The sequence below is a fragment of the Epinephelus fuscoguttatus genome, linkage group LG5 (assembly GCF_011397635.1).
Source record: "Epinephelus fuscoguttatus linkage group LG5, E.fuscoguttatus.final_Chr_v1".
Classification (NCBI taxonomy): domain Eukaryota; kingdom Metazoa; phylum Chordata; class Actinopteri; order Perciformes; family Serranidae; genus Epinephelus; species Epinephelus fuscoguttatus.
In genome coordinates this window covers 23319394-23391482 of record NC_064756.1, presented here as the reverse complement: position 1 = coordinate 23391482, position 72089 = coordinate 23319394, and the positions used below count along the sequence as shown (strand labels likewise).

Sequence of the window (72089 nt, the reverse complement as noted above, 5' to 3'; positions counted from 1 at the left end):
CTCCTCCCTTGTATGGCTCTCGATTTCCTTTCATTTATAGTATACCTACACAGTTTATACATCCACCCATCTGTACATCTTCATATGTATATGAATCAACATACTACTTGCAACAAATACATCAGCCCATATCAATGTTTGGTCATGGATTTTCCATGTTCAGATACGACATCAAGGTACCCTGGGTGTGTTGGTTGGTGACGTTCTGGGATGCCGTTGCAAGTTCTGCCTGCTACATTCTTTCAAAATGCACTTTTGTTTTCACAGGAAACTTACAGTTTACATACAGTCTCTTTCAAAATAAATGAACTACGCTGGTAAAACACCGCAAACTGATTCTTTTTTTCTTCAACAACTAATGCACGTAGTTAGGTTTAGACAACAAAAGCACGTGGTTGGGTTTTATAATCTTACAGGACGTGAACACCGCACTTCTGGGTGAAAATTGGTGTTTGTTGGACCCATCCACCACCCCTCCTAGCCACCATCACCCTACCTTTCGCCGCCTTCACTTTCGCTCTTGTCCTGTCGCGTTTCCTTTTGATGCTGCTGGCCGCCGCGTATCATGCCAACATTAAAGGACAGCTTTTTTCGTTTGTGTCTGATGCCAGAAGTCACTGCCCAAGTGCCGGATTTCGACAACTTCAGAGTGAGACCTAGCTGACCAAAATGAATCTGTGTGTGCAGGTTTTTCTAATATGGTAACACCTGTTAGAATGGGCAACATACTCCTTTTCCACTGCCAGTAGACCAGAGCTGTGTATGCGTTCTGCATCAGCAGACGAGTATGCCTCTGTTTCTTTTGTTTGCTTGTTTGTTTTGATTTGTTTTGCTTTTCCCTGGTATGTCATGTTCGACGTACGGAAAGGCAAGAAAACTGGTAAGTAAACAGTAGAACGCAGCCTGACAGTCAGTAAAAAAAAATTTCTGCCTCTTACTTATTCAGTCTCTCTCTCAAACTCAGTGCTGACTAAATTTTGAACAATGTTTGAGAGCTGTTTAGGTGGAGATGGGTGGTATTTTGTGGTGGTCTGTCATTGCATCGTGCTGGGGGTTAAAATGTGTGTCCACCCAGTTGTCACATTTCAATCACCGTCGATCAGAGCTGGAGCTGATAAATACCCGTGACTACTGCAGAGTCATCTATCCCAGGAAGGGATGCCCGTTGTAACCTTTCCCATTAAGCACAAAAGCCAGGGGTTAGTAGGTGTTAGTGGGTTTTTTGTCCAGTGGGAAAGTGGTCTTATAGCCTTGCTACATATACAGTGAGGACACTACTTCCTGCAATGTTTCTGAACATTAGCACTGGACATAAATTGTAAGGCGCACAATTGTTCTTTGCATGAATGATTTCTAGGGATCCTGGGCTGCCACAAGATGTTAGTGAGGAATTTAAAATATGCCGTTGCATGTTTTAAACATACAGCAATACAAAAAGAAAAAATGCTGACGCAGTGGTGGGGTATAAGCTCTCTACTTCCTGTCCTCCCTATTCATGTAGTGAATGAGTGCTAATGGGGTGACTATATTATAACATTACAATGGCTGTTTGATGAAGCAAGAAAAAGGTGGTGAGCTTTGATATGTTTGCATTATACTGTATCGCTCACAAGTCCCCACTCCCCTTTACCACTACGTCCCTCATTCATATTCCACCTCTCCCTCTATTTCTTTATTCCTCTCTTTGTGCGACAGAGTGATGTGACAGTAGAGAGCAGACAATGTCGGGTTACCCTGGTAATTCGGGAAGGAGGACGGAAGTATCCTGGGCGGGCGACGTCCCTCCTCCTTGTGCGGCGCGAGTCCCACTGATGATTCACCAGCCTGCACGATGAGGGTTGGTGACCCCAATTTGAGAAAGGCAGGAGGAGGAGGAGCAGGAGAAGAAGGCGGATGAGGAAGGGGGATAATAAGGAGGAGGGGATGGCGATGCCTACGTCAGTGGCACTTGCTAATAGGCAGATGTCCTTGTCCCTGACTCAAGTAAATCATGTCTCTTGGGGGGGAAAGAATAAAAGACAGAGAGGAGAAGAGGAAGGGAGGAAACAAGTAAGGCAGAGATTGAGATTGCCGTCTGGAGGAGCAAGGCACTGGGGTTGGACGTGAGTGCGTGTCTAAGTGAAATTATAAGCAATTAGTTCAGCCTCTGAGTCCACTGTTGAAATGCTGTTTTGATGAAGGCAGAAAACAAGGAGGGAAGCTGGAGAAGGTGAAATGACTCAGTTGGAGTGTTTTAAGCTGTTTAGGGTGAGTGGGCTGCATTGTATTTAAACCAGAGTGGGAAAACAGGTGATCTGAAGAGATGGAGGAGTGGAGGAAGATAGAAGAGGAGAGAGAAAATCAGACGTAGAGGTAGACAGAGGAGCACGGAGGGTGGAGAGAATATTCAGACCCTTTACTCAAGTAAGAATAGCAATACAACACTATAGAAATGCTCAGTTAGTGGGTAAAAGTCAAAAGTAAAAAGTCCCACACAGGCAAAAGATAGAAATACAAAATTGTATTTAAAGGGATACTTCACCAACTTTCAACCAGCTCTGTATCATAATAATGTGGGCAGTATGTGTAAATGAACTGTGGTAAACTTCCCTCCATCTCACCAGCACCAGCTCAAATAAGATAAGATTTTCGCTGGCTCTTGGGCTGTTGCTCATACTACACATTGTACTTCTGCATTTTCTATGCCTGCCACAACAGACACTAAAGCCCCATTTCCACCAAGCAGTACGGTACGGTTCAGTTCAGTTTGGTACACTTTTTATCCGTTTCCAGTGTGAAAAATTGTGGATGGTACCAATGGAACCGTTCCTTACCGTCCCCATTTTTGGTTCCCCTCTGTTGGGGTACCTAGCACACAGATCTGGTACTAAAAGCTGGAACCTCAAACACTGCAGTCAGTTATTTGGTCAATAGCGGATGGTCACTCTGCTCAGGGCCAAGTTGTGGCTGATTTTGAGGCTTATGTACCCACTGTTCATCCTGTGGAGAGTTTTACATATATAATTAAACTGTAACTATAAAATGAAAAGATGTTTTGCTGGCTCTTGCTTGCATTCTGTCAGCCACTATTGTGACTGTTTATTGGTCCAGTGCATTCTTGAAGTTGCAGGTTTTCTTCCTCTTGAGCACAGGCAAATGTCACAGCTCTTTTCCTCTTTTTTCTTTGGTCATGTAGCACCAATTTCAAAAGTGTTTGCGTCTTTCTGCTGTATAGACAGCATAGTTTTGCTAAAAGACCATCTTTCCACTTCTTTAAGTACAGCACTTGCGTAAATGTTCTTATTCCACCACCTGTGTTCAGCAACATCACTTCAGCTAATGCCCATAGGAAGGTATGTGATCTTCCCCCCTGATTAAATAGCTCTGCAGCAGACAGCCACCTCCTCAGCCAAGGCAGCTTCCCCTCCACAAACACCATCATTCAACCCCACTCACAAACACAACATCTCTTTAAAAGCAATGTAGTCATTCAAGGTCATGGAAACATTTCTAAAGGAATTTCTCCTCACTGGAGTGCTACCATATGTTTTCCCACATAAGATGCTGATAATAATAATATGATCCGTTTTGAGAGTGGGCACACACAGCAGAAGTCAGGATTGGGTCTGTGCCTGCAGCCGGTCCTAACGGGAAACCACTTCTCAAATACCGCATGACTACTTCCTATTTTTGTCTAATTAAAGGATTGTTGCACTGAAATGGAAACTGCTTCAGCAGCAGGCGCTGGCTGAGCAGTGGTTCTTCAGTTTCTGTGCAACCTGTGATTCAAATCATGTTTTAGAGGTGAGGCAGGAAGTAGAACTGCTGCTTGGCCAATGAAAATGTGAAGTGGGTTTTATTGAGCCTGACTCACTGCTGAACATGAGACAAAATAAGACGATGGACAAGATGTTGACTTTCAGTGATTGAACTGTGGAAAAGTGAATGTTGTACTAGTGAGCATCAATAGAGTACAGAAAAAATAATAACAAAACAATATGGACAAATATGAATAAAAAATTAAATAAACTTAACGTCTAAATTGTAAAGACCTGAAGATGGCACTAAATAAAAAGTTAAGGGATCACAAAGTGACCAAAATTCATCCTGAGGGGAACATGAATGTCATCATCACCAAATCAAAAGCAGAAAACCACATGGAAATCCATCCATTACAATGTTGTGCACATTGCTAGCTTAAAGTTCAGCTCACACATATTAAAATGAACTAAGTTCACAGTCCCAAAAGATATTGAGCATAGCGTTAGTTCAGGCAGGACACAATGTCAAGCTCAGCTCAGATTCCAGCTACATCAGCTGATCTCAAACAGCCCAATCAACTGATGGAGCAGCTGACTGATGGAAGGAAGTCAGCTGATAGATCACTGGATTTATTTCTATGCAACTATTGGCGAATCTTATTCAGGGCACCCTATTTAAACTGCTCTGGCCTGCCTACTGTTGCTGCTTCCTCTGCAAGCCGCTTTGCAACCCGCTTCCACCCCAGCTCCTCCTTTTCATGCTGTGTCTGACTTATCAATGTCATTACTGTTTGTCAGTGATGCTGCTGTTCCTGGGGGGTCTTTGCTGCTGCTCTCCTTGCCTTAGACTTTCCATGTAGGCGCATGGAAGGGCAGGGAGGTGTGCTCTCTCCGCCATAGGCTTTTCATGTTTGCATGTGGAAGGGCAGACAGGTGCGTCTCTCTCTGCCTTAAGGCTTTTCAGACAGGCACGTAAAAGGGCGGAGAGGTGTTCTCTCACCGCCTTATGCTTTCCACGTATGTGCGTGAAAAAGGCTTTCTGAGTTGGCCCAAGGAAAAGCAGAGGGGCTCCAGGAGCCATACCACCAAATATAATACTGCAGATGGAAATAAAGTTTTCTTTGACTAAAGTGTTCCTGACTGAATTACCAGGTTATGTTCATTTCTTTCATTTCAGTCTTGTGATCGTCATTCAGGACTGGCCAGATTGATGTGTTGTTTTAAATTTGTTGCTGATGTGTCTGATGTTCTCTTTATTTTTCAGACCCAGCGGGCAATATTTGCATAAAAATATCAGATTTTTCTGTGGGAATCTGTACCGATTTGTTCATAAAACTTCCTCAAATATTCATATTAACTGGTCTCAGCAAAAACGTTAATGGTAGCTATGTTGTCTGAATTGCCAGTTGCTCTAAACAGATGTTGTGTTGAAATATGTTCCCCATAGGGTTTCCCTCCTGTAAAAACTCATAGTGGTTAGGTGTGGTTCAGATTTAGGTAGGGGGAAACAAATATTGACAAGTAAACAGTCTTCAATACAACACCAGGGTGCCGTGTGCCGCAGTGCTGTAAAATACAGTGCATGAGCATTGTTGACTGTCACGAGAGTGAACAACGCTCACATACATTAGTTGCAGCATTCAGTTCACAAAAAACATAAGCACTCTTTTAGTGCATTCATGCAAAACACTGATCTGTAGATTATACACTAATATAATTATATATAGTTATATATTGCTCAAACCCACAAATATTAATCTTATAATCACACTATGGGCAAGGCAGGGGATCACCAAAGTCATTGCAATGTATCCTCTGGGGACCATGAATGTCTGTATAATATTTTAAGGCTGCACTTGCATCCAGTAAGATTCCCATACCAGTCAGCAAAGTTTCAGCCCTGCTACATCAGAATTAATGGTCACAGATGGTGAATCTGTCGTATCATTGCCGATATCAGTGGGTCTTAAGCATCACAGACAGTAATTAGCAGCATCTTCCTGTGTTTACTCCAGTGGGAAAGGGAGTGGACCACGATGGAGTCTACAGACTTATAGATAAACGCAGATAACTTTAATCTCACTCCTAATGAGCACTTCCCCTCTCCCCCCACCTACTCATATGTCTTCCTGTCTAGACTTGAGTTGTGCATATGTGTCCCCTTTCCTTATGATGCTGTGGCAACATCTTGATCACATTCACAACTCCCATATCTCTTCATATTGGACATTTACAACATTCACTGACCACACAGGGTTGCAGGTCATAATGTTGTTGCTGATGTACAACGTTTTTGACAAAGAAAACCAATGCTTTAAAATCTCTGTTTCTTAAAAGGACATCAATTTGAAACCAGTTTTGGCAGCTTCGTGAAAAAGCAAACCAGCTGAATATGCTGTTGCATTCAAATTAATATTCATCCTAAACACAATTAAAATGTAAGGTTTGTTTATATTTGGGTCCAGACCGCTGCTCAGTGGGGTCCAGCTGGCATGCTCCCCTGCCAGCCTCTTTATCTCTCTGGCCACTTGAGTCGAGGAAGTGAGGCTGCCACACAGCGCCTGGTCCTCACAATTGCTGGAGCTCCTCCAACATTCCCCCCCAGTGGCAACTCAAACAAACCTGAGGACTGACTGTGACTCAGCCATTCCTTTCGTGTCTGCCTGTCTGGCTACTTGGACAACACCTCCAGTGACCACATAACAGTAAATATCACCATGCAATCGTTAGCAGAAAAATGTATTCATCAACGACTGCAGTGTATGCATTGATGTAGATGGGGTTTGTTCTCATTGTGGTAATTGATAGCTAGGATTACTGATTTCACACCATATTTCTGATTATGATAATAACAATGACAAAATGTCCACACACTGAAGAGATAAAAATTATGATAGAAAACAGACAAAAGCTCCAAAAACCTCATCGACTTGTCACTCTTCCCTATGTACTGCATAAATGACAGTTTACAGTACACTGTGGGAGTGTTCTGGCTGTTCTCATGCACTGTTTGTATGTATACCCAGGCAAAGTAATGTATCAGCATTCATACATAACGTGACCATTGCACTGCAAGTAAAGACAGATATAGTATAAAGACCAGAAGTCCGAGAAAGTAAGCAGGCTGGTGTGGTGGATGGGTCAAACAAAGGACTTTCCTCCAGGAGACCAGTGTTTGTGTCCCATGGGAAAGCAAGTGAACTTTGAGTTATTTTATGAGATATTTCATTTTAATGTAAGCATCTCACTTTAGGATAAGTACATTATGTGATGACGCCCAACCATGATTCTTCTCCTAAACCCAACCTGTGTAGCTTTATGTTAGGTATGTAACTTTATGTTACGCATGTAAGGTGACGACACCCAACCGTGATTCTTTTCCTGATCTCAACCTAACCAGAAGGGGCGCTAATTTGTTAGATATTATACAAACCCGGTCTCACTTCGAAGTTGTTGAACTCAGACACTTGGGCAGTGACTTGCAGCGTCAGAAACCAACAAAAAAGGCATCCTTTAACGTCCGCATGATATGCAGCCAGGTGCCATTATAGTTTAACAGCATCCGGCAGCATCAGGGGTAAACGCGGCGGGACAAGGACGAAAGTTAAGGTGGTGAAAGTCCAAGTGGGGTGTGCAGGAAAGGTGGTGAGTGGGTCCAACATACCATGACTTTACCTGAGAGCGGTGTTCGCATCCTGTAAGATTCTAAAGCCAAACCCTGTTCTTTTTTCCTAAACATAACCACGTGTTTTTGTTGCTTGAACCCAACCACATGTGTTTGTTGTTGAAGGGGAAAAAAAAACTTCAATATGCAGCGTTGTACCGATGTAGTGTGTTTATTTTGAAAGAGACTGTATGTGAAAATGGAAGTGTAAATTCACACTCAGAGGCAGCGAGTAAATGTAATGCAGTTTATAGTAAATAGGGTGTGATTTCAGACACACACTATGCATTTAGAATCACGCTACCTTACAGTGACATTGTTAACATGCTGTTACAGGGCTATGTTAGAGTTTTGTAGAGTTTTTGGTCAGAGACCAAAGTCTTGGACAAACTTGCTTACTGCTGTGACAGTCTGGCGACCTGTCCAGGGTGTACCCCACCTCTCGCCCAATGTCAGCTGGGATAGGCTCCAGCCCCCAGCTGCCCCTAACAGTATAAGTGGTTACGGAAAATGAATGAATGAATGAATTAATAGTTACTGTTTGTAAACAACAGTACTCCAGTTTGTTGTTTTGCCTCACTATATTTGCATTAGTTTGGCACAGTGTCTCTTGGATGCCTGCTGCTTTTGGTCAGACTACCTTTTTATAAAGCCCCGACCTCACCTGAGTGCTGTGGGGGTACATGCTTATAAATGTTCTGAACACAGAAAATAAGAAGAAAATCGTAAAATACAGGCAGAGGGCAGGGTGCAGAAAAATACACTTGCCACCCACTTCTAATGGGTCATAAATGATGACTGAGAGGAATTAATGCTGTATGAGTCTACCCATTGGTTTTCAGAAAAATCCTGCATAGTATATCTTTAACCAGTTTTGACCTGGTGATGGTGCAAGGCGAAAAGACAGGGTATCACCAAAGTCATGCCCATAAATTTCTGTACCACATTTTGTGCCAATACATCGAGTACATGCTGAGATATTTTAACGAATAACTGAAAACCTTTAGGTGGCACTACAGGAAGATTAAGAGATCACCAAAGTCAATAGGATTCACAGTCTAGGAACCACAAATGTCTGTACAAAATTTCATGGCAATCCACCAATATTTGTGAGGGAATTTTAGTCTGGGCAAAGGACCAACCGACCGACATTGCAATCCCCAGAGCCATGCTGCGCGTTAGGCTAAAAATAAGATGCACGGAAGCCACACAAAAGAGAAGAGAAGTGATAATGAATTAAAGCTGGAACAAGGGCAACATTACGAAAATGTTATTTAAAGGTCAAGTTAAAAATAGTCAAATTTTCAGTGGACAACCATACAGAGCCATGCTTGTACTGTTTTTTCTTTTGTTTTGTAATGAGCCAGCACAGAAGAATGAGAGGCAGTTTCATTGACTCATCAGCTGGCTGTGTAAATCCCCCATCTCACCTCTCGACTCATATTCATGAAGTCATGCAGCCTCCCTGTGATCTCTTCAAGTTATTTACATTAACGTCACAATCTGTGTCAACAGGTGTTATACCAGTCTGATACAATAATACCTGAGCTGATACTTTTTCCATAGAAATGAATGTCATCGTGCAAGTCATCATCATATCCTCCATCATATCCATAATGAAACACACTAAAAATACATGATGATGACGTGGCTGGCCAATTACTTTAATCTGCTGACAGGAATTTCAGGCAAAAGGGTGATAAAGTGGTTTTGTAAGTTATCAGACACTTACCAGGAAGTGAGAGAGGGCCACAAACAGGAAGGAGAGGAATGTGCTTCCTGTTGGCCAGTGGTGTTATACAGGGCAGATTCCTTGTACCATCATAACTGATACACACACACACACACACACACACACACACACACACACACACACACACACACACACACACACACGTGCATACTAAGAGGCAGGAATGTTTTTCCACTGAAATCAGGGGAGAAGCAGACTGTCAGGAAAGACAAACAGTAAGAGTAGATAACATTGAGACAGTGTGTCCCTGTGCACCGCTACAAATTACACAACATGAATCCAGTTCGAGCGCTTCAGAAGAGATCATTCTTATGGCCAATTCAGTTTTTAAAACATATATATTCTCACTACACTGTTCATATTCCTATCATATCATTTCTCTGCAGCAGCGTAACACAAGACACAGAACACACTCTTGTTAACTGCATGAAACTGTGTGTCTCTGTGGTCATGCACCATTAAAACAATGTCAGGAGCATTACATTCCTTGCAGTTTTGGCTACTTCATTCTTAAAGAAAATACAAAATGTATTCTTAACAAAGTCATGCAGATGTAGCAGACTGATCCGGCCCATGTTGAACCTTCACAAGCTGATTTTTTGGGCCACTTGGGGGCAACAGAAACAAGACATAAACAAAACAGTCAGTTGTGGGCTGGAAAACCGAAACAATTAGCTGAACACTCCATAAAGCTGCATTCATCACCGGGAGAGACCCCTTTCACATGATGCAAACCACCTGTCCATTGTTAAAAGAAAAAATAGTGATTAGTAGCTTTCAAGAAAACACAATGGTCAACATCACCAAACTAGACGTTTGGACCACATTATTATGGCCAGATTTGAGCCATATTTCATTGTGAAATTAACTGGCCCTAAATTTATATGAACTTAAAAAAACAGTAAATAAATATGTAAATCGTGCATCTTGTCCCTCTCTGCTTTTTGCTCTCTTTCTTTGCAACTGTATTTATGTATCTTAAAAGTTGCTTAAGCTACGTCTAACACTGCATTCATGTGGTGTCCGAATAATGGGAAAAATTAGCTCCACAATGTGAAAATTCATGTGAATGCCCCTTTAAGTCGGGACAACAACTCAGAAACTGACAAAAAATTTGATACATGATTTGCCAAGATCATATATGACATCATGTATGCAGAAACATGGAAATGTGATGTCACTGGCAGTGGTTAGCTTTGTCGCCTCACAGCAAGAGGGACATGCAGGTTTGGGTAATTGGTGACTCTAAATTGGCTGTAGGTGTGAATATGAGTGTGAATGGTTGTCTGTCTCTATGTGGTGACCACAGTGTACCCCGCCTCTCACCCAGTGTCAACTGGGATAGGCTTCAGCCCCCCCGCAACCCCCAACAGGATAAGTGGTTACGGAAATTGAATGAATTAATTGAATGAATTAATATTGCATGTCAATTTTTTCCTCACACGTAATTTGTGATATGGTATTAAGTTGTAACTGTAAGTTGCTGTCTCCCTAGAGTGACCCAGATTAGTCAGAAAAGTTATCAGGTAAAACAATATTGTAGTAGTTTTAGGGGATATGTTATCGTGTTGTTTTAATGCTCTGAGCAACACAATGCAGCACAGTAGCATCCATGTTGTTTCCACATCACGACTTAAAGCTCATGCACACATCAAAGCTGGAAGAACGACATCACAACTCAGGAAATGGGACCATCCGAGGAGCATGTGAATGCAGCATCACTATATGGTAAATGGTAAATGGACTGCCTTTCTAGTGTTCTTGACCACTCAAAGTGCTTTTACACTACTGGGTCACATTCACCCATTCACACACTGGTGGCCGAGGCTACCATACATGGTGCCACCAGTAACCATTCACACATTCTCACACACCGATGGAGCAGCCATCAGGGGCAGTTTGGTCTTCAGTATCTTGCCCAAGGATGATTTGGCATGCGGACTGGAGGAATCGGAGATCGAGCCCCTGATCTTCTGATTGGTGGACGACCTGCCACAGCCGCCCCGTCCTCAGTGTGTTGTTTTTAAAGCTTTATGGTGGCACCAAAGACAATTTCCCAATTAAAACACACGTGGTACTAATGACTTACAAGTTTGTGTATGTTCAGCCGGTCAAGAAGTATTCAGATCCAGATGCTTTACTTCAGTAAAAGTAGTAATATGACAGTATTTAAGTCCTTAATTAATCTGCATGGAATAAATTGTGTTGCTGGTTTGAAGTGGAATTAATTCTAACTATTTAACTTTTCTTCTTAACTATTCAGTCATGTGTTTTAATTGTAGTCTGCAAAGTACTGACAGTACAATAAAAAGTACAAATTCACCTCACAAATGGAGTGCAGCAAAGCATAGACTTATGGAAATGTACATGTTTATGTACAGTATGTGTTCCTGCTGATGTTATGGACACTCATCACAGAGGTGAGAGTGAGAACTGAGGGAGCACGCCTGTGTATATGAAATTAACATTGGTTGTCCTTGAGGGCTTCCTGATTGAATCACACAGGCTGGATGACGTCATGCGAGGTTTAAGTCATATTTCGGATTAGGGAGGGCAAGAGAGGGAGAGGGAGAGAGGCAGGATGAGTCACTGCCTCATTGATGACTGTCTCCACTGAGTGGTCAGATAATTCAGGTACAAAAAGAGACACAGGCACAGCACGACCGCCTAATGGCACTCAAATAAAATGACTTATTGGGAACTCGCAAAATACACCTTTTAGTAAGATTAAATAGTATTGATGCCCCCTCCTCCCCCTCCCCGTGAGGCTGGTACTAAACAATGATGAATCCCACTCTTCTGTATTATATTTATGACAAAGGATTTAAATAAGTGACTAATGAATATCTGTGCTGCCGTCGGCCGTGGGCTCAGTGTCGCCTGTGTTAGGTTCCTGAAACAGTCAGGAGGAATAAGCTGATGTGCACCTGGTCCGTCTAAGACCTCGGTATATTTGAGAGGCTATTACTTTTATTCAGGTTAATATCCCACTCTATAAATGTTTTGGATCTGCCACTAAAAACAACAAAATTAATTTATAGTTCCTTATGGTGTTTTCTGGTGTTTGCAGGGTTAGATTTGACTGAAGTTCTGTCATAATGGATGGATTACTGAATGCATCTATCTGGGCATAGGTCCAGGGGCCCTATGGGTCTCTTAATATTAAAACAAACTGCTGTTACTGTGAATAGGGCTGCATTTAATTAGCATTTTCATTAGCGATGAATATTTTCTCAATTACCCAAGGTAGTGTTGTCATTTTTTTGTAAAACCAGTCAAAAACATAAAGGTGCAATATGCTACAATGTTAGACAAAGAAGGGCAGCAAATTCTTACAAATGCAAACCTGCAAATTTTGCCTGGGTCTGCCTGCTGCAGTTTTAACTGTGAAACTGACTGGGTTTGATGAAATACAGATACTACATCCCTCATACTGTCATAAAAGACACAAACTTCACTACTCTATTAGCGTTATACACAACTATCTGGAAGCAGTGCAACGGAGGAAAACCAGAAAACTCAATTTGCTTCGGATATTAAATCCTTTAGTTTTTAAAATGGTTATGAAACTCAATATCAGTGTTGGCCCTTGGCTTTCACACATCAGTGACAACTTTTTCTTAAGCAATATCAATCTTTATCAGGCATGAATCTTTACAGGTGTCTTGATCATTTTTCCAAACAGAATACAAAATGGGCATTCAAATACAAAAGTGGTTGACGCAAAAGAAATGTTCAAAGTGCAAAGTTTCATTTACCTAAAGAATTACATGACAAAAGACAAAGCCTGTCTACTCGAGCAGCAGTACAGTAATAACCTTCTGCATCTCACAAAAGAGAACAGCAGTGCTGACGATCTACACAAGTCTCAAGGTGTAGAGCAGAAACAACAGATACACTAATAAATTGTGACAAAATATTGGTTTGACTGTTTGATCTCCTGGTCTTTAAGGCTGCATTTCCATTAAGTTGTGCAACTTTCGGAACTTAGACTGTAACAGCTTAAAATTAAACAGTGAATGCCTCTACCTGTCAGCCTTCATATTGATAACAAACAGTTGCTTCACAGATGTTATTGTGGGTAAATATATTCTGAGAAGTAGTCATCAGCAAGCATCATCATGTTATCAAAGCTTTGGTCTGCTTTGCCAAATATCTGATAATAACCAATAGTAGTGCAGACTGTCACATCTGTCTTGAAACACAAGTAAACAACGCCCTCTTGTGCTGGAAAGGTGGGACTGCCTGTCAGTGTTGGATTTTTGAAAGCAGTCACACAGAGCAGTATGTCTGGCTGAACAATACAGACTGAAAACAAACAAAGTACAAAATATAACCAATTTTATAAACTATCTCACAATGTGACAATAGAGCTCACTTGCAACAACAAATGAGACTCCCAAGTGCCTCTTATCCCAAACAGCATATTCTGTTTAAACAGGAAACAAAAGCGTCAAGTGTTCATGTATCAAAAGTGAGTGAAATCACATCCTGACACCTGATCAGTGCCTCCTTTTGCACCCCGAGGGGAGTGTGCAGGTCTGACACCTGAAAGTTCAGCACATCAATGTCGGACGCTCCAAAAGTGGCCTCCACCTTCACCCTCTCATACATGTTAAACTGAACCTTCTTGTTGGTCATGGAGAGGAGACATCGGAGGAAAGTCTCTCGGAGCACAGATCGTGCATGCTGCTCCTTCTGCAGCTGCTCATTGTCTGCCTCAGATGCAGCAGAAGTGGGAATGGAGGTACGACACAGGGCGATGAAACGGGAGGATTTGGGGTCAAATCCACGGCTGTTGGGGTCGGGTCCTTTTGGCAGGCGGAGCACAGGCACCGGCGTTGCCATGTTGAGTCTTCCTGCCGATATCAATTGAAGGAAAACAAAAATTAACACAAGCTAGGCAATATGCCTACAGTATAAACAACATACCTTTTTATAGGCATTAATTTGGCACATATTCCCACAGATAACTGAAAAGTTTAATTCATTCAAAGTTCATTCATTCCTTCTTTAATTTTCTGTAATTGCTTATCCAGTTAGGGGTCGCGGGAGGGGCTGGAGCCTCTCCCAGCTGACGCTGGGTGAAAGGCAGGGTACACCCTGGACAGGTCACCACACTGTCAGGGTTGACACATAGAGACAGACACCCATTCACACTTATGGGCAATTTAGAGTCACCCACTAACCTGCACGTATTTGGACTGTGGGAGGAAGCTGAGCTACCATGAGGAAAAAACATGTTGACACAGGGAGGTTGTGCAAAGTTCACACAGAACCCCACCCTGGGGTTTGAAACAGAAAGTTTAAAGTCCCTATTTAAACACCCTAGTTTGAACTCCCGGGTGGGGGAGCTGGAAGATAAACTGTTTTCTGTGAGTCTATTTATCACGACTAATGATGACTATGATTCCTCAGAATTTATCACAATCTCAAGAGAAAAAGCTGCCTGCACACTGAACAGCTGATTGAGCTGGTCTGAATGGTTCACTTACAGCATATAATAACATATGTTTAGCTGATCTTCATAGTAATCTCATTAGGCGTTTCATATTGCTTGCTTTAGAGCTGCATAGTATTATTTTGTATTTTTCTTCTGTGTTGTCTCTCTGTAACTTTACATTGCAGCCTGTCATGGCCAGGACACTCTTGTAAAAGAGATTTATTTATTTATTTTACTTCACTGTTGTCAGGGCTCAAGCAAAAATGCATATTAGTTTCTCCAATTTCTCTGTTTTATATCATTACACAGATAATATTATAGCTGTTTTTTAGACAACACAAACACCGTGAAGATGTCACCTTGTGTTTTGGGAGCTTGTGATGGACACTCTTCACTAATTTTGGACATTTTCTTGGTCACTTAATGATTAGTTCAAACAACAGTTGACAGTTTAATCTATAATTAAATCGATCAGTCGATAAATCCCTATAAAACAGGCCTGTTTGCGAACACTGCTGATACAAACGCGTTGAACAGCATCAGTAAACGCTCATATACAATGTTTTAGCTTTCATGGACTTTTTAATTTAGTAACTTGCTCGCTTTAATTTACAGAGTCTAGATTGTGGTTGCGTTTTGTACCTTTAATGCGAGCTCAACGAAGGCTTTAAGTTACAACAAACTTTCCGTGGCTACATGTTGTAATGAAATGCAGTTTGTTCAGGCTAGCTTAGCTTTAGCTGCTGTGAGGTGGGAACAGCTAACCTGCGATAAGTTTGAATCTTAAGTTGACTGATATAAAACGTGTCCACCAACAAAGCAGCGGGTGAGGTCGTCCTACAAAGCAAAGACATGTTTATTTATAGAGGTCGTATCACTTTATTTAAAGTGAGCACTAAAAGTTAGCAACTTGGTGGGACCGTGTGGCTAACGATGAGATGACGGACAAAAGCGGCTCTAATCTGAACACACGTTCCTCCTCGCAGCCGTGGCTTAAACAGTGAAAGTTGAATTAATGTTTGAATAAGCACAGCAGTGTTTATTTCCACACTTACTCACTGTTTCCTCCTGTTAGCAGCTACAGTGACTGCCAGGTGCAATGTTGTCGTTTAGTCTTCTTCTTCTTCTTCTTCTTCTAGTTTTATGGCAGTTGGCAAACAACGTATGGACGCATTACCGCCACCTACCGAAATGGAGTGTGGGTCTGGATAAATTAAGATTCACACACACACACACACACACACACACACACACACACACACACACACACACACACACACACACAAAACTGAATTCTTCTGATCATACGGAAGCGTATTGCATTCATTTGACAAATAAAAAAAGCCCCGTTTTTTCTGAGTAATTTTTTCTGTTTTTCGGAGTAATTTATTTATTTTTCTGTTTTTTTTTTGTGTAATTTTTTCCGTTTTCCTGAGTAATATTTTCTGTTTTTCTGAGTAATTTTCCCCTGTTTTTCGTGGTAATTTTTTTTCTTTTTTTCATGGTATTTTTTTTTCCTGAATGAGGAGACAAGATACATCAAAATCTCGCAAGAAGCTCCCACCTGGCACCTGCAAGTGACTCCTGCATCCATGGTGACTCCTGCTCATGGATGTATTTTGCATCCGTGCTCCTGCTTCTAGACAATTTCAACTGTGGGATCAATAAGGGTAGGGCACATAATTAGTTACACACAGGGTATGATAATCTAGCTATATTTTCGACTGCATCCTTCTAGTGTAGGCCTATCGCTCAATGTAACAGATTAGGTTAGTAACAGGTTGTAACAACGTTAGCTGACAAACGTGTATGGGCATGACTTCACTTGTCAGGTAACGTTGTTACAACCTGTTACTACCTGTTACTAACCTAACCTGGTACCTGTTACAAAATTTCAAAAGTACAGTACAGGCCAAAAGTTTGGACACACCTTCTCATTCAATGCGTTTTCTTTATTTTCATGACTATTTACATTGTAGATTCTCACTGAAGGCATCAAAACTATGAATGAACACATGTGGAGTTATTTACTTAACAAAAAAAGGTGAAATAACTGAAAACATGTTTTATATTCTAGTTTCTTCAAAATCGCCACCCTTTGCTCTGATTACTGCTTTGCACACTCTTGGCATTCTCTCCATGAGCTTCAAGAGGTAGTCACCTGAAATGGTTTTCCAACAGTCTTGAAGGAGTTCCCAGAGGTGTTTAGCACTTGTTGGCCCCTTTGCCTTCACTCTGCGGTCCAGCTCACCCCAAACCATCTCGATTGGGTTCAGGTCCGGTGACTGTGGAGGCCAGGTCATCTGCCGCAGCACTCCATCACTCTCCTTCTTGGTCAAATAGCCCTTACACAGCCTGGAGGTGTGTTTGGGGTCACTGTCCTGTTGAAAAATAAATGATCGTCCAACTAAACGCAAACCGGATGGGATGGCATGTCGCTGCAGGATGCTGTGGTAGCCATGCTGGTTCAGTGTGCCTTCAATTTTGAATAAATCCCCAACAGTGTCACCAGCAAAACACCCCCACACCATCACACCCCCTCCTCCATGCTTCACAGTGGGAACCAGGCATGTGGAATCCATCCGTTCACCTTTTCTGCGTCTCACAAAGACACGGCGGTTGGAACCAAAGATCTCAAATTTGGACTCATCAGACCAAAGCACAGATTTCCACTGGTCTAATGTCCATTCCTTGTGTTTCTTGGCCCAAACAAATCTCTTCTGCTTGTTGCCTCTCCTTAGCAGTGGTTTCCTAGCAGCTATTTGACCATGAAGGCCTGATTCGCGCAGTCTCCTCTTAACAGTTGTTCTAGAGATGGTCTGCTGCTAGAACTCTGTGTGGCATTCATCTGGTCTCTGATCTGAGCTGCTGTTAACTTGCGATTTCTGAGGCTGGTGACTCGGATGAACTTATCCTCAGAAGCAGAGTTGACTCTTGGTCGGTCCTCATGTGTGCCAGTTTCGTTGTAGCGCTTGATGGTTTTTGCGACTCCACTTGGGGACACATTTAAAGTTTTTGCAATTTTCCGGACTGACTGACCTTCATTTCTTAAAGTAATGATGGCCACTCGTTTTTCTTTAGTTAGCTGATTGGTTCTTGCCATAATATGAATTTTAATTTTAACAGTTGTCCAATAGGGCTGTCGGCTGTGTATTAACCTGACTTCTGCACAACACAACTGATGGTCCCAACCCCATTGATAAAGCAAGAAATTAACAATAAACAGTAAAATTTTAGAGAATAATTCCAGGGGGGGGGACAAGGGAAAAAAAAGTTGTAGCCTGTTTTTTATACAACATCTTTTACCACAATTTGACGCTTTAATCTTTTCTCTATCTCTCCAACCGGCAGGCATAGGACCTTTCTTAGCACTGGCTGAGTCCACCTGCACATGTCCAGATTTAAAACAAAATGATTGAAATCAAATTAACATGTACACATCGACAACAGTCAGGTGTGCCGTGCTGTCCAAGGTGCTGAGTGTGTCTGGAGCAGAGCAGGTCTCTGTCTCCCCATGCGCAGTAGTGTGAATATTTATGCGATTAAGTAAACGGAGAAAACATGTCTCTCATTGTTTAATAGCAGCAAAACAATAAGGCTTCATTCATCAAAGACCGAAACTCGATCTCTCTCCTTCTCTCCCTCTTTTTCATCTGGCTCAGGTGTGTGGAATGGATCCGTCGTCTCTGCCTGGCTGCAGCAGCAAACTGTTTTGTACGGTGGCCGGGAGGTGCAAACCAACTTTACAAAATGTGAAACACTTTTACAAAGCTTGAGACAAATTTACATTTTGGAAAACATTTTTACATATCATAAAACAAAATTACATTACCATAACACATTTACAAGTCCCGAAACAAACTTACATTTCAGAAAACAAATTAACAAGACGCGAAACACTTTTACAAGCGCCAAGACAAATTAACAAGAGGTGAAACAAATTTACAAATACAATCTATCGGAAAGGGAACGTCCCAAATCCGGGGTTGACCTGGAAGTGATAACGGGAGCGGGTCAATTTGAGTTGTTGATGTCAATGTACGGAGATGGACAGTGACCGAGTCATGTTTTGCCCGTTTTGTGGACAACATATGAGCCGATTAACGCGGTTTTGTTTTTCGTGTGGTCGGTCTCTACAATGCTTAAGGGGCATGGACCAGACCGGCGGACCAGATATGTTACAGCAGTGCATACAGTATTTTAATGAGGGCCACTCGTACGCTGTAATCGTGGACATGATGTCATGTTTACACGGTGTACACATCAGCTTGAGGTCACTGAAAAGTAAACTGAATGAAGCCGGGTTATATCGCAGAAAGGATTACTCCTCTACAAATGCGATAATTATGGCCATCCGATTGGAACTTCGTGGACCTGGACAGCTGTTTGGCTACCGCATGATGTGGCAGGTACTCAAACAAAAGTACAATCTGTGAGTGAAGAGGGATCATGTAATGAATTTGCTTCGGGACCTTAATCCTTGAGGGTGCGAGAGGAGAGCACGCAGAAGGTTTATAAGAAGAACCTACCACTCCATGGGACCGAACTATATGTGGCACGTGGATGGTTATGATAAACTCAAGCCATTCGGTTTGGCCCTTTCAGGGTGCATCGATGGATTTTCACGTAAAGTACTGTGGCTTGCATGTGGACCAACAAATAATGACCCATCAGTGATCGCTCACTATTTCCTGTCATGTGTGCGACACCTCGGTGTCATCCCCATGAGACTGAGGACTGATTGTGGCACAGAGAACGGGACCATGGCTGCAATTCAGTGCACCCTACGCCACCACCACAATGACTACTACTCTGGAGCATCCAGCCACATGTATGGCTCATCCACGAACAACCAGAGGATTGAGTCCTGGTGGTCCATATTCAGAAAGGGAAGGTAAGGGCCTTCATAAAGTCATTTAATTATATATAACCTTTGATTTCATTCTTCAAACATGCGTATATGCTTAGAAATTATAATTTATTATTATTATTATTATTATTATTATTATTAATAAAATTATTATATCAATTTCTATAGGTGTCAGTTCTGGATGGAGCTATTTGCAGACCTTAGAGATGCCGGATACTTCAACGGGAGTCACGAGCATCAGTGTCTGTTGAGATACTGCTTTGGTGATGTTATTCAGAAGGACTTGGATGAGTGTGTGAGACTGTGGAACAGTCACAGGATTCGCCCCTCCAGAACGGCATCATGTCCAGGAGGAGTGCCCAATGAACTCTACTACTTACCTCACAGGTAATACATTGGTAGCAGATAAATATTTGTATTTATTTTACTTTTGTCTTTAATTTAAATAAATGCAATTATGTCTTCTGTTTAACATAGGTTTGGCTCCAGAGACTGTGGATTTAAAATTGAACAGGCTGAACTGGATGCCTTTCCTGAGGCTCACCTGTTAAGAGCTCCATGTGGGGACCCAAACATGCAGGAGTACTTGGACTTTGCCATGGAGCACAATCAATTACAGAAGCCAGAGTGCTGGCAGTCTGCAACTGAACTGTATCTGAAACTAAAAGAAATTGCTCAGCTATGAATTGAAATTGATCAAAAAGGGAGGTTTATTGTAATGGTAGAACATAGTGTCTGAATCTGTCACCCACAGCTTCATTATTTTAAATTGGGAAATAAATGAATAAAAAATAAAGTAATGTAATGAGTAATGTTTATTTATTACATTACATTTTTGTATTATAGAAAACAGAATCTCTTGAAATACTTGTTTGCCTTCTTTTATCTAAAACAGCGATTCATCTATCTGTGGCAATGGTTCCAAGCCAGATGGGGGGAGTGATGTCAGCCCAGTTGCAAACATCAAAACATCCTCCACAGACACAGCAGCCTGACCTTCTGCAAGGAAAAAAATGTTTAGATACACCATGGTAATGTGGTTTTCCAACTAGTTACAAAAAAACCTTACAAACCTTCACAATCAAGGAGATAGTCTGCCCAGTAGGCCAAGGCTTGACTTTCTTTTAGTCTCCTGTTACTCCCTGAAGGACTGAGGTCAGGTTTGAAGAGTCTCTCAAGTTCAAAGCCAGTGAGTTGCTTTTCAGAGTGGCACAGGACAGGGGCCAGCAAAGTAGGGTGTTGCTGTAGTGCAGTCAAAAACTGAAGGGCTGAAAGACCATCTTTAAATCTACAAAGTGAACACAAACACTGTTTCACTGCTGTGTAGTGCCAACTGCATTTAAATTATCTAAAGAAATCTATTAAATATTCTCTTCCCTACAATTACAATCCGCCTAAACAAATGTACGTTTGGGGAAAATGGTTGTGTGTTGAACCAGCCAGGGAATGGACAGACATACATCACAAAGGCTATTGGTTTTAACACACTAAGGCACAAATTTTGTCACAGTGACTAATTGATAACAGATGTACATGCCATGAGGCATTTCAAACAAAAGATTATTACATAAATACATATAAAAAGAAGAAAATCACACCATTATAAATATGTTACCTGTCAATTACAGATGAGTTGCGGTCTATAATATACCATCGCAGGTAGTCTGCCACGATTTCTTTCTTTTCTTCCACAGCAGACACATGTCTCAGACAACCTGCTGTCTGTAACATTGTGCTGTGTCTCATGATGCATTCCTGTAGAGCATCCAATGAAGCAGCATTCTCAATCTGAAAGATATATATATATAAAAAAAAAGGGGTGGGGGCATAAACACTCCAGTAAATAACTGTATGTACTGTATATCCTTGCCTATTTTTTATTCAGTGACATACATAGCATGGTGTAACCCTAGCCTATGAAAAACTAATAAATGAAGCCAATTCTGTGTATACAATATTGGAAGTAAACATTATCTTAAAACACTGCAGGATGTAAAACTCTGTCCTACCACACTGTAGCCTTATGCTATTCTCACCTCTTGCAAAGCTTTCCCTATTTCTTCATCAGTTATTAAATTAACTGTTGATTTGAACGAAGGCTGGCCGACAAGATAATGTACAAGATCTTCTGACAGGAAATGGGGTCCTGGACCTCCATGTACAACTGACACTGCAATCATCTTTCCTGCCAGGTAGTATTCATCCTCCCTAACAGCTGTGAATGAATTCATATTGCAAAATTAAAACATACAATACATTATATACTTTAAGATATTGCAGAAAAAGCATATGCCATGGTAAATATATGTTTAATGATCATTAACCAACCATTAGTATTGTACACATCTAACCCTATGCATACCATTTGCATTGTAGACCAAGAACCGATGTCCTTCTGGTCCATCAAAAATGGGCCGGTCTTTCAGGTGTTTCATTAGCAGAGTTAAAAACTCTCGTCTTGGACCACCTGTGTCAATTCCCTCCTCAGGAACTCCAGCATCATCAGTAAATCTGTCACAGGTTTCAGAATATGTTGTACGCTTGAAACCTCTGACTGCTCCATCCCAAACATTAGCTCTTGAGATATTGAACCTGCTGACTCTTTTGTGATCAATAGGAAGTGACAAGTTTGCAACAATGTCAGGTAGTGTAATGTTCATCTCCTCTCTGTAATGACAAAAGTGATCTAATTAATAGATATTCCAGACAGTGCACAATTTGCCACTTTTACAAAAATTATTTAAATGCCAGAAATATTGCACAATGAAAACACTAGAATGCCATAGTCAAAAGCTAATTTTACACTGCCGTGTGTTGGAAATTCTCCACATTGACTGCAACCAGCTCCTCCTCCTCCTCTTCCTCCACACCTGGTGCATACAGGTCTGTGTATTTACTGTTGGGAACAATTTCCATGTCAAAACATCTTACTAACAAATTTCTTCCCCATGAGTTAAATTAAAATTATGTGAGTCACTGATTTTTTTTTTCTTACCTGTAGCAAGAAGTCTTGTCTGGATTTGTTTCAGGTGGATCCATATCATCAGTATCAGATATTACTATCTGAAAAACAAATTAAAATGTCAAAACAACAATATTGAAAGTAAGAAACATCAGGCTGCTGTAGTCTGCCTTATTACCTGTCCAGGCTGAATTGTTGCTGAATGTCCCAGTGCATCTCTGAAACATGATAAAAATTATAAAATTATTAAATTAATTAGTACTGTCCTTCAGGCCTACAATAGTCATCTAAGAATGTAGACATTACGAATACAGCCAAGATTCCTATTGGTTGATTACCACTAGAAAAGACCTCTCATTAAATCTGTTATTTATTTATTTGTTCCTGACAAATGCTAGATGCCAAAATGTACCTACCTTTCTTCTTTAGGTTTGTGTTTGGGAGTACTCTGGTTTTGTGGTTCAAAAACCTGAGAGGAAATGCATAAATTGTAATAACCTTTCACCATTGATATATACTGTATGTGGTAAGGGAACAATTATGGAAGCTATTAAAAATTTTGTCAGTATTGTCATAGATAAATCAATAAATACATTCATACATAAATAAGTATTAAAAAAATAAATAAATAATTGATGTACCACAGTGTCAGCTCGATTGAATTCAGCTGTGCTCCTTGATGCAATGACAATTTCAGAATCAGAGTCTGAGGTATCATCCACTGCTGTAAAAAAAAAAATTCAACAGATTATGTAGATACTGTACATGTATCCTACAGTAAAGTATCTAAAATATGTAAAAAATATTGAATCATGAGATCCACTAACCTCCTTTAAAGTGTGTTTCTAGGCAAATGAAAAAGGTAATCCTGGAATATGGCTTTCCTAGTTCCTTTTTATACTCTGCCAATTTGAATGGCTTTTCTGACCCAGGCACATGGACCACCTCTGAGCAGTCTGGATACAAAAGGACGTACGGTCCTTCTTGCATGTCCTTGTTAAATTGTCTCATTTTCTGGACAGCTTGTTTCAGTACATCAGATGCTGCTACCTCTGGGTCCACAAATAACGGGAGTGTTTTCCCTCTTAAAGGTTTTAAAGTAGTTTCATCAGTTCCATCTGGCACCATCAATCCAATGTTTATCTAGCAAAATAACACAGATAAAATTAATTTCATGTATTATGCACAGGTAAAATAAAAGATTATACATACATATACATACATCAGTGTTTCCCATAAATTATGTAGAATGTGGTGTCCTTCCATGGTCTAATTTGTACTACCAGTTTCACAGTGAGTCAAATATGTCTATACACTCAGATGTCTGCGTCAATATGTATATATATATATATATATATATACATAGTGTTTCACATTTTGTAAAGTTGGTTTGCACCTCCCGGCCACCGTAGTTTTGTTTGTTTATTTCATTTTTTTTTTTTTTACCGGTAGTGAGATAAACATTTCCTGCAATTAAACTGGTGAACTGGTTTATAAACAGTGCGCTGTGAGATCTGCTACTGCGCACCTCAAAACCGTGCGTAATAATCGCGCGTAATGGCCGCTCCTCGTCAGTTAAACTGCACGTCTGTCATGTTTGTCTCACTGACAGGTGGAGAGCCTACAGATATTAACTACGAGCCGCTCCATCACTGACTGCTCTTGTCCTGTCCTCTCCCTCTTCTTTCTCTCCTGTCCTCTCTGACTATCACTAAACTCTGGCTTTTGAACAATGCAAGAGAAATGTTGCAGACAGTTTATATTATCAGCCTGGACCTGGGGCTTGTTGTAACAGTAAATGGGATGTGTTGTAACATGTGTAAGTTAAACTGTATCTGCGAGTGTACATCTTACCCCGCGCGATGTGGGCAGCCGGGTCCAGCCACATGCTGCAACTGCTGCCAAGTACTAACGGCTGCGAGCCCCGCCTGTTGGAAAGAGTGTGGGATATACCACTACTAGGAATGGGAGGGGGGGACTAAATCTTTTAAGATTTAAATAGCACATTATTGTGCTTTTATAATGAGCACCGCATACATTGTGCTTTTAATAAATACTACTGTATTATTCAAAAATGATTAATTGTGTCTCAAATTATTCTAGGGGGGTACAGCTTTATTGAAGGGGGAGTCATGTCCCCCCTCTCCCCCTCGGGATTTCCGCCCCTGTATGTTACACACACACACACAAATAATCCCAATCCCAAATATTTCCCAGACATAAAACTATCCAAATAATCATACACTGATAACCCTTTGAAAATAATCAATCATTGCTTTTTTTCATGAAAAAGTAGGTGAAAACACGTGTTTTATGGTCAGCCACAATTATGCCCAGTGGGATAATGTGATTAATCTACCATTAATTGACCAAATCAGAACACAATCTCCTATGCAGTCATCACAATTCTTCAATATCCCAGCTCAGTTATTCACATATTTAAAACTCTGTCACTGGCAGTCCTCAGCATTGCCACTGGAATGCTCTGTCACATTCTAGAGTGACTACTTTACGAATCAAAAACCCATATATCACCACTTTGTCAAAGGCCTTTCACATTCACATATGACATGTTAGGTATCCGTCTTTGTCTGCTAATGATGGCCCAGAATGCGCTACCAACACATCAACAAAAGCACGTGGTTGGGGTTATAAAAAAATAATAATTCAAGAACAACAACATTCAAGAAGCGAACACTAGACTCTTGGGTAAAAGTCCGGGTTTTGTTGAACACATCCACCACCCCTCCTTCCCACCTTATATGGACTTATGGACTCCTTATATTACATCATAACCAGCAGCATTTCAACCTGACCCTGTTCAACAGCATATCACACCGCACTGATGGCTGCCATTCAGCCAACCAGCAGGATATCATAACAACCAAAGATTGTGTTTGGCTGCTTTACATATTGCTGCACCTTCTGGTGTAAGTGTCTGACGCTGAAATCATTGACAAAGCAGCTGTATTTGGGAGGTCATACTTTCTGCAAAAGATTAGCAGATGTATTCAAAAGCCTGGCTGGCAAATGGCCTGTCTCCTCCTCATAGTCTAAATCTGACTCATCGCTATCACAATACCCAAAAACAGCATCTGTCTTTTATTTGTAGGGATACATGTAAGGTACATGTAGGCCTACATTTAGATTGCATGTCTTATCCCACCTGTCACTATTGTTGCCGTCAACATGTTCATTAATTCTGTGACCACACTGAACAAAGCTGAGTAATTGCAAATGCTCCTATCAGTACAAGACACCTTAAAGATGATGTGTACCAAAAATTTCTGTTCTATCTTTATGTTAATATACTTCACTAACCTTTTGTTGTTTGAATCAGGCCAAATCAGCTGGCCCGATTCCGGCTGCCGACATTGCCATCACCGGAACTTCACATGAGCTCTTGTAATATTGTCTTAATGTAAGAGCCACACACAGCAAGCAAATCGTGCATTTAAACAGGTCCAGTGAACTCCTGACCGAAAATATCCACAATTTCTGAAGTATCTCCAGAAAAGAGTATGTTCAAAATCTCCTAAGACAATTAATGTGTGCGTATAATCAGCGGGATGCATTATAAGATGAATCGCATCATTAGATAATCTAATCAGAACATATTTCCCTGTTCAATCAGTATTCCCGCTCCATTTCAATGGACAGATTTAAAAACTTCCTGAGGAAAAGCTATAAATCTTTCACACAATATTTTGACATGGATACGTAATTTAACATCTCATGTTTACTTTGAGCAGATTTAAACAAAAATTACGCTCTTTAACAATATGATTAAAAGATGGAACTGTGCCTTGAACTTCCTCCTTGCCTCACAGTCCACCATGCTTGTTGAAAAAGGGGGCGAGGCTTTACTGTGGTCCACTTTAGGTGATGTGGAACACTGTGATTGCCTTATAAGCATACACATAAATAAGTTTGTACATTTGGGTGGGGTAAGCTAACAGCAGTCAAAGATCTATACATCGTGAAGTAGTTATAAAAAGTGGCAGAAAATGGAAAAGTAAAGTATAAGTACCTCAAAACTGGAGTAAATGTAGGTAAGTAGGCTAAGTATTTTCCAACACTGCTCTCCAAACCCATGTCTTTTAACTTGTCATTTAAGTGACTGTATGTTTCCAACAATGCTTTACTAAAAAATACATTTTAAGTCAATATTAATCTTATACTTTGTTCAACAGGTTTTGATAACAGTGTGTGCATAACACAGTTTGGTGTATACATTACACAGAAATCTTCCCTCTTATTTCATGCATTTTAAATGAACCCTAACAGTGACTGTGTGTGGTCTGTAGTACAGCATGTGGCTGTCTAATCACATCCTCACACAGCCTTTCACTTTCTCACACATCCTGCCTCCCACAACTACATGAGCAGGAACTCACAGGAAGCAAATACTTACACCCTTCCTTTTTATATAAATATGAAAGATTTCAAACATAAATCACGTCCACACGAGGATTTCCCACACTTGATACTCAAGAGTGCTGAAACACTGAACCACTATCACAGTCTCCTTCACCTGCTGTATAGTTCCTGATAGTTCAGCTGCATGCACTTTATCTCAAAGAAGAAAAGGAAGAAGTAGAAGATGATAAGGTAGAAAAAGAAGTGAAAGAAGATGAGGAACAAGAAGAAGTAGAAGAAGAAGAAGAAGAAGAGTTAGAAGAAGAGGTAGAACAAGAAGAAGTAGTAGAAGAAGAAGAAACAGGAACTACACATACATTAAATGGAGAGGTGTCAGAGTGAGGGGGCTGCCCATGGACAGGCAGCCCGAGCAGTTGGGGGTTCGGTGCCTTGCTCAAAGGCAGTTAGGGGTTTGGTGCCTTGTTCAAGGGCACCTCAGCAGGTGCAAAGGAGGCAATCTGGCATCTCTCCAGCTACCAGTCCACACATCATATATGGTCTGAATGGGGATTTGAACCCGTGTCCCTCCAGTTCCCAGCCCAAGTCCCCATGGACTGAGCTACTGCCACCTCTATAAAATCTGTTCTCTTTTAAACAGCTAAAGGATGAAAACTGCAGCACTTGTATGTCAGTTCATAAGAACATTTCAACCTAAATATGAACATGTTTTATCTACCATTGAGCACGGGGCCTAACATCTTCCCAGTGGATAAAAAAGCCATCAGAGCCAACATCCATGAGTTTTGTGCCAGTCAGTATGGAGCCTGGGATGCACCACCTAAATAAATTTAGACTCTTACAGTGTGTAATATGCTATTTCATTGTCTGTTTCTGTGATGAAATGATTGTAAAATAGCTTTTAAATTTAACATTTTTGTTAATGAATTTCATGTGTCTGCCTGTAATCTGTCTTTTTTTTTTTTTTATTACTGCTTTACTGTTTATCAGAATGATGTAATGTTTGATGTCGACATCAATCCCTGTGAGTCAACAGGAAATCACGTCTGTGTTTGAAAGGAACACTGGAACCAGTCACATGCTCACTTTGAGGTTTTGCTGCAGCAATAACAAGAAAATGATCAAATCCCTTTGGAGAAGAAGTGAAAACAGCTCAAATCAAACAACCAGATCTAACAGTTACATCCAATTAGTGGTGACTCAGTTTGTCAAATACCTTCAGTGGTTTCTCCACCTCCGGGTTCCAAATAAAATCACCTCTTTTGTCTGGGCAAAAAATACACAAGAGTGGGAGTTTTTAATCTACAACAAACATGTCAGTTTGTAAAAATATATGCAGATAAATGCACAACTTTCTCCAGGCCTGTGAGTAGCAAATCATATCATAACAGTAGTCCAGTGGTTCCCAACTGGTCCAGCCACAGGGTCCAGATTTCTCCTTAGTCATTGGTTCAAGGTCCACACAGTTAATTATATTCAGCGTTATACTTGTGTTTGGCCATGCTGTTGAGATAGTCAAATAGCTCAAAAAGTTTGTAAGTCCCGTGCACAGCAACTAAGTGCTTCTTCTAGGTGCCAGCTGGTGCAGGATAAATCACTGTCAAAAATTCAAAAAACTTCCAGTGCACACTAGAGCGTAGGATTGACAGAAGGTTTATTATAAAAAGTTAAAAACAGAAGGTGCGAACAACGTGTTTTGTTGCTTCATCAGATTCGCTCGATTGTCATCAGGTGTGCGCTTAAATAGACAAGGTGAATGACAGCCTGACAGCCCGACAATCATTCGAGATACAAGTCCAAATTTGCAAGCTCATATATTAAAGGGCAAGTACATACAAATATCATAAATAGCATGAAAAAGATATCAAGAGTAATACAACTTCCATCATCTGACAAGTGTCAGTTCTCATGATAGGAGACAATATAGATGAAAAAGATATAATGTAGATCAAAAAAAAAAAAAGAGTATAATAATTAAGACCCATTGCAATAATGAGATACAAATGCATAATCTAGATGTACTGTACCAACTCATTTATGTATAAAAAAAAGGAGAGTGTATACAGTATAAATAATCACAAAATATGAAAAGTAGAAATACATATCAAAAAATATATAGGAATGCATATCAAAAACAAGTGGGCTAATATAAGAAATGTAAACCAAGGAGGAGATATTCCACAAATCTACTCAAGCTACCTGTACCTAAACAGGGAGAGGAGGGAAGGGCCAAATAGCTGTTTGTTAGTCACTCACTCTACAGCAGGAAAAAGCACATTAAAACAAAACCTCTGTTGAATTCACTGTACTTCAAAATAAAGTGTGTTTTTTACAAACTTCGCACGTTTGTGAGCCACTTGCGATCCATTTAGAATGGATCTGCAACCCACCAGTTGGGAATCACTGATCTAGTCTCATTTACCTGATCTCCTGCCTTTGCAAAGTTAGATATGTTGTCAAAACAACCATACTTGTCACAACATGCATTGTTAAGCACATTATGTCTTGCCCTGTTCTTGTCATAACGGAGTTAAGGTTTCCAACAAGTGTGTTAATAGCGTCCAAGTTGTATTTATGACTGGGAAATGCAAGTGAGAATAATCATTCTTATTTGTACTTAATATTAACCGTGTCTCAATTCAGCGACTGCAGCCTTTCAAGGCTGCATTTGAGGACCAATTGCATCACATCGGCAAGACCAAGGCTGTCCCATTTGGAAGGCTCCTTCAAATGTGGCCGAGAAATCTAGCCTTCTCTCCCAGAATTTGGAGGATGCAACTGATGAGTCCTTTGGGGCCCAGCCTATCCCAAGACGCACTGCGCGCTGGTGACAATTACACTTTAAGTAAACTATAGTTGTTAATTAGCTACCTGTTAACATTACCATTAGCTTAAAGCTGATGATTTAAACAATCTTAATTTAATAGGTTTACGTGAATACGGTCCTCCATCAGCCTGAAATATATCAACCAACAGTATCTCTGGTGGTGAATCATCTCCTCAAGTATTAAAAAAAAGATGTATATATACATATATAATAACAGTCTCTAGGTCCATGATTTCGGGCTGACTCATTTACTAGTTTAGTCCTTCTTTCGTCAAGCTCAGCTGGTTGCTAGGTAACAGTAATGCCAACCGGTCAGGGCGAGAACAACTCGTGATGCAACCAGGAAATCCTCCGTGGACCAGACCATCCCATTTTGGAGAAAGTTCGGTTTGGCTGATGCAGTCTTCGAAGGACGTGGCCAATATCGACCGTGAAGTCCGCATCTTTCATAGGCTGTAGCCTCTGAATGAAACACAGCTAGTGCCTTGAAGAGACAGTAGAATTAAAAATCAGTCAAAGCCAAGCAAGTACATAACAACCTGGTGACAATAAGTAAATAGTTCAAAGCAGTATTTCTCAGCAAAGGAAAACCTATGTTGTTAGTTTAGGTTAACATAATCATATAAAGATTCTACACATTTGGGCTTTAAAGCAACACAATGGAGTTTTTGAGCCCTCAAAATATATATCCAAGATCCTTGTGATGGTACATCAAATCACAATAGGTTGGATGACACCTCTGTCATTGCTTGAGAGCGTCTGTTTCACTTGAGCTGGCACTGCAGTTTCAGGGTTCGGGTAGGAACCCAGACACAAAAGAGACTACAAAATTTGGCTGCTTTAAGGCATACATCATATCCCCCTCCTCTCTTTAGAGTAGCGTAGCCGAACCGAGGTGAACGAAGTTAGACGCGGTTGTCATGGCGGAAGCGACAAAGAAAAGGAAGAAGGTGAAGGTGGTGTCCGAGGAGACAAAGAAAACGGGAGAGCAATAAAACAAGAGCTCGAACAAGGATTAATACTGGCCTGGCTTTCACACGCTGGCGAGAGCTGAAGAGGAGGAGGGATGCCCGACCAATGGTGACCTGGCGCTGTTATTGCTGTTACCCTCTACTGAGGAGACTCGCTGTCTGTAGGCATGGCTGCCTCAGGTACATTTTAAGATAAAGTGTTAGCCTATGTAACCTTTCCTCAGTCTACTCGGGTTCTATCAGGTCCTGTCTATTCACTAGGTTCAGGTAAGGAGATTGGCGGTAGCACTGAGCATTAAAGCAACTGATTTCCAACCCACACAACACGTAACACAGAATGCAGTTTAAACGTTTATGTTCAGGTATTCAATTTCCTTTTCTTCAACTTAGAACGTTCAGTTTCCACACATTGAGCAGTTTTTTTTCCACATTAAATGAAATTAAATTCACAGTATAAACTGAAAATTACCTGACCGGTACCAGTGTATTAAGAAAATAAAGACAAAAAAAATAAAAAAGTAAAAAAATGTTTCTTTCCCTTTTAATGTGTTAAATTGTCCTTTTTATTCCCGGTTTTCCATTGTTTACTCAGTTTATTTATTGTCTTCCAGAGTCCTCCAATGAGAAAACAGGGTTTTTTTTCCTTTATCAATCAGTTTTTTTTAGCAAAAATGTAAAAAAAAAAAAAAATAGAGAAAATGAATTTAAAAAAAATACTGAGATCTCAGAAAATAAAGTGCAAATAAAAGGGTGTCACTCCTCAGGACTGAGCCTATCCTACCACACCGGTATCCACACGGTGATCCTGTTGAACCAAGAGCCTCCATGCAGCATGACGGTGATGCGGGTTTTTTTTTTTTTTAACAAACTTTATTTAAACAAATAGCATGTACAAAACAAGCAGACAAGTGCACACCAAGCAATTCAATCGTAAAAAAACGTACAATTGAAGAACAAAAAAAAAAAAAATGAAAAAGAGGGACTCACATATAAAATGTATTACAAACAAAAAATTCATCATTGCAAAAGGAAAAGGGTTACATTAATCTTCTTCAAAGAGATCTCTATATATATTGACAGTTCTGAAACTTTTGGTTGTATTAATATAGTCTAGCATTTTAATATATTCAGCAAAATCCAGTGTATATCTGATGAAATTAGGGGTTACTTTTAAGAATCTACATTTGTGGATATGAAATTTACCAAACAAAATCAGTAGATTAACAATAAATTCTGTTTTATCATTCTTGTGGTCAAAATAAACAATGACACTTTTACAATCAATTTTGATAATATTATTAGTTTTACACAATACATATCGCTCAATCTGAGACCAGAAGTTAAGTGAGTATGAACATTGATAAAATAAATGGGATATGGATTCAATCTCATTTTTACAGAAGGTACAATTATTATCAGTGTCTAAAAATTTGGATAGGTAAGAATTAGTTACATATATATTATGTAAAATTTTGATGTGCACTTGTTTAATTTTATTGTTAATGCAGAATTTGTATGGCAAAAGCCAAGCTTTCTGCCAATTAATATCAGTAAAGATGTTATTCCAGAAAGCTTTCCCTTTAGGACTAATTTTCCTTTTTTCATAGAGTGCATTACGTATGTGTTTATTGTTACATTTATGATCCATAAGGTCTATACCATTCACAAATAACAGAGATTCTATCCTTAGCACTTCTTGAAATTGTAGGTGACATTTCATTAGGTGAGACAGACCGCCAGGGATAGCTTTTATCACTGAATTAAACTCTTTACTTGTTACAGGAAAGGATTTAATGAGAAGGAAACGCTCATAACTAAGTAATAAACTGTTGGTGTCAAACAAATCAGTTACAAATATTACACCTTTGTCAAACCAATTCTGCTTGAAAATAGATTTATTCCCCACAGTTATATCACCATTATTCCATATGATAGTTTTATGTGGGGAAAAGTTATGTGTGTAACATAATTTCCATGCAAGGAGGGCCTGTTGAAAGAATTTAGATAACTTTATTGGTAATTTGGAACACTTATAGTTACAAGTGAGGAGAAAATGAAGGCCTCCCAATTTTTTTAGCAATATTATGTGGAATAAAATACCAGATGGAGTTAGGTGTTGTAAGACAATGTTTAATCCACTTTATTTTGAATGTATTGTTTAAATCAAAAAAATTCAATAATTCATATCCTCCTTCTATTCTGGGCCCAGAAAGTATATCTTTTTTTAGGTAATGGTGTCGGTTTTTCCAAGCAAAATTAGACAGAACAGAGTTAATTTCTTTAGCTGTTGAATCTTGGACATACAGAGACAAGGCGGGATAAACAAGTCTAGAGATGCCTTCAGCTTTAGTTCAGAGAATTCTTCCAAAGATGGATAAATCACGTTGTAGCCACATATTCATAATATTTTTAGTCTTCTTTAGTCTAGGAAGGAAATTAAGTTGCTGTCTGGTAAGCAAATCTTTAGTTACATCAATACCTAACTATTTAACAGTTTTCTTTACAGGTATGTTATAAAAGTGTTCGTCATCTGTATCAAATAGACTTAAAATTTCACATTTTCTTATATTGAGTTGTAAGCCTGAGGCTCTAGAGAACGCATTAATTAAACGTAAAGCAGGCCCAATTTGATTTTCATCTCTTAAAAACAAGGCTGTGTCATCTGCCAGTTGTGTAATTCGAATTTCTTTTTGAAAAATAGAAAGACCTTGTATACTGGGACTGTTCAAAACCTGTAATGACAGTAATTCTACAACAATTAAAAATAAAAAGGGTGAAATTGGACAGCCTTGACGCACTGATCTATTAACAGGGAATCTCTTAGAGGTATTGGGATAAATCATTAAGTTACTATTAATGTCCTTGTATAACATTTTAACTACTGAGATGAATTTTCCCCCAAAGCCAAATAAGTTCAAAGCTTTATATATAAATGGGTGTTCGACTGTATCGAACGCTTTATAGAAGTCAAGAAATACAATAATTGCTTGTGATTCTACATATTCTGAATAATCTAGAAGATCTAACACTAGTCTTATATTGTTACTAATATGGCGATTAGCCATAAAACCTGTTTGGGTTTCATTAATAATTTCCATTAGATTACATTTTAAGCGTTTAGCAAAAACAAGAGCAAGTAGCTTATAATCTACATTTAGAAGGGTGATCGGTCTCCAGTTTTCTATTGATAAAGGATCTTTATTAGGTTTGGGTATTAAGCTAATTATTCCTTGTTTCATCGTAGTTGACATTTCTTCCTTGTCGATACATTCTCTATACAATTCCATAAGTGGGGCCTCAATAATATCCCAGAAGCATAAGTAAAATTCAGTAGTTAAACCATCAATCCCAGGGGATTTTCCAGTTTTCATATGTTTCAAAGCCTCTACAACTTCACAATTTAAAAGGGGTTTTTCACAATTGGATTTAAATTCATCAGAAATGGTAGGAATATATTGTTTGACTTTATCTAAGAATTCATCACAGGATAATGGATCAAATTTGGATGTATACAAATCTATATAGAAGGATCGTGCATGTTCAGCTATTTCCTTGGGATTAGTACTAATATAATTGTTAATTTGTAGAGAAGAAATATTGTTTCTTTTATAGTTACGTTTTTCCAATGCAAAGAAATAGCTGGTGTTTTTTTCGCCATTTTCTAACCACCTGGCCCTGGATCGTATAAAGGCTCCTTTAGCTGCATCTACATACAGTTTATCTATTTCACTCTGGAGTTGCATTAGTTTTACTTTTTCATCTTCTGAAAGAAATTCTTTGTTCAATAAAACATTCAAGTTATCCATGATTGTCTTCTCTTTCTTATTAGTATCTTTTTTTATATCTTTACTTCGTCTAATAGCCGTTTCTCTAACCTTAAATTTGAAAAATTCCCATTTCTGGATACCATTCAGATTCTTTTGATTAAAAATCTCTTGTGCCATTAATTTAACTGAATCCTGAAAGGTTTTATCTTTAAGTAAATTATTGTTTAGCTTCCAATACCCACGCAATTTATGATTTTCTTTTGAGTCCACCAGAAGTATAGTAATCATTTTGTGGTCTGATAAAGGAGCGAAACAGTGTGAAACTTCGGATATGTATTGCAGGCAAGAGGTGGAGGTTAACCATAAATCTATTCTAGACTGCTGTGTACATCTTGAATTACTCCAGGTAAATTCTTTATAGTTTGGGTTAAAAAAATGCCAAACATCTGTAACTGATAATTTTTCACTTAGATAAAGTGTAGCTTTAAATTGTGAATTGTGAGAAATTCTTTCTGGGATTCTGTCTACTGTATCATCTGGAGCATCACTGAAATCTCCTCCAAGGATCAGATGTGCATCTTTATATTTTTCCTGTAAACTATTTAATTTGGAATAAATCTGGTTAAACATAGTTTTAGCTTGGGCTATCCCATTGTGACCATATACGTTACATATTAAGAAAAGAGAGTTGTCTAGTTTTACTACAATTATGATCCACCTTCCCTCTTCAGAAATAAATTTTTCTAAAGTATCTCCTGTGAAAATAATAAAGCGACACCTGCAGAGCGATGAGAGGCATGTGCAAAAAATGACGGTGATGCGGGTCGCTGTTGAACCAAGAGCCTCCCCACGGCAGCGGCGGTAGTGTGGAATCACAATTGAACCGAAGAACTCGTCCCTCACAAAAGACCAGCCTGCATAATATACAGCGGAATTATTTATCAACTTAACGACTCTCTGTTAGCTTTTTTTCCCAGTGTCCATTAAACAATATAGCTCCATTGAACGAAATAAATAACAGGAACCACGAACATATGCAGCAACACATCATTTTAGCATCATAAGCTACAGCAACGGCTGTGGAGCCGTGCTCGGCCTTACTGCTAGGCCGCAACTGAGCTAACGCTCATGAACTGCTCGTTAACTCGCTACCCGTTCATCACGGTAATGTGCATTAATAGCATATCATCACATCATCACGAAAAAACATATCTCAGTATCATTAAACATTTGTTAGCTATTCTGACTGGTTTTTTTCCTATATACCAAAGCACGATGACACTGCTAACAGAGCTAACAGACCGCTAAACAGTCCAGAAAGATCGGGAAACACTCGTCTGAATTGCTCCCGTGATCAGTCTCACTTCTACCAGGTGCTACCAGGTGAGTTTCGCTTCACACTCCGTTTCTAACGACAGTTCTATCACACTTCAACACAAAATATCATCACATTTAGTCACCGAAGAGGACTCTTTGCTTCTTCTTCTTCTTCTGTTTGGTTTTACGGCGGTTGGCAACCAACTTACTGGAGCATTACCGCCACCCTCTGGACTGGAGTGTGAACAGGAGAGTAACAGGGAACAAAATAAAAAACAAAACAAAAAAAACATTTAAATCCTTCGTTCCAGCCCTGTCTCTCTTAAAAATACCAATACCCTTCCATACATCTTGGATGATTCATTGAGGATGCTCTCTAAGGAAAAACATACTCTTGCTTGCTTTGCTGCCTCCTTTATTTTCTTCCTCTCCTCCTCATATGCTGCACACAACAATAACACATGTTCTACAGATTCCAATTCCCCACAACACTCACACTTTCCTGTTTGATGCTTGCCTATCATATTCAACGTCTTGTTTAGTCCCGTATGCCCTATTCTCAACCGAGTAATAATCGCCTCTTCTCTCCTCCTCCTACTGACTCTCCTCCCACCGCTCACCTGTTTTTGGATGTTGTACAGATGCCTACCTGTGTCTAAAAAATCCCACACCTCCTGCCATGTTATATGCATATGGTTCTTAATTATACTTTTTGCCTCCGATTTGCTCAACGCCACATCTAGTTGTATATACTGCGACTTGAGAGCCTGTTTTGCCAATGCATCGGCGCCCTCATTACCATCCACACCCATATGTGCTGGGACCCAGATGAAGCTGACCTGAATATCCTCCCGGTCTAGTTCATAAATAATACTGTATATTCTGCAAAGAATGTCTTGTCTGCAGGACTTCCCAGATTTGATGCTGGCCAGTGCTGCCATACTATCTGATGCCACCACAGAGCTCCGGCGCCCATTCGTTTTAACCCATTCCAAACTAACCATGATGGCTATCAGCTCTGTGGTGTACACTGCCAGTTCGTCTGTAGTCCTCTTTTTAATAGTGACCCTCTCCTCTGGGATATAAACCGCAGCGCCCGTTCGCCCAGTTTTGGGATCCTTGGACCCATCAGTAAACACCATTACTTTATTTACATATTTCCTCTCCAGATACCTCTGCACTACAAATGGCACGGACACCTGCCTCGGTCTCTTTTCAATTTTCCCCTGCAATCTCATATCCACCTCCGTTGGAACGACCGACCAGGGTGGGAATGTATATGTGCCCCTAAGACAGTACTGGATATTTTGCAGGCCTGCACTCTTTGCCCTGTTGTTGCATACCCACCCAAAACTCATAAAATTTAATTTTGTGTGTTCTGCACAGTCAAGCAAGACTGCCTTTCCTGGATGCATATCATTATGTCCTTGCAGACTGACCCAGTACGATAGCATTAACTTAATCCTTCTGAGACGCAGAGGCATCTCACCCATCTCTACCTGTACTGCAGCTGTTGGAGAGGTTCTGAAGGCTCCACAGCATATTCTTAAGGCCATGGCTTGTTCCACCTCCAGCTTCCTCAGGTGACACTCAGCAGCAGACATGTACGCTAAACACCCATAATCCAGTGCTGCCCTCATAAGAGCCCAGTAGATGTTGCGTAAGGCTGTTCTGGACGCCCCCCAGTCCTGCCCTGAGAGACATCTCAGCAGATTATTTATCTTTTTACATTTTGTTTTGACTTTCCCTATATGTTGACCCCACGTCAGTTTTTCATCAAACCAGACGCCAAGGAATCGGACTACGCTTACTTGTTCTAGGATCTGATCATACAGTTTTAGTGATACTGGCTTATGCCTCTTAGAGAAGCATATTACCTGAGTCTTGGCCACTGACATCTTGAAGCCCCACTTATTTGCCCACTGTTCCACCGCCTGGATTGCTTTTTGCATTTTCCCTTGCATGTATGCCAAATTCCGGCCTCTGACCCAGAGGGCCCCGTCATCTGCATAAAGGGACTTCCCTATGCTCCGATCAACCTGCGCAAACACATCATTAATCATAATATTAAACAATATAGGGCTACAGACACTGCCCTGTGGGGTTCCATTCTCCACTGAGTACATCCTGGAGTGATATTCCTTTACCTTAACCTCCACCACTCTTCCCTGAAAAAAGTCCATAATCCAATTGAACATCCTGCCCTCTATACCCATCGCCTCCAGTTTTATCAGCAAACCTTCTTTCCATAACATATCATACGCTTTTTCAATATCAAACATAGCTGCGATAACCATTTCTTTGTTTGTCTGAGCCTTTCTAATTTCTGACTCCAAACACAAAATAGAGTCCATAGTATTCCTCCCTTTGCGAAAACCACTCTGATATGGAGAGAACAACTCTCTGCTTTCCATTATATAACTCAGTCTCTCCGTTACCATCCTCTCCATTGTCTTCCCTAAGTGAGATGTTAACGCTATGGGCCTATAACTAGATGCCTCTGAGGGATCTTTCCCTGGTTTTAATATAGGCACAATAACAGATTCTTTCCAGGCTTTTGGAATTCTGCCCTCAACCCATATCAGATTGAACAGCTTCAGCACCACCATCAGCGAGGCATCATCCATATGCACCAGCATGCTATAACATACACTATCTTTCCCTGGGGCAGATTGTCTGGCACTTGAGATGGCTTTCTTTAGTTCAAACAAACTAAACTTACTGTCTGAGCTGTCAGCTGTTGCTACCTTCCTCACCATAACGTTAGGATTACTCGCTAGTGTTGATTCTCTCTGTTGCTTTGCTAAATCTGACAGGTTCTCTGAACTGTGCACTTTCACCAGAGTTTGGGCCAGCAACTCTGCTTTCTCAGCACTACTTACTGCTACTGCTCCATCACCCTGAAGTACTGGAATCTCACGATACCCACGAATGCCATTCATTCTTCTTATCATTCCCCAAATATCTGGTAACTTGGTCTCTCTACCTATACTGCCACAATACTTTCTCCAGTATGCCCTTTTTGCTGTTCTTATTGTTCTCCTAACTCCTGCCTGGGCCCGTTTATACTGTATTAACGTCTCCATTGAGTGGAGGGTCTTCAGACGCCTGAATGCTCTATTTCTCTCCTTTACCGCCTCCCCACAGCTCTCATCCCACCATGGAACAGCCCTTCTCTTCCTACTCCCACCACACTTTGGGATTGTCTCCTCTGCTGACTGTATGATTGCTGTTACAAGCTCCGCATTAAATTTGTCCACATCCTCCATACTTTCTCTGGATATTTCCCCACACCTGGCCTTACATACCTTCTGAAACTCATCCCAGTTAGCGCTACCAAATTTCCATCGCCGAACACCTCCCACTTCTTCCTGTCCCAGTTTCATTCCTACTCGAATCATTATCGGATAATGATCACTGCCCACTGTTACTATGTTGAGCACCTCCCATTCTGTGACACTTGCTAGCTCAGGTGAGACTAACGTTAAATCAATTGCACTTTCTGTGTTCCTTACACTGTCATACCTTGTACCGCTCCCATTATTAATACACACTAGCCTTTCCTTGTCTATAAACTCCTCTATGCAGGTACCATTAGCATCAGTATTTTCACTTCCCCATAGTGTGCTGTGAGCATTAAAATCCCCACACCATATCTGCTTGCCCCGCACCTCCCCACCAATCTGATTTAATACATCCAGACTTAATTTCTGGCACGGATTATAATAGTTAATAATTGTTACCTCGTCCTCCTCTGTCCATACTTTCACCCTGATTGACTCTTGTTCCTTCCCTAAGTTCGTAACACTATATTTCACCCCCGTACGTACAAATATTCCAACACCCCCACCTCTGCCCTCTGCTCGATCTCTCCTGACAGCTGCATATCCCTGTAACACAAAGTCCCACTCAGGCCTCAGCCACGTTTCCTGGACACATAACAAGTCAGGCTTATCACATTGTGTTGATATAAAATGTTTAAATTCTTGACCATTTGAGATAAGGCTTCTGGCATTCCACTGAAGGATCTTTAAGACCATGGAGACCCCTCACCCCATGACTGAGATTGACTACTCCCAGTCCCCAGCATGTTCTCTATATTTTCCAGACCTAGTCCTCTTACTCCCAGGAACCTCTCTGCAGCCTTGACTATAATAATTTTTTCCGTCTTCCTCTCAGTTTGTGCCGAGCAATTAATTACTTCCACCATGAACAATACAAAATCAGTTTTCTTGACAATCAGGGTATCCGTCTTCAATCTGCTACACCCTTCACATGGCCTCGTAGTACTGTTTTCAGTCTGTCTCACTCTTCCTGGTTGGATCTGCGCCCTCCTAGCCGCTTCAGCATAAGTGACCCCTTGCTCCACCCTTACTTTCTGCACCTCCACTGCCCTCTTACTAACTTCACATCCACGGTACGCTGAACTGTGCTCCCCCCCACAATTACAACATTTAGGCTGAGCTCCCCTCTCACACTTCCCATACTCATGTTCCCCCGCACACCGTGCACATCTTTGTTTTCCCTTACACACCGCTGCTATGTGACCATACTTCTGGCACTTGAAGCATCTAAGCGGAGGAGGAACATAAGGCCGCACATTATAACTCATGTATCCTAAGTATACTTTCGTTGGTAGTTGCTCCTCCTCGAACCTGATCATTACCGACAGGCTGTCACATTTCTCGCCGTTCCTCGTTGTTCTTAAACGTCTTGCTTCTACCACGGTCGCTCCTGTCACATTCCCTTTAATTTGGTCCATTGAAACTGCCAGTGGCACGCCTGAGACAACGCCTCTGGCATTTTGTTTATTTTCCAGTATAGACACCGAGACACTCTTCCCCTCAAGTTTGTTCAGTCTAATTGCTTTCCCCTGCTGAGTACTATCTCTACACTCGACAAGCAGCGATCCGTTCCTCAGAATCCTAGCATTTTTGACTTCACCTATCAGTCTATTTATTGCTTTGGTTAGAGATATCGGATTCCACTCTGCCCCCTCTTGCCGAAGTTTTATCATGACTTTATACTCCTCTACCTGGATCCTCCCTGTAGCCTCACTCCGTTCACTATCTGTTTCAAAGTTTGTATGATCTCCCTGTTGTTTCGTCGCCTCACTCCACTCCATTTTCCTCCTTCCCCGCGATCAAAATCAAATTCCATTTCTCCCAGACTACTTCCTCCTCCGTCACTTCCCTCTGCCATCTCCTGTCCAGTCACAGTCCAGCCGTGCCAACCGCCTACCCTCAGCCTGTTGGCTAAAGTCAACTCTAACGACACCGACTCTTTGCTCTGCGGCTGCACAAGGTTTTCCTTTTTCCTCCTTTTTTTCTGTCCCTCCTTTCGCACCGTTTCGCACACACGGAGAGCTGCAGGTGATGCGTTCAGGTAAGCTCAGAAATTTCACTACCTGGCGAGAAACAACTACGATGCATTCAAAAACATTCAAAGGGTTCTGGAAATCACAGTGCAATAAATTTAACAGGGTTACACCTACATACAGACAGCTTTCATCTTAGTTTGTCTTTAACACTTTGCTGTTAGCACCGTGAGTGCGATGTGCTTGTGTTGACTGCGATCATAAATCATAATAGCGGTGAATGACAACTCATGAGGCAACACATTTCTGAGTTTGGAAAATGAATAAATAAAGCAATCAGCCTAATCATTCATTCATTCATTCATTCTCTTGGGGGTCACGGGGGGGCTGGAGCCTATCGCAGCTGACATCGGGTGACACCCTGGACAGGTCGCCAGACTATCGCAGGGCTGACACATAGAGACAAACAACCATTCACGCTCACATTCACACCTATGGACAATTTAGAGTTATCAATTAACCTAGTCCCCAATCTGCATGTCTTTGGACTGTGGGAGGAAGCCGTAGTGCCCGGAGAGAACCCATGCTGACACGGGGAGAACATGCAAACTCCGCACAGAAGGGCCGGGATCGAACCGGCAACCCTCTTGCTGTGAGGCGACAGTGCTAACCACCACATCACCGTGCCGCCCCAGCCTAATCATGTATGTACAAAATGCTATAGGGCTACTTTATCTGTTCTGAAAACATGATGATCATGCATTACATGGCCAGCTTCACGAAGTTCACTGGTATTGTTGGCTTGTCAACAAAATGCACGCGCAGAAAGATTTTTGCGACAGTTGTAACAGACAATACCGTTTTTCGTCTGTAGGGGGACCCTGTGAGGTAAAAAGCGCAAACCTCCATTGTGTTGCCTTAAAGGTCCAAAAAAGTTACATAGTTTATAGTTTAACCCTCCTTGGTCATCTCAAATAATTTCTCATAATTTGCAGTCTCAGGGCTCTAAAAAGATCAAATTGCCATCAGCCCGCCTCATTTAACACATATTAGCTACTCCAGTCTAAACATTCACCACATCTTTGATTACATTATGATGATGACAGGGCAGGGCTGCAACATAAACAGATTAGAGAGTACACATGAGATCATGAGCACAAACAATCCAGGGAATATTTGTAGAAAGCAATGCATTGGTTTAGTGGCTACTTTTGAGAACAGGAGGGAAATTGTGCTCCCCCAGACGCATTCATAAACATTCACCTCCAGAGTACTGCTGAAGTGTTGTAAACACAACATGCCACAAGACATTCCTCAGGAGTCAAATAAAACCTCTTTTCCTCTTAGGGTGGGCTACATAACAGAAACATGTCTCTGTATGATGCAATTCAACAGCACCACAAACCACATCCACCAAAATGATCATACCCTTAAATAAGTTTCAACCAAAGCAGTTAAATTACTGTTACTGTACCAAAGTGCAGTCGAAATAAACTTGAACAAATTATCGAATATGGACCACTTAACTAATTTAAACATTTATGATTCTGTTGTTGTCTATCTTAAAGACTCAGTCTGACAATATTCTACATTTTTCTTACTGTCAGCGAACTTCAGGAAACAATCTGGCCTCACAGAATATGTGAAATGACCACAACCTCTGAATCCACATTACGTGGTGTTGACGTGTGTTGTGTTGACATTAGATGTGGGCATCATGGAAACAGTGCCAATGGAGAATCAATTGGGATGCCTGGTGGTTGCACACAAACAAATTCTCTCGTGCAATACATCACATAGTGGGCAGTGCTTAAAATCATGACCCCATGAATGAGAATTGTCCACAAAGTGAGGAGGCTGGGGTGGTGGATGGGTCAACTAACACTGTACTTTAACCTGAGAGACTGCTGTTCATTTCCCGTGTGAAACTAAAATTCACATTTGACTTTTACTTTTAACGTAACGTACTTACATGCTTTACAAAGCTAAGAAACACCGTCACCAACAAAGAAACACTGGACTTCTGCCATGGAGACTGTGACTTTGATTCACATGTAAAACTAGAGCCCCTTTCCCACTGCACAAAAAACACCAGCGTCTGTCTTTTTAACGAAATGGAAAAGGTTACAATCAGTATTTACACCCTGGTCAAATGACTCGGCAGTCATGGGAATTCATTTTAGCTCTGACGCAGACCCAGGTGAACACCCTACTTTTAGCCCCTTTCCAGCAAAATGCAATGACACACCACCACATCTGTCTCCAGCCTGTCCATTATGTCGATCATGACATACCTAAAAAAGACCAACAAAACCCGCCCAAAAAAGCTCATCTGCAGCAGAGCCGTGCTCTCTGCTCTAGTCTGCTGGCAATGGGAAAGGAGTCTATAGCCCACTTTTAACTCAAACAAACTGAACAAAGAAAACTTTTCCATTTGCAGTATTATACTTGGTGGTATGGCTCTGTTCTGGGGCCTCTCTGCCTTTCCTCTGGCCTATGTATAGCATTTTATTTAGTATTGGTTTTTAGTATTTTATTTCTGTTTCTGTGTAGCACTTTGAAAACCTCCGTCTGTAAAATGTGCTATATAAATAAAGTGGATTGGATTGGATTGGATATGCAAAAAGCCTCTTCCTCGCACCACATGCCCTTCCATGTGCCTACATGGCCCCAGAACCTTCCATGTGCCTACATGGAAGGGCAGAGGCAGGGAGAGCAGCAACAAAGATCCCCCGAGAACAGAACAGAGCAGGATCAATAGCAAACAGAATTGACACTGATAAGTCAGACACAACATGAAAAGAAGGAGCTGGGGTGGAGACGGGTTGTAAAGCAGCTTGCAGAGGAAGCAGCAACAGTAGGCAGGCCAGAGCAGTTTAAATAGGGCGCCCTGAATGAGATTCGCCAATTGGTTGCATAGAAATAAATCCAGTGATCTATTAGCTGACTCCTTTTCATCAATCAGCTGCTCCATGAATTGATTGGCTGTTTGAGATCAGCTGATGTAGCTGGGATGTGAGCTAAGCTTGATATAGTGTCCTGCCTGAACACTATGCTCAATTTTTGGTGGAACAGGGGTATAAAAGTAACTTTTAATTTAATCTACCTGCTTTCTTTATGTAGTTTCGTCATATAAGTGACACTTTATGACGTTCTGACATCCCATACACAAAAAATACGTGCAACCACCATGAAATGCGGTGGTCATCTGGTGACCTGTCCATGGCCTCTCACCCAGTGTCAGCAGGGATAGGCTCCAACCCCCCACAACCCCTACAGGATAAGCGGTAACAGAAAATGAATGAATGAATGAATCATTTGATTAAATTAATAAAATCCGTCTGTAACACTAGAATGGGTGAGAAGCAACTTTGTGTTGTAGAATGACAAATAAATGAACTTTATAACCTTAAGTTCACATGACTCTTACAGGAAGGAGCAGTAGTACACACATCTGGACCCCATTTTCTGCCCCAAAAAAGGTGCAACATTTATTTATCATTTAAATACTGGGAAATGAATTTGCAAATTCAGCCACCCACCGCCTGCTACTTCCCAGAGATGTTTGTTGTTTGAACTGGAAATAATGACTCGTGGTTTGGGGGGTGGGGGGTTCTGCTCTTTGAGCCCGGTGTCATTCCAAAGTCATCCAAATCTGGCGCTTGGGCAGTGACTTGTGGTGTCAGAAACTAACAGAAAAAAGCGTCCATTAACATCGGCATGATATGTGGCCGGTTGCCGTTAAAGTTTAACGGCACTCGGCGGTGTCAGGGGGAACCATGGAAGGAAAAGAATCAAAGTTAAGGCGGAGAAAGTCTTGGGCAGTTGAGTTGGGCATGCGGTCGGGGTGGTGGATGGGTCCAACAAACACAGCCTTTCATCCGAGAGAGCGGCGTTCGTGTCCCGCGATTCTAAAGCCAAACCCTGTTCTTTTTTCCTAAACTTAACAATGTGCTTTTGTTGTTGAAGGAAAAAAAAACATGAATTTGTGGTGTTGTACTGATGTAAATCTCCTGTGAAAACGGAGGTGTATCTTGAAAGAAGACAATGCATGTAACAGGCAGAACTTGACACGGTGTCCCAGAACGTCAACACCCAACGCACCCAGGGTACCTTGCACATCGTATATGGACATGGAAAGTCAGTATGTGACGAGGTCGGAGTGAGAATGTGTTGGCTCTTTAAGAGTGCTCTCAAAGAATCAGAGCAAGAACAATAATTTTGTGGGAGAACTACCCTCCTTAATTATCACCAACAAAACAGTAAATTTGAGTTTAAGGACCACAAGTACAGTAGCAAAAGAGTAAATTAACATACTCATTGGTAAGACATCTATTTAATTTGTAAGAGCAGTAAGATTGCATTTCCTCTTTAGAATTAAATAGTCTTGCTTTATATTAAAAATACTAAAAATGTTACACATAGAGAGGAAGTTGCAGCCGTGGAAGACGCTGCAGAAGCAAATGGCATTGGCATGAAGGTATCAGTGGAGTCATAGTAAGATGTGTTGGGTTATAGTCGCCACACTGTACAATTGTATGATACCATTAGATACCATCACAAGTTTGCTGAAAACCAAGCACCACCGAACAAGCAACTCACTGAAACACCTTCAAATGCATAACTTTATCTGTGTAGACGATAACACACACAATGAACAAATGGCTTTTATCTTAACTGATTCAGAGTCATGGGGCATAGTGTATTGCATGGTCAATGAGCCGTTACAGGCTCTGCTTGCACAACTGTTCATAAACATAACACAAAATCGAGTCTTTATTCTACAATGAAGAGGAGGATATTTCAGATATGATTGCGGTTGGAAGGATAACTATCGTGAGTCATATCAGGAGATTTGCTCAGATCCGGTAATGTAGCCATCCTCCTCAGACAGTGAAGTCTGAGGAGGATGGTTTATGGCTGGATACTTGACAACTAAATTGAGATAATAGCTAAAAACAATGGTTAGATTGTGAGCCCCTGAGGGAAATTTATTCAGCAATGTCTGAACCTGCGGGGATGTGTCCAGGAAGTGGCCTGGGGTGCCATTCCTGAAATTTGATTGGCCATCTCAGGTGTCACCCTTAAATAGGACTGCCATCTGCCTGGTCAGATGGCAAGAGCTTAGTTTGTGTTTTGTTGTTGTATTGTAGATTTAAAGTTTTGCAAAATGTTCTCGATATAATACTTTGTCCACATAAGCAAATTTGTTTATATATTTTGTTGGTACGTTTACAGTAACTTTATTTTTGAATGTGCATTGTTTTGTTTTGTATAAAGACTACTTAGAGCATATTACATTTGTATGGTGGCCCTCTGTTACTGTAATGTTAGTAATTAAAGACAGAGTGTTACCCAAGCCACCCTTGCAACAGTCAGTGACTCACTTCTCTAACTAATATAGTCTGGACATGACACAGACATTAAGCAGATTTGTATCTTTTGCAGCTGCTGCTAGAGCCTTAGATATGAAGGTAAATCAGGAACCATTCTCGGAACCCATCGGCTGTATTTGGCGAATGACTTCCGGCAGACAGCGATACAGCCTCTGGGGGCAGACCCCCGATATTTTGGCATTCCGGTTTGATTTGGGCGGAGGAGGTGAATTTCCGTTTCCGACTTCCGTTAATACACTGAACAAAAATATAAATGCACCACTTTTGTTTTTGCTCCCATTTTTCATGAGCTGAACTCAAAGATCTAAAACATTTTCTATCCACACTAAAGACCATTTCCTCACAAATATTGTTCACAAATCTGTCTAAATCTGTGTTAGTGAGCACTTCTCCTTTGCCGAGATAATCCATCCCACCTCACAGGTGTGGCATATCAAGATGCTGATTAGACAGCATGAATATTGCACAGGTGTGCCTTAGGCTGGCTACAATAAAAGGTCACTCTGAAATGTGCAGTTTTGCTTTATTGGGGGGGTCAGAAAACCAGTCAGTATCTGGTGTGACCACCATTTGCCTCACGCAGTGCAACGCATCTCCTTCGCATAGAGTTGATCAGGTTGTTGATTGTGGCCTGTGGAATGTTGGTCCACTCCTCTTCAATGGCTGCGCGAAGTTGCTGGATATTGGCAGGAACTGGAACATGCTGTCGTATACGCCGATCCAGAGCATCCCAAACATGCTCAATGGGTGACATGTCCGGTGAGTATGCTGGCCATGCAAGAACTGGGATGTTTTCAGCTTCCAGGAATTGTGTACAGATCCTTGCAACATGGGGCCGTGCATTATCATGCTGCAACATGAGGTGATGGTCGTGGATGAATGGCACAACAATGGGCCTCAGGATCTCGTCACGATATCTCTGTGCATTCAAAATGCCATCAATAAAATGCACCTGTGTTCGTTGTCCATAACATACGCCTGCCCATACCATAACCCCACCGCCACCATGGGCCACTCGATCCACAGCGTTGACATCAGCAAACCGCCCCCCCCACACGACGCCTCACATGCTGTCTGCCATCTGCCCTGAACAGTGAAAACTGGGATTCATCCATGAAGAGAACACCTCTCCAACGTGCCAGACGCCATCGAATGTGAGCATTTGCCCACTCAAGTTGGTTATGACAACGAACTGCAGTCAGGTCGAGACCCCGATGAGGACGACGAGCATGCAGATGAGCTTCCCTGAGACGGTTTCTGACAGTTTGTGCAGAAATTCTTTGGTTATGCAAACCGATTGTTGCAGCAGCTGTCTGGGTGGCTGGTCTCAGACGATCTTGGAAGTGAACATGCTGGATGTGGAGGTCCTGGGCTGGTGTGGTTACATGTGGTCTGTGGTTGTGAGGCCGGTTGGATGTACTGCCAAACTGTCTGAAATGCCTTTGGAGATGGCTTATGGTAGAGAAATGAACATTCAATTCACGGGCAATCAGCATGCCAATTGCACGCTCCCTCAAAACTTGCGACATCTGTGGCATTGTGCGGTGTGATAAAACTGCACATTTCAGAGTGGCCTTTTATTGTAGCCAGCCTAAGGCACACCTGTGCAATATTCATGCTGTCTAATCAGCATCTTGATATGCCACACCTGTGAGGTGGGATGGATTATCTCGGCAAAGGAGAAGTGCTCACTAACACAGATTTAGACAGATTTGTGAACAATATTTGTGAGGAAATGGTCTTTAGTGTGGATAGAAAATGTTTAAGATCTTTGAGTTCAGCTCATGAAAAATGGGAGCAAAAACAAAAGTGGTGCGTTTATATTTTTGTTCAGTGTATATGAATAAATATGCTGAACCATTGCGATGGATTCAGAGTTTGCAGTGACGCCAATTATGGTCCACCTCGTTAGTTCACCGCATGGACCGTTTAACCTGGCAAAAAACTGCAGCCGACTCAAACGTGATTGGTCAATATCACGCAGACTACAAACAGCCTACAACCGGAAACCAGGGCTTTTCCGCTCTTCTTCCGGAGGCAAGATCTCCGGGGTTTGCCTACAGACTCTACATTCACTGAATGTAGAGTCTGTATATAGAGACTAGTCAGGAACAACAGCAACATCTAGTACTGTAATAAGCAAAAGAGTGACACCTTGCAACTGAGCAAACACAAACTATACTTGCTTCATTTGCAAAAAAATGAAATAGCTCACTGCAGTCAGGAAATGTAGGACGAGGGCTGAAGACAATGGGTCTCATTCATGAAACATGAGCAGAACAAATCTGTGTGTAAACTGTTTGCAGAAGGAAATGTAGGTTTATTTTGGCATTCATCAATATGTTATCAGCTCCAATATTTTTTCTAAAAAAAATCTACAGCTGCTTCTGTCTGCTCGTAGTGCTTGTGTAAATATGGAATGCACATAAATATTGTTTGTCATTATTATGAATTACAATTTTAATTTAAACATGACAAAAGACATACAGGAAATAATACAATGTTGAGGAAATACAACACATTTAGCTAAATTAGTCTGCAATTAGCAGATTTAGGCTTCAGATAAGGGTTCTTAAAAATGTGAATGAGTTATCTAAATCGACGTAATAGCTACATGTGTTTTCTACATTTCTGGCATCCTGAGTCTGTGAGACCCACGTTACCGAACAAACACTGTCAGTGATGGCTGTCAGAATGTATAGCGACTTAACAGTTAATATAACACGTACCTTCTGAGTTTGCTGTTGACTGGTCCAGTGGACGCATGTCGCTGTCTCCACTGACAGAGAGGTCTCTCCGATGATGCAAGCCATGCGCTCATCTGCAGCAGAGAGTTGTGACTGGGAGGAGCCCTGTGCATTTGTTGTGTGTTTTTTTGTTTGTTTGGTTTTTTTTGCATGTCTTTATGCGTCTTTTTGCATCAAGTTTTGTAACAAACCATTTTCGTGAATCTTTCTGGATGGTGCTTACAACAGAGGGCATGGAGTTAATGGCATCTTTCACCTCCTTCCAGGCCTTTGATTTACCTGTCACTGTCACACCACCACTAACAGAAGAAAATAAAATGTTTTTCACAACTCTACTTCACTTAAAATAACTTGAATCTCTGTGTCGGAATTTTCCATGGTCATTATCAGCACCTTATATGGTGGTCACTGGCTATTCATGGGCATGGATGTATGCTAATTGCTGACTCCCAGGAGTGCGCTGTTAATTTACGATTGATTGGCATTCATGAACGTACACACATGCCTATGATTAAATCCGGTGTAGGTTTTTAGTACCAATGTGAAAATCTACTAACAGATTTACAAACATTTCATGAATGAGACCAGATATGTTTCATAGCTTCAGATGGTTTCTGCACCTTTTCAGTCCACATAATAATCTTCGGTGAGTTTTCAGGCATGTCAGAGGTCAAAGGTCAGAGTATATTAGAAAATCAATCCATATGAAGTGTCATCCGACCACGTGTAAAGGAGAAAGTGTTTCTATCTGTTCTAACCTCTCATCAGCCTTCACTCTGTGTTTCGTACTAAGATGGTGAACATGGTTAACATCATACCAGCTTAGCTCTTTGTGTTTCTATTGTCACTGTGAGCATGTTAGCAGGCTGATATTAGCGTTCAGCTCAGAGTACTGCTGCATGTGCAGCCTCACAGAGCCACTAGCATACCTTAGGACTCTTAGTGGTATTTTACTAGTTTGAATATGCTTGCACACATCTTGAAATTATAAATTCTGTCAGTATTAGTTCATTTCAAACAACTCACATTGAATATATATTCATTATGTGAATTTTGACTATTTACAGCGTGGATGTTTGGCTTCAAAGCTCTGACCCTGCCAAAAGGAAGCTCTAAGCTCTGCACAGCAGTGTGTGATGCTATGGTCTTTGCTCCTTGAAGAACAAAGATGAGGATCCTACAGCTGAAAGCTAGGGTGGATTGGGGCTACTGAGAGCTGTTAGCCGTTTCTCAATATGCGTTCTTGTGGACTTGTGACACCTCATCAATCACAGCCCAAGTACTGTTCCAATTCAAAGTTCACATCTAGCCAAGTTCAGTCCAAATTCCTGGATGTGTTCTCGCCACATCCATTTCACCAGGGATGCATCGGAGCAGACTTGTGTGGACTTAAGACAGCCAGGTGTCCCAGCATGCATTTCGCAACAATCATCGGAAAATGACAAGTGAGGGAAAGGCGCACAATCGTTAGCTATAATTACCGATATGTTACTGTTGTTTTGTCTCAGAACATAGTGTTTTTGTGCGTAGTTTAAACGTCAGACCCGTGGTCGATGTTTTAATATAGAGCCCAGTTGAATGTGACTGAGATCCGCTAGATGACAGCTGTGTCAGCCCTCATGTGTTTATGAGCGCTGGCACCGCTGTCATCTAGCGGCGCCAGCGCTCGTAGATAATAAATGTGTGTATGAGCACTCAGGCTGCCCCACCGAGAGCACCCTCTCTCAGGCAGTCCTTTTGAAATTCGTGGCTGATATCTCTGTAGTGGTTAAATATGACATGTAAGCCGTTTGGGGAATGTCTAATGGGCAACATTCAGTCTCAGTATAATATATATTCTTATATTATTAAATGTCGTAACATATTATTGTTCTTTGCATTCTTTTGCTTATTTATGTGTTTTACCATTCAATAATGATTTTAAGAATTTATTGTAATTTATTTATTGTATTTAAAGATTAATTGTCTTTATTGTAGTAGCTATTTATTCAACAGCATTTTAAATATTGATTATCTGATATGAATTGTATACCTGATGTCTGAATAAAATTCTCCTCTTCATATTTGACCTGTTTGATCCATTTATATTGGTGAGGACAGACTAAATGAGAAACTGCTGTCAGTATAATCCAGTACAGTTCAACAGCACCACAATCTACAACTCAACACTTCAATAAAATGTTAGACTGAATATTAAACTGCTTTTGTTTTTTCTAGGTGTACCAAGTAAACTGTCAAGTCTCCATAAAAATGTAGACAGAAAGCATAATGATGAGACAAATGCAGTGATGGACAGTAACTAAGTATATTTACTCAAGTAGCTACTGTACTTAAGTACAAATTCTACTCAAGCTACTTTTATTTGATAGCTATAGTTACTTTTCAGATAGTTTGTTTTATATGTTGTTGTTGCATATTTACAAGTTGCTGTGTGTTGTTATAGATCAGACTAGTACACCAGTGACAGGTGTTAAAATTAGTTCTACCATGACAACATTTAAATGCTGCTTACATGTAGCCTACGTTGATCAATTAATACTCAATACATATTCATGTATATGATGATCACAACACTTGAAATTGGGTCACGCTGCATAATGAGTACTTTGAACTTTTAATTTTAAGTAGGCCTACATTTTGCTGACAATACCCAGATACTTTTACTCAAGTCAGATTTGGTATGAAGCACTTTGACTTGTGACTGAGTTTTTGTTCTTTGTTGTGATATTCCTGGGTACTTTGTCCACAACTGGACAAATATATCGAACAGACATGCAAGCATCGCACGTCTCATCCTCATCCTCATTCTCCGCTGTCTTTCTGGCATCTGCCTCCTCAGCCTGCAGGTACAGCAGTCCTGCTGCAATAACTGCGCCAAGACGCCTTCTCCGATCCGTTATTGATTTTTGATTTCCATCTCGCCAATGCTCACGATCACAATAACCACCAACTCTCCACAAACTTTCCCCCCGCAGCTGACTTTTGATTATTATCAGAGGCCAGGTGCGGGAATTGGATAGGCTATAGATTAAATATGATTAAGCTGTGGGGAAAAGGTTTTATAAGACATTTTATGAAACTATTTTGGCTATTTATATGTTTTTGTGTGTCGGTGGAAACGTTAAAAACATATACATATTAATTTCTTACAATGTCTATGAAAAGACGCAGGGCTGGGCTGTGTTTTTATTGTTTTATTCTAAATGCATGTATACAACACAGTACAACAGCCAAGGCGAGCGGAGGTGGTGACATCATCAAGTTCGCTGCTGTTCCAAAAGCAGAAATGACTGTACTCCCATCCTTCTGTTCTTGGGAAGTCCGGACTCTTGTGTGGACTTGCCAAGTCCGAACTTGCCAAGTCCACAAGTCCGAACTGCCGAACTTGAGTATTGAGAAACGGCTGTTATGTCCTCTCCTCCAACATTTAAAATGGGTTTTAGCTGTTTTTCCAATGACAAGATCAATTTCTGCACACAAATATCACCTCTGCATTGATTTATTTAAAGGCTTAATTTGCCAGTTTCCAACCAGCTTTGTATCATAACAATGTGTAAAGTATATGTGAATAAACTGTGGTAAACTTCTCTCCATTTTACCCGTGCCCTGATCACCCTCCTCATTTGCCAGCGAAAATCACTTGCTTTAGGGTTGTTGCTTGATCTACAGATTGTGCCTCCGCATTATGACACAAACGGCCAGATCTACTAAGATCCCCATTTGCATGTGGGGCTATGAGCTGCACTTTATCTAGAGTGGTGAAGTTAACATTTGTGTTGGCAAACATACCACATAATGGCGAGATTTACTCTAGATCAAAAGTTAAAAGTTATTTTTCGCTTTCCACCTCTGCTTAAGAGTGGTACACAGCCATTTCCCTAATCTCTGTGTGAACCTGAGAGTCCCAGAGGGAGTTATTCATCTGACAGGTGGTCTGAATGGGATGCTACCATATCAGCAGTAATGCAATGAATTTTGTAATAGGACTGAGTTCTAATCACTTGGGATGCCATGATTCACCAACTCCCTGATGAACCCCAGCAGCTGCTTCACAGCCCATCTGGTTATTGACTGATACATCATCTCATACATAATCTGTTCACTTTTATTTCTTTGATGACTAATGCTTTAGTCAACACTTTAACTGTCAAAAGACAGACTGCTTTCATCTGTATATTTTTATGTTAACACTGGAAACTTAACCCATTGTAACACTGATGTCTTGTTTAGGTTACAGTTCAGGAGCATCAGAAAACATTGCACCCATCCTCCCTCCTGAAAGTGATATCTCCAAAACACTATGAGTGAATTTCTTCAAATTTGGCACAAACATCCACTCGGTCTTACCAAAGTACTGATGAGAATTTGGTGGTCAAAGGTCACTGTGACCTCATCCGTGTCATTCTTGTGAATGTAGTATCTCACAAAGGCAGTTTCCACCAATCTGGCACACATGTTCACCAGACTCAACAATGAACTGATTATATTTTGGTGGTCAAAGGTCACTGTGACCTCACAAAACATGTTTTTGGCCATAACTCAAGAATTTATTTTCACAGACATTTTTCAAAGGATAAAATGATAAGGTGAGGACATGTTTCATCCAAAAGGTCAAGGGTCAACTTCACTGTGACATCCTAATATTCTACAAAACACTTTTCTGGTCATTGACTGTGTTTACAAGGTCTTTAGTATCCCGGTTTTGAGCATATCCGGGATATGATGTTTACATGGAACACAGAGAAACCCGGTTATTCATATCCCTGTATACATGATAAATACCAGTAACCCATTTTCTGATCACTGCATCCTATCTGCGCAGGCGTGTGTTACATCTTTTACGTCTTTTGTTTACAACAGATTGAGCGGGAAATGTGATATATTTATTATATTTAGAAGTAAGACAAAAATGACACCTCTGTGGCTTCTAGCGGGCTTAGCATTAGTAAACACTCACGTTGCATTACAGCTATAGCTCATCCACTTCATCTTCAGCAATGGGAGGAGAGAGCGACAACAAATATTGAATACGTCACCAACTTTGATAGGTATTTGGTAGAGCTTAGATCGGGCCCAAAAAATCCAGCCCGTTATGCACGCGTTGTGCGTTATGTCCGGGACCGGCCCGGCCCATCCAATTAACTGTAATTATGGACCCGAGCCCGATTTAAACCCGACATTTTTCAATAAGTTGGCTGTTATAATTAAGAGTATTAAACCACAAGTCTTGTTATTTGAATGACAGAAACATAGAATCTTAATGAATGGCGCAACACGGAAGCATGATTATGTAATAAAACAGGTGTTTATTTTAGGATCCAGGTGGTGAAGGGCTGTGAATAAATATTGTAAAAAAAACTGGACATTTCTATGCAAATGATTCTCACTGATAAACAAGGTCTAATTCACTAACACTAATAGCCACACGCAGTTTGAGTGAAGTAAATAACGTGTTTAAAGCTGGTGCAAACTGGGCGCTCCTCTGTGGAAGCCTCTCGGCCAGACTTACCAGTGATCGTGGCAGCAGTGATCGTCTGTTAAATCAGTCTGTAAATAATATTTTGACATTATTAGGCCGGGCGCGCAGAGAATCTCAAGCTCTAGTATTAGTAGTAGTAGTAGTAGTAGTATATCTAGCCCCACTTTTTATGCCAAAAGCTAAAAAAAAATACAATTTGCAGTGCCTTCAGAAAAAACAGAGATCTGTGCTTTTAAAAGTCAACAACAACAAATATGCTGCAGGGAAAAACTGAGGACCGTAGCAAAGGCTGGCAAAACAAAGTGCAAAACGGCAGGCAGGGAGACAAAAGGTGGCGTGGCTTCACTGTAGTGACGGTAACAAACTGGTGATGAGTGGATGATCAGATGATCAGGCTGAAGTAGTGGAGGTGAGTAACTGACGAGGAGATAAGCTGCAGATGAGTAGGTGGAGGAGCGGGAAATCTGGAGGAAGGTCTGCAACGCCCAGTCAGCAGACAGAGACAAGACAGATAGGAACACAAGGGAGGAGGAAACCGAGGAAAAAGAGGAAACAAGGGGAAAACAAGGGAGCAAAACCTCAAATCCTGACATTATCAGCAAGCGCTATATATTCCATTATTTTGCACTGGCCATGTTAAAATGGAAATTATAAAATGGGTTGATCCAAGCCTTGACTGTGACTGGCTGGAAGCCATTGTAAAACCACTATGACCATACACCTGTGACTGCATCACCGTATTACTCCGCCTTTTTAATTGTTTAACCGTTTGCACCTGTTTTGTTACCTATCACAATGTCGGACCTTGTCGTGAATTTTGATTTACTGGGTGGATTAAGCATGGATGAGTGGCTGGAGGAGATGGATGGGATCGAGAAGGAAGAGAAAAAAGAAAGGAGACACGCTGAAATTACTGAAAGAGAGATGGAAGAGCTGGAAAAGGCAAGACGTGGAGCTGGGATCGTTAAACAGACTCTGTGGTCAGTTTGCTGTTTTCCAATCTGGAAATCCATCGGTAAAAAAGAAAAAAAAAGCTTTCTTCCTTTACCTCTAGAGGCACTGCCAGTAGTTTTTCGACTAACGGAAATGCCTCAGGGATTTCTCAGCCCCTTCACTTCCGGCAGTACCCCCAGGGAATCGAATCGCAGAATAATTAATAACATTGTTATCATAGATTAGCTGGGCTAACCGTTAGCTGTTAGCCGTTAGCCATTAGCGGTGTCTGTAGTAACTCAGTAACTCTATAAATGGTCCGTGAAAAAAATATTTTTTCCAGTGGATATCTTAGTTACAACATGATTAAGCTAGCAAAGCAGTTTTGTGTTGCTATGTGTGGTATTTATTCAGTTTTGGGAAATCACAATGTCTAGAAAGCATCAGTGGCTGCAGCTGACAGGGACTGCTAACAGCAGCAGCAAAGCTAACATCAGGACGTCATCTGTTAAAAGCCTCCTGTTGTCGGATATGAAACTACTCCAGTTAGCTCAATCATGTTGTAACTAAGACATCCGCTGTATAGCGACTGCTATCCATAAAAAGGCCGCTGAGAGGCTTAAGTGGGCTCGCATCTGTGACTCGTTCCTTCATTGAATCAGTCCACTTGACAGTTGTATAAGTTTTATTTTGCAAACGAAAGAAGACTTACAATACAGTGATCCGACGTGACGGTCAACAGAAAATATCAGAGCTCACTCAACCCCCATTGTCTCCCTTCCCGCCAGGGATTTAAATGCCCAGTTAAATAACTTAAACCACACCCATGTGTCAACCACCGGATGTGACATACCTGTGCATACATACAAATAAACAATAAACATAAGCAAAATATATATTTTGGCTCTTACAATACCGGCCCCTAATTATTATATCACAAATAATAATTACACAATTATAAATGATAAACAGTAATAACACAGGAATTACCACACAAGTACAACACAGTAAAGTCCAATATTATGGAGATCCTTCTTCATTCTTCATGACGTAATACAAGCCAGAGGTTACTAGCACATGGCTTCGCAAAGAGTCTTTAGTCTGTGTAGTGTGTGTGTAATGCAATGGGCAAGGGGCAAGGGGCAAAGTACAAAATAAATAAATAAATAAATCAAAAAAGAACCCAAACAGCCAGCTTGGGCTTGTCAAAAATCCTCAGCCTCCTGAAGAAGGCAGACTTTGTTGATAGGTCTGTTCAGAAAGCCAGTTTTTGTCTTGATTTGAACTTGACGTACAAGTCCTTTTTTGTCAAGAATGGTCTCCACAATCTTTCCAGTTAGCCAGGAGTTTCTAGGTGCTGAATCATCCACGATAATCACGATGTCTCCTGGTGTGAAGTTGCATCTAATGTTAGACCATTTTTGTCATTCCTGCAGCTGGGGAAGATACTCCTTGATCCATCTTTTCCAGAATAGGTCTGACATGTATTGAACTTGCCTCCACCTGCGGCGAGCATATATGTCGTCCTTATGAAATTGTCCTGGTGGCAGAGACGGTGTAGTCTTGAGGAGCAGAGGGTGATTCGGGGTAAGTGCTTCCAGGTCATTTGGGTCTGTAGAAGCCTTAGTGATGGGTCGACTATTGAGGATCGCTTCAGCTTCACATAGAACAGTGTGGAGACCCTCCTCATCAAGATTTTGCACATCGAGGGTGGAATTGAGAACCTTTCGCACTGATCTGATTAATCTTTCCCATACACCTCCATGGTGTGAGCCAGCAGGGGGATTGAAGATCCAATTAATCCCTTTTTGGAGCAGTGTATTGTGGATCTGACCTTGATTCCAGCTTTCGATTGCCTCCTTCAGTTCACGCTGAGCTCCCACAAAATTGGTGCCATTGTCAGAACGGAGTTCCTTCACTTGACCACGTCGAGCTATAAAACGGCGAAGGGCATTGATGAAGGAGTCTGTATCAAGTGACGATGCCACTTCGATGTGAACTGCTCTGACAGCCAAACATGTGAAAATAACACCATAGCGCTTCACAACACTTCTTCCACGCTTCACTCCAAAAGGCCCAAAACAGTCAACTCCAACATTTGTAAATGGAGGTTTATCAGGGGAGACTCTATCCACAGGCAAGTCTGCCATCTGCTGTTGTCCAGGAGTAGCATTTATACGCCGACAAACAACACATTTTGACACAATCTTTCTGATTGCCACACTGGCTCCAGGAATTCAATATTTTTGGCGCAGTTTTGACAACATATAGTTGCGACCACCGTGGCCCACCTCCTTATGAACATGGCGAAGAATCATATCAGTGATATGAGAATCTTTGGACAGTATGATAGGATGTTTAATCTCTTCTGGCATTGCTGATCTGCCAGGTCGTCCACCAACTCTTAAAACACCATTTTCCAGGATGGGATTGAGTTTATGAATGTGGCTAGTTCTCTTAACAATCATTCCCTTTCTCAGACTTAGAATCTCGTCTGCAAATCTCTTCCTCTGGCAGTAGCAGATTATCTCGATCTCAGCTTTATCCAGTTCTTCAACTGTGAGACCACTGCTTGCCTCAATTTCCTTTTGTGGCAGATCATTTGTTTGTTTCTTCTTTCTGCTACGGTCGAGAAGCAGTTCTTTAAGTCTGAGAATCCAGGCCACAGCCACTTTCAAACGAGTCGAGGAGGAGAAGTAATGGATTAAGCGGGTAACTGGATCCACTTCTTCAGATGACATCTGAGCAGCATTTACAGTTATGTTCTTGATTTCAGAGTCATCTGGTGAGACTTCTTTGAGTCCATCAGGAATTTCAGGCCATTCCTCCTTAGGTCGAGTAAGAAACTGAGGTCCGAACACCCACATTTCTTTGTTCAGGAAGGATTTGACTTTCAAGCCTCTAGATGCCATGTCTGCTGGATTGTTAACTGTGTTAACATATCTCCATTGTAGTGCATGTGATACTTTATCAATTTCAGAAATTCTGTTGGCAACAAATGTTCTGAATCTTGTGGTGTTATTGTTGATGTATTTGAGTACAGAGGTGCTATCGGTCCAAAATACGGAGTCTGTTAGTTCCATCTGCAGCTCTTTCTTCAACATTGTGTCCATCCTGCTTGCCAAGGTGGCAGCAGTCAACTCCATTCGAGGGATAGTGACGTGTTTTAATGGAGCCACTCTTGCTTTTCCCAACACAAATCCACAATGTGTCTGGCCACAGTTGTTATGCAGTAATAGGTAACTAACAGTTCCATAACCTTCTTCACAGGCATCGGAGAAATGATGCAGTTGGGCAGATATCACTGTACCAAAATTTGTGGGTTTGAAACATCTGTCAACCCTGAAGTCTTCCAGAGCACGAAGATCCTGAATCCAACACATCCATTCTTTTATGATGTTGTCTGGTAATGAATCATCCCAACCAATTTTTTTTCTACATAGATCTTGTAGAATCTTCTTTGCAGTCAGGACAACTGGTGCCAACATTCCAAGGGGATCATATACAGAACTGACTGTAGAAAGAATCCCCCTTCTTGTGAGAGGTCTGTCCTTCAAGATGATTTTGAACTTGAAGACATCTGATTGCGCACACCACTGTACACCTAACACTCTCTCCACAGGCAGGTTGTCATGATCCAAATCCAGATTCTTCACCTCTTTTGCTCTCTCTGTTTCAGGTATGGTGGCCAACACTTGACGACTGTTACTTATCCACCTATTAAGTCGAAAGCCTCCTGTGAAACACATTGCTCGCAGCTCATGATAAAGAGCCATGGCATCATCCTCTGAAGCTGCTGAAGCAAGGCAGTCATCAACATAAAAGTTGTTCCTGATTGTGTTTACAGCTTGAGGGCTAAACTGTTCCACACTGTCCTGAGCACATTTCCTGAGGGCGAAGTTTGCACAGCTTGGAGAAGAAGTTGCTCCGAACAGATGTACGGTCATTCTGTACTCCTCCATCACCTGACTGTAGTCTCCATCGGGCCACCAGAGGAACCGTAACAAGTCACGGTCTTCACCGGGTACATTCAATTGGTGAAACATTGCCTCAACATCTGCAGCAATAACAACAGACTCTTTACGGAATCTTGTCAAAACTCCCATCAGTGAACTTGTTAGGTCTGGCCCTTGTAAGAGCTGCGAGTTTAGTGACACTCCCTGAAATGTTGCCCCACAGTCAAACACCACTCGAAGCTTTTTCTTTTGTGGATGTAAAACACCATGATGCGGTAGATACCATTTTCGACCATCACTGCGTTTCAAGACACTGTCTGGTACCTTTTCTGCGTAGCCTTTGGATATCATGTCAGACATGAAGATGGTGTAGTCCAAATGAAAAGCAGAATCTCTCTTGAATCTTCTCTTTAAATTCAGTGTGCGTTGTTCAGCCACAATTTTGTTGTCAGGCATGGATGTTTCCCTTTCCTTTAAAGGTAGTCCAATGCAGTAATGACCATTGATGAGCTTGGCAGACTTGGAGACAAAATCCAAGAACTGTTGGTCTTCTCTAGAAGGTTCTGGGTTGTCACGAGCACACTCAGGAAAGTCGATCTTGAACTGCTGTTCCCACAGCTCATCCAGTTTCACAACAGATATCCTGTTTACACTTATTTCTGACTGTTCCTGAGCCTCATCGTTTTTGCCTCCTAGTGGTCCATTAACTGTCCAACCAAGCATGGTTTTGACAGCGTAAGGTCCGTCTCCCACACTCCGGATTACATCCAGCGGTTCCAGAGCCTTCGGTACATCTGAACCAATCAGCAACTCTATTTCAGAGTCAATTTCTGGAAGATGCATATCTCTCAGATGAGGCCAACAGTTAATGTCATTTTGATGTGGGATGTTTCCTTTGTGTACTGGCATAGTCTTCTAACGATCGTATAGATCGTTGTGGAGCAGATGAGAGTGAAGTTGATTGGCAACAGTTTTTTCAAGGATTTTGGAAAGAAAAGGAAGATTAGAGATAGGATGGAGGTTATTGAGGTTGTTGGGGTCAGCACCAGGTTTTTTGAGTGTGGGAGTGACAGCAGCTGTTTTAAGGGGTGAGGGGACACTACCAGTGGTGAGGGAAGAGTGGGTTATGTGTGTGATGAGAGGGGCCAGAGAAGAAGCAGCAACAAGAGCCGTTGGAAGGGGGTCCAGTTGACAGGTGGAGGTTTTGGATTTTTTGATGAGATCAGCAATTTCAGAGACAGAGGGCAGGGTGAATACTGAGAATGACTGAGAAGGGGGAACAGCAGGTAGAAAGGAGGGAATGGTAGCGGGAATGGCGGGAAGAAGTTGCTGATGGATGTTTGTGATTTTGTCAGAGAAAAAGGAAATGAGTTTATTGCAGGAAGCATTTGAATACATGTGAGGAGGAAGTGAGGAGGGGGGCTGAGTGATGTTTTTGAGTAAGGAGAATAAAGCTTTGGAGTCCCCTTCATTGTGGTTGATCAGAGTGGAATAGTAGGTAGATTTGGCTTGAGAGATGCAGTTTTTATAGTGGGAGAGATGGTTGATATACATGTCCTTATGAATGGTGAGTCCGGTTTTCTTGCAGAGACGTTCTACCTGACGTCCTTTGGCCTTAAGTTGACGTAGAGTGGGAGTGAACCAAGGTGACGAGCGGGTGAAGGTGCCTGATCTGGTTTTGAGAGGGGCCAGGTTATCCAGGAGATTTTGGAGACTGCTGTTATAATGGGAGACCAGGTTGTCCGGGGTTGAAAAGCAGTCAGCAATGGGGAGGCAGTCAATACCAGAAGTGAGAGAGTCAACTTGAATGTTTTTAATATTCCGGAAGGAGATGGTGCGTGGGGGGATTGTCCTGGAAAGATTGAGTGTTACACTGAAGGAGAGCAGCATGTGATCCGAGTACGTGAGAGGATCTGCCTTACAGTCAGAAGGAGTAAAACCAGAGCAGCAAATTAAATCTAAGATATGTCCTTTGGAATGTGTAGGGAAAGTGGTGTATTGCTGTAAATCAAAACTGTCCAGGCAAGATGTAAAGTCACGGGTAAGGGGATTATTACTGTTGTCAATGTGAATGTTGAAATCTCCCAGCAGAATAACATTTGAGGTGAGTGTGGTAAGATGGGTGAGAAATGTAGAGAATTCAGTTAAAAAATCCTTGTTAGGCTTAGGAGGTCGATAAACTGTGGCAATTATTGTGGGGACAGAACCAGAAAGCTGTGAAACAAGGCATTCAAACGACTTTGGAGCTGGATAAGAGACCGGCGAGACTCTCCACATCTCACGGTAAATCATCGTGAGACCTCCTCCCCGGCCGGAGTCACGTGGTTGACTGGTGTAAACAAACCCGGGAGAGTGGAATCGTTCAGGGACATAAAGTCATTGGGCTGTTGCCACGTTTCAGATAAACATAGAAAGTCAAACTTACGGTCGGTGAGGAGATCGTGAACAAGATGTCCTTTACTCGTAGCGGCGGATGTTAAGCTGTCCAATGCAGACGCTGGCGTTGGTGTTACCATGGTTACCAGCCGTGTAAAGCAGGTTAGCAGGCCTGGCTAACACGCTGGAGTCAGCACCCGGCCAGTGTTCGAGGGCGTCGAGATGTGGACCAAATGGACTTGATCTGACCTGAGTTGTCCAGGTGGAACGACCGACCGGATCCTCGGTGGATGTATCTCCGGCGGAGAGGAACAGCGATGTCCGGCGGGAGGTGAAGCACAGCCGGCGAGTGTCCTGTCGCGTGGAAGCGGAGACGAAGCAGCTCGTCAGCAGAGTACTGCAGGATTCCTGTCACTGGTTGATGGATTAAACTCAGGAGGAACCAGAGGATCCCGGAGCAAAGGCAGGAGTTAACACCCAGCATTGTAGGCAGGACAGGCAGCAGTACGTCCAGATAAGCCAGTCTGTCAGGTGAAGCAAAGGTCGGTATCCGTCCACGAGCGTTAGCCCTGATAGCTCATCAGAATTAAAAGTATGAATAAAACTCACACTCGCATCAATTGCATAGTCCGTAGGACAATAAAATATCATTAAAGCGTTAAAAAAACACTAAAAGCGTCCCCCCCGCGAGCAGCGGCAGCCAGACGTGCCAGCGTTCACTCCCGGAAGTTGAGATTCAAGGTATGAGCCCTTTGATTTGTTTCACATTTGTCTGACGTTCCTTCTGCAGAGTTTCTATATTGCAAGCCATAGCCTTGGCTGTGAGTTTGACCGTCCTCCTCTCTTCCATATCATTGCTTTTTTTTTTGTTTCACTCATTTTCCATCATTTTCCAGCGTACACAATTCATCCAAAAATACACTGTAGCAAATGAGCACAAATCCGCAAATGAACGGCATTCACAATAGCCTAGTGCCACCTGTCGGCACTTCCACAGCACAGCGCCACCAGTGCAGCAACCTCAGCTGCACTCCAGCAGCAGCACAGTGTCACCAGCTGTCAAACAAACCAGCGCACAGTCTCCGCTGACCACAGCAAACCAAGAGCGCTCAACAACACAAGCCAAAACAGTCCCCAGTGGACAAGCGGCAGCACATCCCAACTGTGTTCAAACTTCCAACTTTACACAGACGGAAAAACAAGCCTACCACTTCTGATGGCTGTGATGCGCTGCTGTCAGTTGGTGAGATTTCCTCCGCCGGCTGTCAACTGTGGCGTCTCCAATATGAGGCGGAAGAGAAGAGAGAGAGTCCAAATTATCACAATGTCCATTCACTCCAAAACTCCGAGATCCAATCCATCCGTGCTTCCATGCGATCAGTCCATGGAGTCCGGTCCATTCAGGTGTGTCTTAGATGCGGCTATTTTCTGTTGACAAATTATAGCGACTGCTATCCATAAAAAGGCCGCTGAGAGGCTTAAGTGGGCTCGCATCTGTGACTCGTTCCTTCATTGAATCAGTCCACTTGACAGTTGTATAAGTTTTATTTTGCAAACGAAAGAAGACTTACAATACAGTGATCCGAAGTGACGGTCAACAGAAAATATCAGAGCTCACTCAACCCCCATTGTCTCCCTTCCCGCCAGGGATTTAAATGCCCAGTTAAATAACTTAAACCACACCCATGTGTCAACCACCGGATGTGACATACCTGTGCATACATACAAATAAACAATAAACATAAGCAAAATATATATTTTGGCTCTTACACGCTGGAAAAAAATTTTTTTTTCATGTTGACGAGATGGCGTTTTGGGTGGAGCGGTCGCCATGGACGCAGAGCTTGCTGTTTCTGTAGGTACACATTTCCTGGGGACACCTGCACGTCTCGGCCCCGCCCACTCCATTGTGATTGGCTAAAGCTGTTTTCAGACCTGGTGTGCGGAGAAGGAGGTGGCTATTGATTTTAAAACAGTCACCAGGATTGAGCTAAACCAGGTTCTCCGCCAGTTTTATGCCACTGTGAAAAACAGGACAGGTGAAGCTTACGGTTTCAGCAGTTATGTTGGCCTTCGTGCGCTGACCTGCACATATTAAAACTGAAAGTAACTTGTACTTTGAGGATTTTAATAATCAGGTACTTCTTTACTTGCTTTTTTTAGGATTTTCAATATGAAAGAAATGCTCAGTACATCACTTTAACAGCTAACCTTTCTAGATACAACACATTCATCAGCTGTCTCATCCGCATATCATATGTTGGTGCACAGTCTCACTTCCACATAAGAAGAATAAGTTTCCTTGCCACAACCATACCACATTAAACGGCCTGAGTTTCATACTTGTCGTACAGTCGTGACACGTATAGGACAGCAACTAGTGGGTTAGGTTCCCAGCTCTTCTCAAAGGCATTAGAGAAACATTCAAATATACTCTTCCAATAACTGAACAATACCCAACATGTCCAAAGAGAATGTGTTAATGTCTCGTCTGCCTTTTTACACCTGTTACAGAGGGGGGAAACATCAGAGGAAATCTTATACAATCTGTCTTTGGAGTAGTATAGCCGATACACTGTTTTAAAAAAAATGGATGCTTGAATATTATATGCTCTCTGCAACTGCTCAAATGACATAAAGTTCCCATCAAGGTACAGAGCACCTATGTCTTTAATATCTTCATCACACACATTTGATATAATGTCTTTGATATTGGACTATCAAGTATTTGATATATCAATATATCAGTATATCAAGTATAAGTATTTGGTGCTTTAATGTGTAATTTGATTAGCTTCCAGATTTGAGCATTCTTAATCGCAAAACTATTACTGTAATTTTTTTTTTTAATATACTTTATTAATCCCCGAGGGGAAATTCAATTTTTCACTCTGTTGTCAATTACACACAGGTCCGAAAACACACATGCACAAACTGGACCTATACATGCACTAAGTGGAGAGATGTCAGAGTGGGCTGCCCATGACAGGCGCTCCGAGCGGTTGGGGGGTTCGGTGCCTTGCTCAGGGGCACCTCGGCAGTTTTGTTTTGGTTGGGCTGTTAAGAAGGGCGAGACAACAAAGAGCACGCTCTAATGATAGCCAAACTGGACGGTTACTTAAGTCAGCTGCTGGGCCCTTTTTTTCACCATGATACAATGTTTAAGTGAGCCACCCAGTAGTAGACTTTAAAGTGTGGCAGGCCAAAACCACCCTCACCCTACTTTTTCACATTCACTTGAATAGATTTCTCTAATTGTACTTTTCACTTTTACTTGAGTCATTCATTACACTGAAAAAAGTGATTTTGACCCCTAGTAAATGTTACTTATATTAATTAAGCATATTTTAATAGAAATAGTTGTGTTATTTAACTCCACTTATAAAATATAAGTAATTTCAACCTATATTGTCAAAAATATGACTATCGTATTTTATTTAATTAAATGTAGCTCGAAAAAATTAACCAAATTGTGCATACCATCCGGTTTGGATTTTGAAGTTTGCGCATGCGCAAGAACATACCGCCTTTTTAGGATTTTGGGGTGCAGGTCAGTTACTCACTCTGGAGTCTGGACACCCTGCAGGTGCATGTTGCTCTCATTACAGGCTGAATTCCGAATTGTTTGGGTAAGTCTTTAATAATCATTGGTATGTCGTAGTTTAACTTTCACCGTGTAAGCCCTATTTACTTTATTCAAATGATTATATACTCAAGTAGTTACAGCTATGGGCCTCTTTAATTCAGGTGGTTAAGCTAGTGTTGGGAATAGAATGATTTTATGTGTTTTACTATCAGTTGTGTTTCACTATATAAGTTTTAGATATGTGAACAATGAGAATACTGAGATGATTTCAGCTGATCTGAATGTGTTTGCTTTGCAGAAGTGGAGAAGTACAGGAGAGGAAGAGACATGAAGTCTGAGGAGCACATATCGCAATGCTTAGATAATTAGTTTCATATATGGTAAAAAGAATAGAAAGTGATGTACAGATAGTAAGGTACAGCACGTGTTGGGAGTTGTGTTGTTCTCTTGTCTTTCAAAACAGGAACCATGCCCCCACCGCCAGCGGGAAGGAGTCAGATTAACACAATTGCACAATGACACTCTGTTACGCTCAAATATACTGGGTCAGGGAAAGGACAGGAGGTCAGACTTCGTGAACTGACACACCTTTGTTGTTCGTCAGGGACGTGAAGTTGAGACCCAGAGCTCTGTAATTTTATTCCTTTACTGCTTAATAAACTACATTAACTGAGACCGAATATCTTCTCCTATTGCTTCACTAAAGAACACGCAGGACTAAGCTCACACATAGCACATTAGAGAGTAGGATGAGACTCTTAGTCCAACACTAGCCATGTGAGGATGTGTTAGCTTGTTAATGCTCCTGATATTAGATTGTCCATGTGGCTAAACACAAATCAACTCGGCTCCGGGCGGGGTATCAGAAATGGTGAAATGGTGGTTTAACTTGAGTCGGTTGGACTTTGATTCGGTTAAGGGACGTGTGTGTGTGTGTGTGTGTGTGTGTGTGTGTGTGTGTGTGTGCGGGCGGCTGGAGGAGGAGGAGGCAGAGGCTAAGGCTGCGGTCCACCATACACACCGTGTCGTGTGTGGCGACCGGCACAGGCAGCAGGTGTGTGTGTGTGTGTGTGTGTGTGTGTGTGCGGCCGTTACCTCCTCCACGTCGGTCTCTCAGCGAACTACGTCCGACTCATATGCTGCCCAGTCCCGCAGCTCACTCATTTTGTATGTTTCTGCATTTATCTTCGGTTTACCACTGAGGCGGACTCGTTCTACATGATCAATGTTTTTAAAAATAACGGTGTCTGGATAGCTCCTGTTAATACTGGCATGCAGAAGTTTTATGACATGGTGATACTGTGTTTAGTCAGACATGCCATGCAGCAGGGGACATGACATTTATTACAACTATATAAAAAAAACCTTAATTTTAAATAAACGTCTTGTGAGCATCTGCTCATTGTACAGTAAATATGTTCTCCAGAAAGGATGAAACAACTGCAGTTCCAACAACATATTATTTGAACATGGGACTTTATTTACTATATTTACTATCAACGAATTTCTTTAAATTCATCATTAAAAATGTTAATAAGTTAAATGTTTATTTTTTAAATTAATAATTTATGCAATATCTGAATGCTGTGAAGTGATCTATAATCATTTATAAGAAGTATAGCACATAGAAAGTAATCTAGTAGTGAATAAATAACATAGCATCTCTTTTCTTTCCCTAACTCTAATCTGTCATCTGATGTATATTTCAGTCATGCTGAGGCACAGTTGAGATGTAGACTTTTTCACTCATGATTTTGTACTCAATAATAAGCTTAACATTTCTTTACAGACACAATGTTGATAACATGTTTTTTATATTGTGTTTATACTTGGCAGGTTTATCACATCTGATTTTCAACCAAGCTTCAGACCTTTATATTCTTTAGGTAAGTACATTTAACAAATAGATTCCTTACTGCCATGTTAATCTTGGAAGTGATGCAATGATCAGTTTAAATTTAACATTAATTTCATCAATAAAACTGCCAATTGTGCCAAGGGAATATAATCGTATTTAGGTGTGTGTAAGTGTGTGGCATGTCTCTCAAGGTCTCACCATGGTCATTAGCAAAGGATGGGTCAAACTAATCATCAGCAGGTTGCCAATAAGGTGTACTCATGATTTCCCATACACATGTAGTGGTTTTAAGTGCCTGTACTGTATGATTCTATGTCATTGCTTTTCCTATGAGACAGTAACACCATATTATCATGTTTGAACAGCCTTACTCTCTTTTGGGAAAAAGGATTTTAATATTACATTCCCTCACATTAAGTATTTTCAAGGTACAAGTTACAAACTTACAAAGTATTTTTTTTCTCTGGATGTAAGGTTTTTGGTGACACGGTGACTGTAAAACACTTAGTAATGTTTGATTATCTGTGTTTTTTTCTTCTCCACTTTTCTGTATTTGTTTGTCTAGTTTATGTGGCAATGTAAAGACTGTGGTGCTGAAGTGTCTAGACGCTCAGAACTTCTTAAACATTACAGAGAAAGACATAGTCATTTTGGGCATGGCCATCATATTAAATGTATACATCCAGATTGTCCATGCATCTTTAAGACTTGGAATTCACTTTTGAGACACCTGTCAAGGAGTCATAGCAATGCCTTAAAGCACTCTGACAAATTTACATTTTCCTGCCAACTGTGTGGCTTTAGTGAACTTGGAACTGAGTGTGATTATTCTGTACATGTAAACCATCATCTAAAAAACAATGAGACAGTCAATTGTATGTTTAAAGGCTGTGAATACAAAACCAACGTATATAGTACATTCAAGTCTCACAAAAGTCAGAAGCACCGCTTGCATTCATTCGTAGATTTTAAGGATGGTGTAGTCCATGGACTTTCTGTGACTGAAACTGCAGAGCCTGGTGGTTCAGACAATGAGGAATGCTGTGACAACAGCCAGTCTGATGTTGATTTGAATACAACAAAGGATCAAATAGATATAATTGAACAAAAACTTGCAGCATTATTATTAAAACTAGAAAATATTTTTCATGTGCCAAGTGCTGCAATTGATGAATTGCTGGAAGAACTTCAGTACTTGTTGAGCACAGCATCTCTGTGTAGTACAACAGATGTGATACAAGACACGCTCAGTAGTTACAGCCTGCAAGTTGATCAAACTTTCATTAAAGAACTTGCATCCACTCTCTGTGTATCTAATCCCATATGCAAGTCAATTGGTAAAGGTTGTCCCTTGGCAACATCGTTTAAGCGCAAAAATACTACAGACAATTTCAAAGTTGTAGAGCCCATAGAATATATATTGGATGAAAAAGGCAAAAGAACACTGCAATATGTTCCAGTATTAAAAGTTCTGCACCAGCTTTTCGCAGACTGTCACATTCTTAATAAAGTATTAGACAGTAGTCTCACATCAGAGGAAAAAGGAACAGAAGTGATATACAGGTCTTACCAAGATGGTATGTTCTTTAAAGAAAACAGCTTTTTATCTGGAGGCCAATTGAGAGTGTTACTTAATTTGTAACACGTTATTTTGAGATTTGTGATCCGCTCGGCACATCTTGCAAAAAACATAAAATCTGTGCTGTTTATTGGACTCTCAGCAATTTACCGCCTGGTTCCCATTCCTCATTGTCTTCCATTCATTTGGCTTTACTGTGCAGGTCTGAAGACGTCAGGAGTTACGGTTATGAAAAGGTCCTAGAGCCCTTGTTGAGGGATCTTGTAACTTTAGAAAGTCATGGTATTTTTATTGCACAGCTTGCCGATCTTGTTAAGGGCACAATACAGTGTGTTATAGCAGATAACTTGGGAGCGAATGGAATTGCTGGATTGACAGAGAATTTTGTAGGTGAATACATTTGCCGTTTTTGTTTGGCCCAGAAGTCTGAAATTCAGCAGAAAGAAGTGAGTTCAGATGCGTTTACTCTCAGAAGCAAAGAGACACATGAAACACGTTAGTTCAGCACAGGGCAATGTGAAACCATGTTATGGTGTTAAAAGGCCGTGTGTTCTCTCTGCACATCTTTCTTATTTCAACGTTTGCACTGGCTACCCCCCAGATGTTGCACATGACATCTTTGAAGGCATAGTACCAGTTGAGTTGGCACATTGTCTGAATCATTTAATGTCCAAAAAATATTTCACACTGGACAGTCTCAATGAGTCCATTTTGAAATTTCCTTACAAATGGACAGACAAGAGTAATCGTCCACATTCTATTCCAAAGGCCTTCATGCAGAACAAAACTATTGGAGGGAACGCTCACGAAAATTGGAGTCTCTTGCGTTTTCTCCCATTTTTGGTTGGACAGTTAGTGCCCTCAAATGAGCCAGCCTGGCAGGTCATTTTGGACCTGAGAGATATTGTGGATTTAGTTGTTGCACCAGTACATACTGCGCAATCACTTGCTTTCCTTGAGGAAAGAATCTGTGATCACAGATGCAGGCTACAAGAGGTGTTTCCAGGTATAAAACTTTTACCAAAACATCATTTCGTCGAACATTATCCACAGATGATTCGATTTTTTGGTCCGCTCGTTTGTCTGTGGACAATGAGATTTGAAGGCAAAGCATAGTTTTTTTTAAACAGTTCGTTCGTCACACACGCTGCTTCAAAAACATACTCTTATCCCTGACGGTGAAACATCAGTTCATGATGGCATATTACTTGGAGTCAAACACAACCAAAAAATGCAGCTTGACTGTCTCAGCTGTCTCAACTGTCTCTGTTGACATTTTGCATTAGGATGTACAGAAAGTTTTGAAACTAAAATACCCTGATATTGCACACATTCAGCTCACTAAGACTGCATCTGTCAATGGAGTGGCATACAGAGAGGGCATGGTTGTTGTTTGTGGCTCTACTGGTGGCTTGCCAGACTTTGCAGAAGTTATCCAGATGGTTGTTTTGGAGGGAAACTTGAGTTTCATTGTCAAAGAGTTTGGTGCTTGGTATATGGAGCATTTTAGGGCATTTGAGTTGTGTCCAACTTCTCAAGTCTCCCTCATTCAACTTGGTGCCCTTGTGGACCAGTACCCCTTGGCAGATTACAGGATTGGAGGCCGCCGAATGGTGACACTTAAAAGATTCATACATATACAAGGTCAGATCACACTAAATCATGTTATGCTTATGTGTTCTTCTGTTTATTCATTTTTTAATATTTGTTTATTTTTCTCTTTCATATTTAGATTGAAGAATGGCAGAGCCCATGAAGCCGAGAGTCATCGTAGAAGAGGATGACTACAGAAGACTTGATCTCCACTCAGGAAAGTCAAAGACTTTAATGGACTTGCACAAAACAATTTGTGATGCATTTGGAATTGAAAGAGACTTTCGGATTCAATTCATGGATCCTGACTTCAATAATGAGTTCATGAACATTACATCAGTGCAAGACATTCAAGACAGAGGAACAATTAAGCTTGTGTACATGCAAAATTGTTTGGATATGAATCCCATTTCAAGGCCGAACTCTCCAAGCACTGCTGGATCATCTGCAAGCCCATCAAGCATTCACACACCTCAGAGTGTGTCCTCATTGTCTTCATCTGACTCCGACACCACCATCATTCTTTCCCATTCAGACAGTGAGCTGAGAACGTGTGCATGGCCCCGTGACTTCACCATTCCTCACTTCCCATACGATGTGGAGGTTCAGCTTCAGCGGGAAAATGAGATATTCAGAGAAACTGGCACAAGTCTGAAGATTCCACCAGGGCTGAAGCCCGACATCCTAGACAAACTGGCTGAAGAAATTTTCCAGTATACAGCATATCTACAAAATCACCAGATAGATGTAGCAGGGGCACTCACCCAAAAATTTCCCTGTTTGCGAGATCTGTCTGCCACTGGATACTACAGCTGGATGATTAGCCTGAAATACAAAATGGCTAATTACCGGACAAAGATGCGGGACATTGGATGTCCTGAAATGACTGTTAATGCATTGAAAAATAAATCAAGAGATGAATGCTTCCATTCAGCCAAAAATGTAAAGAAAGCTAAAAAGGCAGAGGTCAACTATTGTCCTTCACACCCCACTGGCGAAACAGATGACAGTCTGGAAAACTTGCGAGTTGAACTTTTGACTGATGTCAAAGGGCATCAGATGTAAGAGAGAAGATGTCTAAAACTTTCTCCTACCGAAGAAAAGAAGTGGTGCATGGAAGTCCAGGTGATGGAGAGATGAAAGTGAGGTGGCCTGCACTTTTCCATATTAATGAGGTAAATACATGTTTGCTTCCATCCAGTGTACCTCTTTTTATTGTGCATTTCCACTATGTGTTATGATTTCACTATGTGTATTACAAGAATCACCATTACGTAAATAACTGAGCACAGTGTTCTTTGTCTTCTGCCACTTTTTTTATGTGCAACAGATAAATGCAGAATTTCAGCGAATTACAACACATCCACTCGAGACGACCTTCATGGCACGGTTGGACAGTCTTCAGCCTCAGCTGACATCAGTTTTCCAGAAAAAGGGAGGTGTCACTGACCAGAAACTAGCCAAACATCTGCAGATCTTACAAGAGGTAACTGTTCATTCATTGTTGTCTATATGTGTGCTTTAATATATTCTGTTTTAGTAAAGCCTGATCATTAATGTAAGACACATTTCCAAAGA

The 72089-nt window shown here is 41.2% G+C and overlaps 2 protein-coding genes across 3 annotated transcripts; one reads left to right on the top strand and one right to left on the bottom strand.

The window, feature by feature from the left end:
- Positions 1 to 12771: 12771 nt before the first annotated feature.
- On the bottom strand, positions 12772 to 15744 carry gemin7 (gem (nuclear organelle) associated protein 7). 2 transcript variants are annotated; one of them, XM_049577495.1, is made up of 2 exons: positions 15656 to 15744; positions 12772 to 14016 (listed from the first exon to the last, which is right to left on the bottom strand). In XM_049577495.1, the coding sequence occupies exon 2, from the start codon at positions 14003 to 14005 to the stop codon at positions 13619 to 13621; it is 387 nt and encodes a 128-aa protein (XP_049433452.1). In that variant the 5' UTR covers positions 14006 to 14016; positions 15656 to 15744; the 3' UTR covers positions 12772 to 13618. The 2 variants fall into 2 exon arrangements, with proteins under 2 accessions (XP_049433452.1, XP_049433453.1); XM_049577496.1 differs by having other exon boundaries at positions 15660 to 15744.
- A 46401-nt stretch (positions 15745 to 62145) lies between these two features.
- On the top strand, positions 62146 to 71576 carry LOC125889421 (uncharacterized). The gene is made up of 4 exons (XM_049577438.1): positions 62146 to 62636; positions 67318 to 67367; positions 67905 to 70562; positions 70651 to 71576. The coding sequence occupies exon 4, from the start codon at positions 70659 to 70661 to the stop codon at positions 71574 to 71576; it is 918 nt and encodes a 305-aa protein (XP_049433395.1). The 5' UTR covers positions 62146 to 62636; positions 67318 to 67367; positions 67905 to 70562; positions 70651 to 70658.
- Positions 71577 to 72089: the final 513 nt, after the last annotated feature.

Excerpts from the sequence above, each read along its gene's own strand:
- gemin7 (XM_049577495.1), bottom strand. The coding sequence starts at position 14,005 with ATGGCAACGCCGGTGCCTGTGCTCCGCCTGCCAAAAGGACCCGACCCC.
- LOC125889421 (XM_049577438.1), top strand. The coding sequence starts at position 70,659 with ATGGCAGAGCCCATGAAGCCGAGAGTCATCGTAGAAGAGGATGACTAC.